Source organism: Narcine bancroftii, chromosome 7 (genome assembly GCF_036971445.1).
Source record: "Narcine bancroftii isolate sNarBan1 chromosome 7, sNarBan1.hap1, whole genome shotgun sequence".
NCBI lineage: Eukaryota > Metazoa > Chordata > Chondrichthyes > Torpediniformes > Narcinidae > Narcine > Narcine bancroftii.
Genome location: NC_091475.1, coordinates 95,580,573 through 95,652,661, shown reverse-complemented (window position 1 = coordinate 95,652,661; position 72,089 = coordinate 95,580,573). Strand labels below are relative to the sequence as shown.

Genomic DNA, 72,089 nt, shown 5'->3' with positions numbered 1-72,089 from the left:
ACCTGTATAGGCTTGTAGCATGGATTTCTCCACAAAGCCCACATAGAGGCAGGTGTAACTGGGACCCACATGGTCCCCATGGCTACTCCTTTCATTTGCAGGGAACAAGATGCATTAAAGGAAAAGTTGTTTTGAGTGAGAACAAGTTCTGCCAGACAGAGGAGGATGGTGGTAGAGAGTGACTGGTCAGGTCTTAGGTCTCAGGAAGAAGCAAAGTGCTTTCAGACATTTTGTGTGCAGAATGGAGGTATAAAGGCATTGGACAACCATCGTGAAGATGAGGTAATCTGGTTCAGGGAATCTGAAGTCATTGAGGAGATGGAGGGAATGTGAGGTGTCATGGATGTAGGTGGGGGGGGTAAAATTAGAGTCAAGGTAATATTAAACTAGTTTGCTGGAGCAGGAGCAGGCAGAAACAATGGGTCTACCTGGATGATTGGACTTGTGTAGAAGAAACGAGTAGTGAAGGGGTGGGAGAGAGTGAGGTGGTGGCCATGGGGGGGGGGAGGTGAGGAGATGAGGTTGGAGATAATGTTGCAGACAGTGGCTTGATGTGCCGTGATGGGTCCTGTGGGAAGAGTCGATAGGAGGAATTGTCTGTGAGCTGACGACTGGCCTCAATAAGTTAGAGGTCCGTGCACCAGAATATTTTTGCCCCACGCTTGTCGGTAGGTTTGATGGTGAGGATGGGATTGTTGTAGAGAGAGTGGAAGGCAGAGTGTTCTGAGGAGGTGAGGTTGGAATATGAGAGGGGGTGTGGTAAAGTTGAGACGGTAAATGTTTTGGCAGCAGATGGAAACAAAAAGGTCCAGAGCGGTCAGATGGCCAGGATGAGGTGTCCAGGAGGAGGAAGAAGGTTTGAAGTGGGAGAAAGGGTCTTGGGTTGGGGGTGGAGAGTCGTGGTCTGGAGGTAAGCCTGGAGGTGATAAAAGAAGAGTTTGGCATCATGACGTGCTCAGAACTTATTTAGATGTGGGCAGAGGGGGATGAAGGTGAGGCCTCTACTGAGGACTAAGAACTCCATCTCAGAGAGAAGAAGGTAAGAGGGGTTAGTGAAAACCCAACGGGGGTCAGAGTGGGAATCGGTTGGTGGCCGTGATATTGGGAGTTCTGGTGAGTTGGTGGCCAGGGCCAGTGTTCTGCCTAGTGGCCATGGTGATGGGAGCTCTGACTGGTTGGTGGCTGGGACCTGCACTCAGGTTGGCGACATGGAATTGGGAGCTCCATCGGATGGGTGGCTGAGGCAGAGATGATGATCCATGTAGAGTGTCACAGAGGCTGAAGTGTCACGGGAAGCGAGCTTATGGTCCTTGTGGAAGTGTCTGTGGTTCGAAGTTCATTCAGAAATATGAAGGCAGAGGGGAAAAAGCTGTCTGCTCTGCACTTGTCTTCAGGCTCCTGTAACTTTTTTTTCCCCGAAGGTAGCAAAGTGAAAAAGGTATGGGCTGGGTGGTGGGAGTCCTTAAGAATTAAGACATCACATTTTGCAGATGTCCTCTGTGGAGTGAAGAATGATGCAAGTAAAGTTAACACCCCTCCTTAGATTATTCCTGTCCTGAGGTTTTGCACCTCCATACCAGACAATTATGCAACGAGTCAGAATGCTCTCCACGGTACAGCTGTGGAAATCTGGAACAACAAATCTCTCTGAAAACCAGCAAGAACCCTCCTGAGTGATAACCATCTGCCTGTTAAGCACCAAAGTCTGGTGAACTTTATTAATGTTAACTTCTGTACAGAGTATAAGAATTGCATGCAACCAGTGAGATTAGACTGTGAATCAAATATAACTTTGCAGAACTTACACACACATGTTTACCAGTAGCATCTTTAAGATACAGGAGGCCAGTACTCATGCCAGCTGATGAGACTACTACTGGCAGTTGGCTCTGTTGTTTCCCGACCCCATTTTGGTAGCAACATGGGGGCATGCATCTAAGGGCAGTTTTTCCCCACTGGCAAAGATAAAAATACTATTTTTGATGCCTGTCGGTACATTCCTCCTCCTTTGTTTGAACCACGGACACAGGTGGCATGCGGGGAATGGGAGATATATCCTCTGTGACTATGGGCTGTATGTGAGAAGACACTTGCATTGATGTATGTTAGAGTCTGTCATGGGGACAGTGGAAATTCATGTTAGCTATTGATATTGAGACATGACTCAGGAGTTTTGACAGGAATAGAGTCTGAAAAAGCAAGAAATGAGAATGACCGTCTGCTATATATCTCATTCATCAGATCGGATGGATTCCTGTCACCTGGCCACTCCATATTCAAATCCCACATGCTGCACTTGTGCCTGGTCAATTCCAGTGCGTCCTGGAGGAACTGGCAGAACTTGGTGCACTAGTTATCATCCGGGAGTTGGCAATAAATTCACACACTTTAGCTGCTGTAGCAGCATCCAATGCCCCGACGACATGCCACAATTTCATGTCCTCGAAGACAAAACTGGGTTTCAGCCTGATTAAGCCATACCCGAGATTGGTGGGTCCAAAAAGAAGGCAAGTGAGCTCCCAATATGTTAACTGCAGCTGTGGTGGTGGCTGCTTCTGCTGTAGTTGCGTCCATGATAACTGTAGATTCATGCTTCGGCTGAATCTTGTAGTCGGGGTTGCCAATTGTAGCAACTTCTCTGGTAGAGCTACTAAATCAACACACATTCACAGGGTTAGTCAGCCAAAGACTGTTTATTTGAGTTTGCCATCATCATTTTATATCACTCCCACCCCAGGCTCCATGGGATGGAGGGATGACATCACTACGCATTTGCCATCAATCTGCAGGGCTGGTGTGTTTAAGGTAAACATGATGGGAGCCCCCCGCCCTCTAGAAAGAGGCATAACAACATAGCGTGCCACTACTCAGCACGCAGTAGCACATGTACGTGGTCCATTGCCCAGGTGAGTGCATGGCGGCCCGGCCTGTGGCTCCACACATCCGTTGGTGAGCCACACCAGCGACGGTTCACAATACCATACTATGCGCCCGCTCGGCCATCTACACACCTGCTACAACTATTATATTAGGCAAGCTCCTTCCTTTTTTAATAATAAACTAAATGAATCTCATAACCCATCTTTGGGATAGAAGTCATTGCTTTGCGGGATTCGAAAACTAAATCTGGATTTGTAAAATAAAGATGTTCAGTCCTTGTTATCTGCGAGAAAGCAGGCATAGTTTCCTGCAGGTAATGCAGGTATCACTAAGGCCCTCTTCTGCAAATCTATTCTACCCACAATGTTATAACTATTGTCAGCCATTAATTAGTATATTTAAATATTTAAGTAACTATATGAACATAGAAGGGACCGGATGATTTTTGTTTCAGCATTTTTAGCAGGGAATTATTGTTTTAAATTGCTAATTGCAGAATTTTGACCGCAAAAGACCGCCTGTGACAGAACATATGAGCAACTGTCAGTGGAATGTGGATGCTGACACCTAGATAGTGTTAGAGCAGTGCATGTTATGCAGCTGTACAATTTTCCATTTGTTCAGAGACATTTGTTTTGATCATTTAAGAGCAGCTTAAATTTTCCAAAAACAAGTTTTGAGATGGGATGTGGGTCTGACGTCACACAATTATGAATCCACTGATAACAAGGTTTAAGAGGTAAACAAAACGTCTGCAGGTATACCCAAATACAGTGTGGAGGCCACGTTACCTGCTTTAAATTGGAAAATTCAGGGCCCTATTGCTGTTTGATCTAACTGGCTGCTTTCATACCAAATGAGCTAGAGAACACAATGCATGGTAACGATTGGAGTACAAGTTCTGAGGCATAATTTTGCTACAAGCAATCATCACCACAGAGGTTCTGCAACTTGAGCTCAAATATCCTATTGCACTCAAATTCTTAGCCAATCCATTAATTCCTGTGATGGCCTGGTTATTTTTTTTCCCCACAAAACTGCCATTTAATTAAATAATCTTGTGAATTTATGGCTTGTTTTACCTTGAAAGGTCAAGGGTAACACATGAAGGAAATTGACCTTTCTGGGGATGTTGCTAATAACCTCCTGCATCACTGGAAAAATGTTTTCCCTTTTAAAGGCCAAGGACATTTACATTATCTGCTCGATTGGTCCCACTTAGCCAGGAGATCCTAATAATTAAGTAAAAAGTAGAATGATGTGAAAAGGAAACCTTTCCTATTTTAGCAAGTCTTCTACTTAAATCCAGATTTTTCTAATAGGCAGAGGTCAAGCTTTGAATTTTACCTCATTGTTATTCAACCTTGAAAATTGTCTCTGTCCCAAAATTTAATCCAGGTCATCAACACCTAAAAGAGAACAGAGGTGAAGTGGCAACCCAATAGAAAGGACTGGGGGCAGGTAGTTGTTAGGGTTCATTTTATATGATGAATTTGTAGGTCAGATTTGGTAAATGCTGAAAAGATGTTCACTCCTAATGATTTTAATGACTAATAATCTTGGATATTCGTCATGAACTGAGATGAGGAGAAATTTCTTTAGTCAGAGGGTTGTGACCTCATGGAAGTCCCTGCTAGAGAAAGTTGTTGTGGATTGTTCATTAGATATATTGAGGGTGGCTATATCAAAGGAGGACATGAACATAGATTACTCTATATTTCTGTGTGTGTGTGTGTGTGTGTGTGTGAGTGTGTGTGTGTCGCTGTGTGTCTGTGTGTGTGTGTGTGTGTGTGTGTCTGTGTGTGTGTGTCTGTGTGTGTGTGTTGTGTGTGTGTGTGTGTGTGTGTGTGTGTGTGTGTGTGTGTGTGTGTGTGTTATATAGTAACCATGTCCTCCCTTTGAAATGGCCACTCTAGATATATTGAAAAGGGAGTTATGGCAAATGAGGTTGAATAGTATGGAGAGATGGCAGGAATAAGGAGCGGTGGTTGTGTGATCAGTTATGATCATATTGAATGGTGATGCGGGCTTGAAAGGCTGAATGGCCCACTTCTGCACTTATTTTCTGTGAAATCTATGAAATAAAATGCATTTTACCACAACACAGGAGATAGCTAATCCACTAAAAATAAAGTTTAATACACTTTGAAAAGAAACAACGACTTCAAATGAAAAGAAAAAAAATATCTTTATCTAAAGGATATTTTACCTTATGATTAACAAACATCACATTTTCTTGTTTCTAAATTAGTTCAGGAGAAATCAAGCAATTATAAATCACTTTACTACAACCACTAATCTGCAGTAATTTTTGTTTTTCAAAATAATGAGCAGTTAAAGAAAATGTTGAAAATTACAGTTTGATTATTTTAAAATCACAATTCTTACTTTTGGTCAGATATTTTGGAAACAAATGTAACTTCACAAACTTGCCATGACAATCACTTCAACAAAACTGCGTATCTTGCCAGCAATGTCCTACATTCAGTAACAATGTGGCCATGAGCAGTTAAACATATCAACTTCATAAATATCTCAGTTCAATTAAAGAATAATGAAGAAGTTGGTTAAATGAACACAGTTCATATTGACTGCCTGGTGCTCTCTTTGCACAGGTCTACAACAGCCTCCTTCTGAAGGGGCATCACTATAAAGTAGTTCGAAGCTCTTTTACAGTGCACTCCCTCCGGATGGAGATGAGGGTGAGAGATGGGAAAGTGGTGTCTCTGGTGAGATTTCAGGAAACTGTGAGAAAGAGAATAGAGGATTTTTTTTTCTCTCACTAACCTTCAAGTGTTTCAGAAACAGGAAATGCTACATAAGGAGCAGAAAAGCAAAAATTAAAAAAAAACTGCAAACACCAGAAATTTAACGGAAGAAAATGGTGGAAAACTCAAGACCAGAGAGTATTTGTGGAGAGAGAAACAGGATTAATATTTTCATCTCTTCTGATTTTTGTCACCTATCCCTGTTTGTTCTTGAAAAGGTGGGCTGAGTTGCCTTTGTGGTCTTGTAGTGAATGTGTTATCACAGTACTTAATGACCCAGGCTCCTAAACTTGCTTCCCACTTTGCAGACATTTCTGTTCCACACCAAAATTGCTGTCAGGTTGGGGATTCCAGGATTCTAACCCAATAAAGATGAAGAATTAGTGAATATTTTCCAAGTTAGGTCGGCGTATAACTTAGTCAAAACACAGCAAAATGCTGGAGAAAATAAGCCGGTCTTTTCAGCATCCATAAAGAAGCAAAGACATATTGCTGACGTTTTGGGCCTGAGCCCTTCTTCAAGGATTAAGCAGAAGAGCCAAAAACTTACACTGGCCATCTTCCGCTGGTGGCATTTGCATTCTTTTCTTTCACCTGTATTTGTGAGATATCATGAAAAGAAATTTGTTGCACTGATACAGTGCATTTTGCAGTTGATGTATATTGCAAACAAAATGGTCAAAAGCAAAGGGAGTGGATGTTTAAGATGATAGATGGGGTGGTGATTAAAAAGTTCTCATTAAGGTAGAATCAATGGATCTGTCAGAATAACAGCATTCCATAAGGCAAAATAAAATTGTCAATCAACATATTTTACTAAATAGTCCAACATCAAAATGACCAAATCATTTGAACCTGGACACTTTTTAATTTTATTAACCCAGAGCAGAAGTGAACATGCTGCCAGCTTTCTGCACTTTGTTTTCTTCTGACATATTCAGTACCTTGAAAAACTTCCAGATTGAAAGTTCTCTTCTATCGAGTGGGATTGCCTGCAGATAGAAAACTTTTCATTCTTGAGGCTTCACCATTCACCAAGAATATAAAATACTAATGGCGAGAAACAAAATTATTAATGGAATTTAGAATTAGCATTAGGTTGACATTCCTCATGGAAGGTTTGATTGACCTTGCTTACATTATTAAATTATATTGTTTGTGATTGCTTCAAGAATTTATCACAAGCTTGTTGCAACAGGAATCCCAGAATTGCCATACATATTTTGTATGTGATCCTAGGAATACAGAAGCAGCTTGAATCATCTGACCCATTAATCCGACTACTAAAGCTTTGCCTCACTTCTTAGTAGTGACAGCAAAATTGATGAATTTGTGTTTTGATTGCTTCATATGTTGCTGCATGCCTCAGATAAAAGTGCTTATTTCTTGGCTGACAACTGAATCACAGTTCTGTTCAACATGAGGGCGATAAACAGAAAAAAGATATTTGAATGAGGAAACAAACACTCACTGATGGTATGTAAGATAATGTCCAAAGGTAGACATTCAGTAATGGTTGATGTACTTTTCAATGAGGGCTTGGTTACAACTCTAGACAGGCAGGCATTATTTGTAAAAATTGACCTTTGATACTTTAAAATATGAAGATAATGTTTTATTGCAGTTTATTTAAAGAGAGGTTCTTATCAAAAATACAACTTTTTCACAAAATATTTGCTGATATTATTCGATTTTTCATAATTCTATACAAGAATAACAGAAATATACAAAGCTATGGATATTCTTGTAAAGTCACAATCTGAAAAATAATGGAATTTTCCAATCTGATCACGTATGTAAATACTGCATATCAAACATAGATTGTAACAAATACAACAATATTAAAAATCTAACACTTATTATAGATCCTTGCAAGTTAACAGCATGGAAACAGACCTTTTGACTCAACTCATCTATGCAAACCAACATACCTATTTATGTTAGTCCCATACACCTGCAATCGGATGATATCCCTCTAAACCTTTCCTATGCGTGTATCTGTCAAATGACTTTCAAACACTGTTAATATATCTGCCTCTGGCAGCTTGTTTCATATACACACTGCCACTCTGTGTGGAAGAACTTGCCACTCATATCCACTTTACATCTTTCTCCTTTCATCTGAAACCTATTCCCTCTGAATTTAGAATCTCCTACCCTGGGAAAAAGAGTGGGATTACCTACTCTATAAATGTACGTCTCAATAAAGATTATCTACTCAATATATGTCTTTCACAATATTCTAAACCTCCACCTCGTTCAGTCAAGGGAAGCAGTTCTAGCGTATCCAAACTCTCCTTATGACAATCCAGTCCAGGTTGCATTCTTGTGAATCTTTTCTCTGCTCTTTCCCTTCCCAGCTTAATAACATCTTTCCAATAGAGATGTGAAAAGAAATTCACACCATATCCCAAGTGTAGCCTAACCAATGATCTGTACATCTGTATCATGATTCTAGAGCTCCCATACTCAATGCACCAGACAATGATGTCAAGCACCCTATATACCTCTTTCACAACTCCATCCAGTTGTCACTTTCAGGGAACTACATACCTCAAGCTCTCACAGGTCAACAACATTCTCCAAAGTCTTGCCATTCACTGTGTATGCCCTGTCCTGGTTTAACTTCCCAAAATGCATGTATGAGTTAAATTTTGTTATTCATTCCCTTCCTCATATGCCCTATGGTAATCTTAGTGGAATATTTTTCATGACAAAATCACTTATCATGCCTCATGCATTCTCTCCCAAATGATTGATATACAAAGGGATGAACAAAGGGATCCAGCACAGATCCCCGCTGCACACTAGTTAAAGGTCTCAAAATTTTAAACAAATCCTTCACCACCACTCTCTATCTCCTACCACCAAGCCCATTTTGTATCCACTTTGCTATCTCACCCTGGATCCCATGCATGCATTCAAACCTTGAAGTCAAGTAAACAACTTTCATCTCCCTTATCAGTTCCCTTGGTCACCTCATCATAAAACTCAATATAATTTGTGAGACACAATCTCGCAGAAGAAAACCTGTTCAAGACTGCCAATATTTCTACTTTCATAATGTCAATATGCTTCAGAAGGTTACTGTCCCTTCTCTGTTCTTACCAACTTGCATGTTCTTTTCTACAGTAAACACAGATGAAAAGTACACTTTAAGGCCCTGTCCATTTCCCAGGTGTGCACACATAGATGACCACACTGTTCTTTCATGGGACCTCTTCTCTCTCTAGTTATACCTGTTTACTCTTAATTTAGTTATGGAATTTTTTAGGGTTCTTATTTACCAGATCAGCCAGGGATATGTCTTGTCCCCTTTTGCCTCTTAATATTCTTCTATACCCCTAGAGTCCTGCCAATAGTCTTGATATCACTTATTAATCAGAAGTCTCTAATCTGCCAGCCTTAGCATTCACATTACATCAGGAATATCATGGCCTTGATTTGTCCCTACTTCATGTTTTAAGGCCTTCCACTTGCCGAACAATTTTTTAAATCTGCGAAACTGCTTCTCCCACTTAACCTTTGCAAGTTTCTGTCTAATGCCATCAAAATTAGCCTTTCACCAACTTGTGAATCAGCCCTATCTTTCTTTCATAATTAATTTTGGTCATTGCTCCCAAAATGGTCGCCACTGACACATCATCGACATACCCAGACTCATTTCTCAGGAAGTACACATGCTTTTTGTTTCAGAAGCTTTGCTGGGCTTGATTGTAATAGAATAATAAATGCAAATTGGAAGAAGAATATCTCACATTCTGCTTGGACAGTTTACAATCCAACAATATGATCAATCTATTTTCTGTTTTCAGCTATCCAACCCCCTGGCATTTTCCTCCCACATATTTAGCGGTCACTTAATTTTCTTCTCCTTTCTTTCATTTTTCTCTTACCACACCCTCCAAGTCATTCCACTCACTTTTCATCCCCTCCCTCCCCATCTTGTTCCACCTATTATATACTAGCCTCTCCCATCCTGATCACTTATATTGGTATATAAACTTTCCTTTTCCCTCTCAGTCCTGATGCATGTCTCAAACATCAACATTCACCATTTGTCTACACAGAAATGGCTTGACTTGTTGAGTTCTTACAGCCTTCTCTTGCTTGTTCATTCATAATAATGAATTCTGAGGTCCCTCATCCAAAATGGTTCCTGTGCTTTTGTTCCCATCAAAGGTTCTGCCAGTTGGTGATCAACATGCAAGAGTACTGGATCAAGAGTAAAGAGAGGATTGTAGTTAGCAATCACCATATATTTCTTTCCCAGTTTTGTGGAGATGCATTATTTTTTTTCCAGTGGGCTTCTCAAGGTTCTGAGTCAATGGTGATCTTTTCCCATCCAACTGTGCACTGATAACCATCTGTAAATATGGAACAAGCCAAGTATGATTGCAAATTCAATAGAGAAGGCAGCCAATAATGTGGAAACTTCTGTCTTTTAACAGCCACAATTTGATAGTAGCCCACAGTCAAAAAACACAGCTTCAGTCGAGAAATAAGGAAAGCACTCACCTTTGACATTCAATGGTATTACCATTTCAAAAACCCTCAGTGACATAATTGATCAGATACTCAAGTAGAAGACATTTACAATTGTTATTTTCTAAAGATAGGTCAGAGGCTAGTATCCCATGGCAAATGACTCCACTTCTGACACTCAAAAACTTTTCTACCATCTCAGACATGTCAGAAGTGTGATAGGTTTACTCACCACTTTCTGGAAGAGTGCACCTCCACTATTCTCAAGAAACTTGACACCATCCAGCATAAAGCATCCATTTAATTGGCACCTCATCAATCTTTCTTACTTACATAGTTAATTTCTTATTGGGACATTGAAAGAAGCTATTTATTCTGTTCGGACTCTGCTGGCTCCCAGTAGAATAATTTGATTGATCCCCTTACTCCTTTTCTTATACATCTGGATTGATGCCACCCACAGGTCCATCAAGTTCCCTTTATTTACTCTGCCCCTCATCTGAATATTAATAAATTCCTCACAAATATACTTAGTGCAGTGTGCACCATTAAATTGCACTGAAATTATACACTCAGTGGTCAGTAATAGCATTTTCTAAATCTGGAAACTCTATCATCAAGAAAGGAAAGGAGAGCAGGTGTATGAGAAATCCACCGCTGGTTGCATCGACTCCATGTTGCACACTATCCTGATTTGAAAACATCTAATTCTAGGAATTACCTGTCCAACACCACAGTGGGAGTGATCACACTGTAAGGACTGCAGTTATTTACCATCTTCAAGGCCAATTGGAGATAGGCAATGATGTACGATCCATTACATGAATACTGAAGTTATTGTAACAAAAGGCTTTTATTGGCAAGAGATGAACAGCAACCCTTGTGTTGCTGGTTCTCCCTGATCCAGACTCGAACTGGGGCGGGCTTGTGGCATGCACCCTTTATGAAGGATAAAAGGGAGTTGTCACAAGCCGGCCAGTGAGAGCAGGGTCAAACGTAAAAGGTCATGTCATTTACATGCACAATAGTGGTTTCACCACATTCACCCCCTCTTTTAAAAAGAACTCCCAGGGGGAAAGGTGCAGTCAGGTGACCTCACAAGTTCAGTCTGTCCGGTGGCCTCCTTTGGCATTGTCCCCGTCCAAATGTCTGTGGTGGTCTCTGTTGGCTGTGGCTGCTCCATCTCAGTTAGCCCAGCTGGAGTATTTGGTGGAGCTGGGAGGGTATGTGTGTATGTGGGCTGCCAGGATGGTGGGGGTAGGAAACTGTGGCCGTGAAGAGTGACGGCGGGGGGTGGTTACCTGTCAACTGGTTGGGGGGGTGGGTGGTCCAGATGCTCCCAATTGTGCAAGGTTCTATTTTCCAGACAGCAAATATTGATGCAGCTCGTAATTCATGAAGGACAAACCCATCGCTGTGGATGTAGCAGGTGTATCTGAAAATGGAGAACAGGTTGTTTAGAGCCTTTATGACAGTAGCTGTAGTCATGTCCTGGCAGTGGATGCCAAAGGGAACTGCGAGTACTCATCGATGATGGTGATGAAGGTTTGTGGAGGGTAGGGGTTCTTTGAATTCCATACTCAAATGTTCAAAGGGAGCAAGTGGCTTTAATCAGGTGTGACTAGTCGGGCCTATAGAAGCATGGTTTGCACTTCGCGCAGTCTCGGCAATTTTTGGTCAGTGTCCTGATGTCCTCAATAGAATAGGGGAGGTTACAGGCCTTGGTGATCCAGGGGTAACAGAGGCTGTCGTGCAGTGCCTGGAACTAGTCCATCTGCATGTTGGCACGTCCCTCGAGACAGGGCATCAGGGGGCTCATTGAGCATTCTGGTACAATCGTAATTTTAGGTGGAGAGATCAATTCTCCACCTCAGGATTTTGTCATTTTTGATTTTACCCCGCTGCTGGTTGTTAAACATGAAGGAGACTGCACGTTGGTCAGTCAGCAGGGTAAAATGCTTACCAGCGAGGTAATGCCTCTAGTGCCAAACTGCCTCAGCGATAGCCTATACCTCTTTCTTGATGGAGGAATGCCAGATATCGGGGCCCTGGAGGGTGCATGAAGAAAACACCATGGGCCTGCCCACCTGGTTAAGTGTGGCGGCCATGGCAAAATCCAATGCGTCACTCTTCACCTGGAATGGGATGGAGTCATCCACTGAATGCATTGTGGCCTTTGCAATGTCAGCTTTGATATGGTTGAATGCCTCGCGGGCTTCTGCTGACATAGGGAAAACGGTGGTCCTGATGAGAGGGTGGGCCTTCATAGATGGGGAGCCACTGGGCGTAATAGGATTAAAAACCCCAGGCACCATTTCAGGGCCTTGGAGCAGTGGAGGAGTGGGAGTTCTATAAGAGGTTGCATGCAGTCAGGGTCAGGACTCCATTCTCCACAATGCAGCCTAGTATAGCCAGGTGACATATGCTGAAGACACACTTCCCTGTGTTATATGTCAGGTTGAGGTGTTTTGTGGTGTGAAGGAATTTTTGGATGTTCTCATCATGGTCCAGCTGATCATGGTCACAGATAGTAATGTTGTCGAGATATGGGAAAGTGGCCTGCAGCCCATGTTCATACTCCATCCGATCTATCTCCTTTTCAAAAACAGACACCCCATTCGTGACCCAAAAATGGATTCACAGGAAGTGATACAGTCAACCAACCACCTAGAAAGCAGTGTACAGCCAGCCCTCAGGGCGGATACGGAGCTGGTGATAAGCAGACTTAATATCTGTGGTCGAGAACATCCGATATTGAGGAATCTGGTTCACCATATCGGATATGTGGGGTGGGGGTATGTGTCAAGCTGGGTAAACCTGTTGATGGTCTGGGAGTAATCTAGGATCATCCGGTGTTTCTCCCCACTTTTCATTACCACAACTTGGACCCTCCATGGGCTCGTACTCTGCTCTATCAACCCTCAGCGAGGAGGAATCTCACCTCGGACTTAATAAATGCCTTGTACCCGATACTATATCACCGACTTTTAGTGGTGACGGGCTTACAGTCCAGAGTGAGGTTAACGAATGGGTGGGGGGAGGATATCTGGAGCGTGGAGAGACTGCATATTGGATGCGGTTATTGAGTTTGGGGCTATGGGGCCCATTGTACTCCATGGTGACTGTTTTTAAGTTACACTGAAGTCTAACCCCTTTAGGAAGGGTCCACCGAGCTGTTGCAGTACTAGTGCATGACGTCACGATATACCATGCCTTGGATAGTCAGTGTCAAAGTACAACTGCCACAATCTTCGGCCAATTTGGATTTTGAGGCTAGGAAAAAGCTTTGCCTCTCGAGCTGCACCCCAAGGGAGTGTTCAGGTGAATTAGGCTCTCTGTGCTTCCACTGTTGAATAGGCAAGCAGTGGTACGGCCGTTTAGCTGGACATGCATCATGGCTCTGGAGAGATGGTGTGATCTGTGTTGATCCAGGGTTACCGATGCCAGTGTCATCTCGTTGCCTAAGGAGTTCAGTTGACTTTGACTGCTGGCAGTCCCATAACATGGCAGCCCTCATGGCGTGCACGCAGCCCGGTCATCCTTCACCTTGGTGAAGTGTCCCCTATTCCAGCAGTTGGAGCTGACGGCGTCCTTGGAAGGACAGTTTTTCCTCAGATGCTTGCCCTGCCTGCAAAAGTAGCACTTTGGGTGGTCGCTAACTGCTGCAGAGATCAGTTCATGGCGAGAGGGGGTTTGCCATCTCGCCTCCCAAGATGGCGGCACACGTGTCCCCCACAAGGCAGCTGCGTGTTCACTGGAGAATGATTCTGTGTTGTGGATGGCTACTTCCAGAGTGTTTACCAGTTCAATTGTTTGAGTTAGGCTCAATCTTTTCTGCTTGAGTAGCCTCTCCCTCACGTAATTGAAGTGGATGCCTGCTACCCAGGCATCTCTGATCAACAGCTGAGTTTGCTGTTCTGCACTCACAGCCTGGTAGTTCCAGTCCCTTGCAAGCTCCTGCAGGGCTCTGACAAAGTAATTGAATGTTTCCCCTGTTCGCTGCCTGTGTGAGTGGAGTACATACCATGCATAGACTTCATTCACCTGTACCTTGTACTGGTCTTTCAGGGCGTCCCTGGCATCTCCATATGTCTGGCAGTCCCGTACCATCCAGTAAACTCGATGCCCAATGTACAAAAATAGCAGATGGAGCTTGTCCTCATTGTCCTGGATCACAGCTGCAGAGGCTGGGAGGAACCAGTGGCACAAGAGTGTGAATTTTTTGGCTGCTTTTGGTTCTCTCAGGTCAATTTCTAGACAGTCCAGCTTCAAGTGTTTGCCCACATTCCGAAGAAACAAAATCTTGCTAATAAAATTGATGCATGATACATTACACAAAGACTGAAGTTATTGGAACTGAAGGCTTTTATTAGCAAGAGATGGACAGCATCCCTCGGTTTGCTGGCTCTCCCTGACCCAGGCTCGAACTGGGGCCAGGCTGGTGGCATGACAGCCTTTATGGGGGATAAAGGGAAGGAGTCATGAGCCGGCCAGTGAGAGCAGGGTCAAACATAAAGGTCATATCATTTACATATACAACAGTGGTTTCACCACAGGTAATAAATGCTGGTGGTGGCAGGTGAGAGGTGAAGGTTTGGAGATGAACGGATTGAAATATAGTAGTTTATTAGAGATGTAGATATTCAAAATCTATTTTTCCCCACAGTAGTTGTATCAAAAACCTGAGGTGAGATGTGAGAGCTTTAAAAGGGATGTTTTTATTTCAAAGTTGGTTAATGTCAGGAACATGCACCCTGAGATTGGTGGAATCAAATGAAGTCATTTTAAGTCATTTAGACAGACACTGAAATAGGAAAATAAAGCAAAATCCTGTCTAAGTGTGATACTGGTGAAAACACAAGGTGCCGGAGAAACTCAACAAGTCAATGTGCAAGTGGGATTGGTAATGATTTGCAAAAAGATCAGCGTGGACCTGGTGGAACAATGAAGGGCCATTTCTGTGTTGTACTACTGTACTAAAACTCAAGGAACTATCAAATCACTAAAATATTCAGAGTAGGGTTTATGATCAGCCACGTTACCAAAAATAACTGATGAAACATTTGAAGCTGTACTTTTGTTTTGAGCATAGTGAACATCAGCAAATCCATTTGAAATCTCCATTAACACATAACTCAAGAAATAAAACCAAGAAAAATAAATCTTAATTGCACCAATGACATTCCACATCTTGGATTCCTTCTCATTTTTCACCTAGATACTATCTGTTTGACAAGAATAGTAATGGATAAAATCAATGAACTGAAACTGCTAGATCCAATGTCAATGTAAAGTCTGAGTGCTAATGTAACATCTTAGTTTTATATTTTTGCAGTTACAACAACGTGATTTAAATACTCCTTAAAAATTGAGATTAATTATTTCATAAATACAGAAACAATGTAATAAAAATGCCAATAACTGTAATAGTTTGTTGCGATGGTTCAACTTTACTTTTTTTTTCTTGAAATTGCCTTCTTTCAAAAAACTCACAGCCAAAGAGACTCAGTTGCATAACATGTTTTTTTCAGGTGGTTTATAACTGGAAAAGAGAGCAAGGTTGAGATATGATTGGCACCTCCCTGTCGATAAAGTGAACAAAATCTAGAAGGCTGAAAAACTCATCGGTCATGCAGTGTTTGTGCTGGCAAAAGATGTGTCAACATTTCAGATTGCAACCCACAATAAGACTGCAAGGGAAAAAGAAATATTGCCAGTACGTAGCAGTATGAGCAAGGTGGAGTAGAGGCTGGTGTGTGCGAAGTGGAACCAGGTGGAGAGGAGATGATGAACAAATGGAACTAAATGGGCTAATGGAATGGGAAAGGTAAGCAAAGTTAGGAGACATGTGATTCTGTAGGGGTAATTTCTTGCATCTGGTGCTCCCAATGTAGCCTCCTTGACATTGGGGAGACAGGAAACTGGCTGGAAGATTGTTTCATTGAAAACTTTCACTTTGTTCACTGTTACAGCAAGGGGCTCCTTGTGGCCAACCATTTTAATTCCATATATTATTGTCACACTCTCAAATGGTTTGATGTACTCCCAAACCAAGGCTACTTGCAAACTGGAGGAACAACACCTTATATTCCATTGTGGCAGTTTACAACCAGATGGTATTAATATTGACTTCTCTAATATCCGTTAACATTATCCTCCAGTCTCTCTCTTTCCCTATCCATCTGCCTTCTATCCTCCAGCTCTACTGGCCCTTCTGATCCTTTTCATATCAGAGAGCTACTCCTCTTTCCCCTCTGCCCTTTCTCCCTATCAATCCTCAATTTATTTCCCTTCTTGTGGTTCTCCCCTTTCTTCCCTTCCCTCTTTTCCTCCTCCCCAATGCTCACCTTTCTACTTAGGCATCTACCTGTTTCTCATGATTCCAAATGTTGGTTACCTTTTCTTTCCTATAGATGTTGCGTGACCTGCTGAGTTTTGTAATCTCTTGATCCTAGCATCTGCAGGTTTTCTCAACCAGAAATGCTGACTGTCACCTTTTGCCTCCACAGATGCTGAATGACACACTGAACCCTTCCAGAATATTTTTTTCTTCAGATTCCAGCATCTGCGGTCACTTTTGTCTTTGTGGACAACGTGAAACTAAATTGTTTATCTTATTACGCTTTAAGCATCTGAAACCACTGGACACAAAGCAAAGATGCAACATCAGTTGCAATGCATGTTTTATGTCACCAATGCAGCATTAGTGCATGAACATGTATTGGAAGATCTGTGTGGCCTTCAATCACACAAACTGACCTTATCATGTGTGAGAAGTTTTGTTTTATCTGTACTGCTTGTGGATGAGGAGGGTGAGGCTCCCCAGTTTACCTTCCTCAGTTGGATTAAACTGCTCCTCCTTCTTTCATTCAGTACAAAGATCTTCAGGCAGGTATTGCACCTACCCTCTCAATATTACCTGCAGGCTCTCCACATGTGATCTGTAAGCTGTCTTCACATTCTTCTCGCCTCACTGGAAGACAGTCTGTAAAAATAGAAGATGCTATCATGGGTCGGGCAGCATCTGTAGAAAGCTAAGCAATTAACGTTGGAGTCTCAAAACATTCTGTAAGAGGAAAAACAAATCACACTTTAGTAACAGAGAAGATGGAGGAGGGATAATTAGAAGAAAAGGAATATTTCAGATTGGGTGAGAGCAAATGGCTTAAACTGCCAGTTCGAAGCCAATATTGCCACTTTGTCTGATATCACAGCAAGAATATGAGACACAAACATCAGGCATTCAAATAAGAAATGCTGTGCTAGTTGATAGAGGCAGAAAGTGAATCAGTCTGCCACATGGGCATGAATCTCATCCAGTATATCCTATTTCTTATCCAAAGCTCTATTTCTACTGCAAAACCATCCGATTTCTGTATTGGTAGAGTCAACATTCTTCACAAATTTTAAGGCCAAACAACAGAGCACAGTCTTAAATTTATCTGTATGAAAACCAGTGATTTTAAAACAGTTGCTCCCCTCCCACCTAAACACTAAATTTGCAGATAACTTAAGGGAGACCAAGTGGGTGCTGAGAGGATCATCAAGAACTAGATTTGTGGCTTCAGAATAAAGGATTGCTCATTCAAGATGAAGATGAGGAAATTTTGTTTCAAGCAGTAAGATGAGTGGGGTGGGGGGGGTGCGAGGGGGCACTTACTTATATTCAAGCAAACTCAATAGACCTTTGACCTGTTTCTTATGTTCTGGAATTTTAAAAAATGAAGGCAAAATAAGATAATTAAGACTGGCGTAATTTACCCAATATTTACCCAGGCTCATTAGACTAAGCAGAATTGCTGCTTGTGTGCTTGACTTCTCTGATACAGGTTGGGTGCACATTGTGGGCACTGAGGGATTGGAGGGAGAATGGGCTTGCTGCAGAGCATTATGGGAAGATCAGCAGTGGATAACAGCAAAGGAAGTTAGCAATTTCAATTTTTCCATACTTTATGGGATTCCAAAACTTTTCGATGATTACAAGGGAAATTACATAGGAAAATCTGGCCTTTAATTAAACAATCATCAGTTTGATTTAATTTCAGTGTAAATCTTGAATCTCATCCCTCAGCCATACCATATGTGGTGTTACAGAGTCGCTAACAATGAAACCTTTCCACCTATTACATTTTACCTTCAACAGCAGATAGTTTGTAAACATTATGGGATTAGAAATGTGAAAAGAATGATTTTGATTTCAGTGTTTGAACAAAGCACTATGAGTAAAAATTGCGTAAAATGTTCACTGTGCACTAATGGAGCAATTGAGAGTTATTGTGGTCTAAATCTTAACCCATAACTCTTTGTTAATGTTGGAAAAGTTTCCCTCTAGGAGGTCATTTGACTTCACATAACTTTGGAATTAGTTGGGTCTTTTCAATTGCATTTCTCTTCACAGGCTTCATGATTCAAAGCTAAAACTACATGAAGTGAGATTTTTTAATATCTCTTTTCAGCAACTGAAGTAAAATCTCACAATGAGTGTGAAGGGAATTTCATAATCAGTGCCTATATGCAGGAAAACATCTTTAAGAAACATCCAAATGATTATTGCAGGAAAACAAGTTTAAACCTTCCATGCTTGAAGAAAATATGATTTGTGAGGGCTGGTTTTTGTGGACGCCAAATGATAGGTAATAGTGAAAGATGTACAATTTAGTAGCAGTAAGTAGAATATTACTAAGTAGAATTCAATGGAATAACCTCACACTTTCTTTAAAATCAGTCTGGTTTCCATATTGTGAAAATGAGAAACTGCAATAACTAACCTTGAGCTAATTATGTCTTCTTTCTCTTGCCAAACCCTCCAATTAACACTTCAGCTGTATTATTAATCTCCATCTTTCCTTCACTCCTGTTCCACACAAATGATCACCAATGGTGTGTGATCTCCAGACTTTGCTACACTCCTCCTGATTATATTCATGTATAACCTTGAAAACTTGTCCACATTCATATCATACCATCATTCTGAAACTATGGGGATGAATATGGAATGAAGAAGCAGAACTAAAATCAAACACAAATTGCATAAAGTGTTGCCCTTTGTTGGGTCCTCCATGGGTGAGACATTCAGACAGGAAGAGCCTTCAGACATATATGATGGTGGCCAATGGCATGCAAGAGAATATGGGTTATTTCTGCACCAGCATGTTTTTACAGTGGGCCTTAACCTTGAATGTTCTAAACATTGATTCGCCCCAAACCTTCAGCTGTTCCCTGGCCCTTCCTCACACCTTTGCATCCTGTCCTCTCTAACCAATTTCATTGATTTTTGAGAACTCAATCCATGGAGTGACCCCACTGCTCCACTACTCCTAGGCCTTTCTATCCCATCTGTGGCTCTATTGACTCATCTAAGTAACAACCCTGCCTCAATCCACAAAACTTGGTCTCGCTAACTGATCAATATACCTTTCAACCTACCTTCTACCCCAGACAACCAACCACAGTGCCTCTCATTACTAATGCTGCACTTCAATATTACTCCACCAATAAGGCAACATGCTCAGCCTTCCATTAGCAAACATATTTACCTGCAACCACTGGTAACTTGTGCTTCAACAATCACTGAATTTCCTGACACCAGATCTTCAAGAATATTCTCCTTGCACCACTGCAAAGCAATCATCCTGCTTGGCTTTACAGGCAATGTTCAATTTCTAGAGAACATTTGATGTTGATGTTCATGGTGTTGTTGATTTTTTTCCCCCCTTTGTCTGATATTGATCTCATTCTCTGATGTTGTCCTCTGGGGTAGATGGTCATACCCTTCTGGAAGAGAGATGGAGCTCATTTTCCTGTCTGTCTCATTGATGCTGAAATGAAGATAGTAGATAGTTTGAAGTTCTTGTGTGTAAACACCTCCAATGACCTGTCCTGGTCCAAAAAAGCAAGCCACATATAAAAAGATGTCTTGGTCACTTCTTTATCTTATACCTTTGGCAAGAAAAATTAAAACAGTGAGATCAATCACCAAAATAAAAATGACGTTGCTGATGGAACTGGTGTTGCGGCAGTGCTGCTGCCGTTACAGACCCAGAAAGAGCGGGGAGCAGAGACACAGCATTCTACTGTGTAGTCTTACCATCCAATTCTACTGCAGAGGGCTCTGTTAAAATTTAAAATCCTGGGACTGTGCAGTCTGGACCTAAGACAGCAGTGCCTATGTTTGGCAGCCTCCACAAGGGATTGCAGACTCAGGGGAGCAGCGGACTGATGCAGGACACCAAGAATGGGGAGAACAACCCCCACTGAGAAGGTGAAGCAGAAGAGATGACCTCCTAAGGACGATGACCAGCAAGGGATGTCTCAGGTGAAGGATGCGGTGAGCTGTTAGCGACTTGCTGGTGAGGAACCCACACAAGCTTTGGGCTGCTGGCAGCTTGAGTTTAAAGGACTCACACCAGACTGAGGGTGTGGTGATATAACCACTACACTGGCTGCACTCCTACCAGCCTACTGCAGAGGGAAACCATTGGGCCAGCAGGGAGGCAACCTGGGAGGCTAGCCCCACCTGCCTGCTGTCAATCACCGAGTCTGCTGTCAAGACTCAAGCCGGCCCCTTCGGGTGACAGTCAAATGTGGAGCCAGCAAAGATACTAAGACTGGTGTACAAGTTTAAGCTATTTAAAGGCTGTTGTATAGTCTGTGGACTTCACATCAAAATCATTTGTACAGCAGTTCTTATAATTTAATCAGCTTATAATTAAAAGGACCATGGAAAGTTTCTCACCATCGAGAGGGTGGATATCGACCCTCCACACCTGGACGCTGCAGCATACTTTGAATTCTGGTGTGACAGAATATTTGGAGGTGGCTTGGGAGGAATTGCTAGAATAGCTTGCACACACACATTTTAAAACAGATTTTTTTCAGGACATTTGCAGAATGCTTTTTGCAGAAATAGCAACAAAGTTGCAGAATACAGCTTGCCTGGGGGAAGATCTGATTTTTGCAGGCAGGGGAGAACAGTTTTGCTCTCAGAGAGGGAGGGTGTGAAACAGAGAGAGAAGGAGTTACAGAAATCAGTTCCAGAGGGACAAGCTGCCTGGTCGAAGGAGAAGACTGGCGGTTTGAAAGGTGACCTGAAAGAAAGAGGATCATCTGGAGATCCATGAAGGGGGAAAGTTTCGTCAGCAAGACTGATTGAGAAGGAATCCATTGCAGATGTTCTTTAAAGGAATCTCTCTCTCTCAAAACCAGCAAGAACCCTCCTAAGTGAAAATCATCTGTCTGTTAGGAACCAAAGGCTGGTGAACTTTGTTAATGCTAACTTCTGTGCAAAGTACAAGAATTGCCTGCAACCAGTGAGATTGGATTGTGATCCAAATAATTTTCTAATCTTATATATACATTACACAATCCTGTGTTTAGTATTAGAGGGGGAATTAAGTAGGTTAGGTAGGTTAAGTAAAAAGTTAAAGTTTAGATCTGTTTTGTGGTTCAAATATAATTAAAAGCTACTTTCATTTAAATAACCCTGTGTTGTGGTGCATATCTATAGCTGCTGGTTTTGAGGGTCCTCTGGACTCCATAACACTGGAAGGATGCGATCGAGGTAATCATCCAGACACGGACTGAGGACATCACACAAACCAGAAGAAACTCATGGTACTACGCACCAAGCTGGTCGTGCGCACTCTCCAGGCTATCTGAGGCTGCACGGATTTCAAACCAGTGATGGTCATCCTGGAAGGCATATACTGGCCCCCCAAGTAATGTGCTCTATGCCTGGTACCTGCTCAGCAACAGGGTAAAGCAGCCACGTGAGATGGCAGATGCTTACCTGGGGGTACTGTGAAAACTAGCACGCTCATGCACGATCGAAGCTGGGATGACTGCTGGGGAAGTGGAGCGACTTGTCCAAGGTGCCTGCGTGTGAGGGGTTTGGTTGAGGGTGACTTGACAGAGACAATTGGAGGAGTATAATGCTTTCCTTACCAGGATCAAGGAGGTGGTCTGCTCCCTAGAGGTTGCAGCTCACCAAGTTGAGGTCTTTGATGGTTGACTTCCGCCAACCTCTGACCTGGCCAACGCCGATGACAGCAGTTGCTGAGGGGCCCCACGTGGAAGAGATGGCCCACTGCTGCCGATGCATTCTGCTGCCGTAAATACAAGGGTCGTGGTGTGGGTCGTACAGGCGCTTCCGAATGAACTGCCCTGTGATGAACTCTCATTGCTACTTATGTGGCAAGAAAGGCAACTTCGCTTAAGTGTTCCTCTCCAAACCCACTGGGAGTGCTGAGGCCCTCTGTGACCAACTGGGAGCCCCTACCGCCTATCTGGATGCCCCCACATGTGATGCCGTGCAGTGCTGTTACTCCACCTACCTCTTGCGTCCACTCTTGACAACATCACTTCTGGCCCAGCTATCCAATCACACAGCTGCCATGTGCTCACTGCGGTCACCACCATCTTTCACTGTCCAACTTCTGCCTGCATCGATGATGTCACTTCTGCCTGCATTGACGACATCACTTCTGGTGTCACTTCCAGTCAAGTCGCCCAAACCTGCCACTGCCATGTGCATCTCCTGGGTGCTGCCATTATGGGCCAACTGACCCATGACTGCCCCAACTTGCCAGCCGGGTAATGTGGTCAACACGTGTGTACAAGGGGCATCCATTGGCCACTATTCACCACCACCATTGGGGAGCAGCAACTTGGAACCCAAGGTGGTCCTAGCATCCACCACACTAATGGAGGACATTCCTCATGGACTCGGGCGCTCGATGATGGACATCGCTGTCAACCAGAAGGTAATAAAATGCCTGTTTGATAGCTGTAGTACTGAGGGTTTGGTCACCCGATTGTGGTCTGTACGCTCGGAGCGTAGGAAAAAGCTCAACTGGAGGGAGAACTAACACTTTTATTAGCTTACAAAACATACAGGGTTCATGAAGAGGCTTCAGTTGGGTTTTGCATTTAGGCGGGAAACCAAGGTTATATACTGGGAGGAGCCAGATGGCAGGAGCAGTCGTCAGTATAAGACACTATAGTGAACCCCAGTTCACTACAATGCTGAAACTCAAAGTATACCAAGAGAACTTCGCTATCGCTTTTCAGCCCAGGACCACTCCATCATGGCACTAGGGTGCTGCTCAGTGAACTTGAAAGTTGGGTGGGAACATATCAAGCGTTCAGACTCCTGGTCATGCCAAAGTTCTGTACCCCGGTTATCCTGGGACTAGACTTCCAGTGTCACCTCCACAGCTGCACCCTTAACTTCAGTGGCCCATGTTCCCACCCCCCCCCCAACCCCATCCACAGCACAAAGCCAGCGGCTACCCCCAGTCAAACTGTTGGCTCCCTACACTATGGGTGCCCTCCATCCCTCTTCACCTACCTGACACCAGACTGTAAGCCTATAGCTGACAAGAGCAGGTGCTACTGTGTGCTGACAGGACATTTTTCAAGCCAGAGCTGAGACAGCTTCTGGTGGAAGGAGTTTTAGAGCCCAGCACCAGCCCCTGGAGATCCCAGGTCCTTGTCATAAAAGGGGGCAGCAAACTGAGGATGGTCATCAACTATAGCCAGACCATCAACTGGTACAACTAGCTGGACACCTACCCTCTGCCCTGCATTGCCAACATGGTCAATGAGATAGCCTAGTACAGGGTTTTCTCTACCATTTACCTGAAGTCTGCTTACCATCAGCTCCCCATCCACTCCCAGGATAAACCTTATACCGCCTTTGAGGCAGACAGGTGCCTCTACCAGTTCCACCGGGTCCCATTTGGGGTCACAAATGGAGTCTCCATGTTTCAGCAGGAGATGGACCACATGGCAGTCCGGCACAATCTAAGACCAACTTTCCCGTTCCTGGACAATGTCACTATCTGTGGCCATGACCAGCAGAACCATGATGCCAACCTGGAGAAATTTCTCCAGATGGTTGAGGCACTGAACCTCACTTACAGCAGGGAATATTGCGTGTTCAATACCACCCTCCTCACAATCCTGGCATGCATCGTGGAACATGGTGTCATCGGTCCTGACCCTGAATGCATGCGGCCCCTAATGGAACTGCCCCTCACCCACATGCTCCAGGCCCTCCGAAGGTGCCTAGGGCTCTTCTCTCACTACTCCCAGTGGGTCCCCAACTTCTCTGACAAGGTCCACCCACTGGCGCAAGGCACCATATTTTCCCTCCCTGCCAAGGCGCAAGCAGCCTTTACCCGCATCAGACTGGACATCGCCAATGCCATGATTCATGCCGTGGATGGGATCACCCCATTCCAGCCACCCTGGACCTAGCCAATGCTCAGGCAGCACACCTTTGATGTTGGCCTCACTGTCACCCTCAATCAAGAGGGAAGACCCATGGCCTTTTTCTCCAGGACCCTCCACAATTCAGAGCTCGGGCACTCTACCATCGAAAATGAAGCCCAGGTGATCATGGAAGCAGTCCACCACTGGCATCACTACCCGGTAGGCAGAAGGTTCACCCTTCTCATAGACCAGGACACAGTGGCATTCATGCTCAGCACCATCCACAGAGGCAAGATCAAATACAAGATGTTGTGCTGCAGAGCTGAGATGGCCACATTCAGCTACGACATCCAGTATAGGCTGGTGAAGCTCAATGACTTCCCCGATGCCCTGTCCTGGACCTGCAGCAGTGTGAAGTCTGAACGGCTTCAGACGCTGCATGACACCCTTTGCCACCTGGGTGTCATGAACCTTTACCACTTCATTGTCTCAGAATCTTCCCTTCACCGTCCAAGAAGTCCAGACCATGACTGAGTACTATGGGGTCTGTGCAGAGTGAAAATCATGCTTCTTCAGCTGGCGACTGACCCACGTAGTGGCCACTTGGCCCTTTGAATGACTCAGTGTTGACTTCAAGGACTATTGCCTTCCTCTCAGTCATAGACGAATACTCCCGCTTTCCTTTCACCATCTCTTGCCTTGACACCTCCACTGCCTCCGTGGTCAAGGTTCTGGCACAGACCTTCACTATGTTTGGATACCCAGCATTCATCCTCAGCTACCAGGGATCCAGGTTCATGAGTGAGGAGCTGCAATTGTACCTGGCACTCCACACCATATGGTCACTATTGTGCACAGTTACCAATCAGACCCCTCATGAATGCCTTTTCTCCTTTCCTAGTAAATCAGCAACTGGTGTCTCCCTGCCAGCGTGGCTGACGTCTCTGGGACCAGTGCTCCTCGGCAAACATGAGGATCCAAAAATCTGATCCCTTGGTCGAGCAGGTGCACCTCCTCCATGCAAACCCAAATTAGGCCTACGTCAGGTAACCCAATGGACATGAGGACATTGTCTCGACCAGGGACCTGGCACCAGCAGGGGTCCAGCCCTCTGACTACAGGCACCCCTGGCCCATCCAGAGTCTTCTGGGAGTGGACATCCTCTATCCGCCTCTCCAGAGGGCCCCACTCCCTGCGGACCCGCCCCATACCTACACCCCCTTTCTGCCAGACACTATCCCTTCCTCACCGCCGGCCACCCCAACCACCCTAGACCCAGCCGACACTCAGGCAGCCCTGCTCCTACTGACCATTGACCAGGAGCCTGTCCTGCAGTGGTCCCAAGGGCACAGACAATTGCCAGACCACCTGATCTTGTAGATACTACCTGGCATTGAGGTCACCACTCACCCCCCCTCCCCCCACCTCAGGTTTCATTTTAAGAAGAGGGTGAATGTGGTGATACAATCACTGCACTGGCCGCACTCCTACCAGCCTACTGCAGGGGGCAACCACTGGCTGGGAGGGTGGCCCCACCTGCCAGCTGTCAATCACCAGCCCTTATGAAGACTCGAGCTGGACCTTCAGGGGACAGTTCAGATGTGGAGCCAGCAAAGATACCAAGACTGGTGTACAAAGTTTAAGCTAATTAAAGCCTATTGTACAGTCTGTGGACTTTACGTCAGAATTATTCGCACAACAGTGCTCACAGAGGGCTGCTGGAGGGCACTAGCTCATAAGGACCAAGTATCAGAACTGGGATTCAACAGGGTGCTGAGAGCAAAAAAGGCTTCCGAAGGGCCCTTGGCATTGGAGTCTTCCTCGTTGTGCCCAATATTCAGTTTCCAATCTTGCCCTTCACATAACCTCGTTTCCATGATCGCAATAATATCAGATTTTCATGTGCCGATCCACTCTCTAAGCTTATCTATCTTGTGAAAATTCTTGCATGAAAGTAAATATAGTTGAGGTGACCATCCGATTAGACTACTCCCCTGTCCCAACCATCCCCTAAGCTGTCTTTGTTTTCTCTGCTTAATTTTTCTTCAGGTCAGTTTCACTCTCTGCCACACTGCCTCTGATTCTCCCAATTCCATGCCAAATTAGTTTAAACCTTCCTGCAAGGATTGTGGCCCCTTTTCAGTTTAGATGTAATGGGTCTTTCCTTCAACATGAGCAATCCCAAAGATTCAAGTACCTGAAATCCTCCCTGCTGCACTAGCTCTTGGGGTAAATTTTAATCCTATTTCATCTTTGCAAGCATGGAGCAAATCCTAAGGTTACAAACCTGCTTTTTAACCTTCAGTCTAAATCTGTAAATTCATCTGCCAGACCTCATCTTCGAATTCTGTTTTTATTTCACACTTTTATGTTACAATATTTCTATTTTACCTTATTTTGATGTTGCCTTGAATTCTGTTGTTAACATTGTTGGGAGGCTACAGGGAACTAAAACGATGCAAGATAATTGAAATAAATCTGGACTATTCTCTTGAGCTCATAATAATTACAATGTGTAAGATTCTCAATTCTCTATCTGAAGACTCTTGGCAGCTATTTATCCACATTGGCAATATGAATTGAGAATACATATAATGTAGAGATTTTTTTCAGTGCTTACACATCAAACCGTTTCTTGTGCGAGTTACCCTTTAATATTACTTTCAGCTCTTGTTAAAGCTCAAATTTCAGTCTCTTTTGTGAAACATAAATCAAAACTTCTCCAGGTCATCATTGAGCATTGTTAAACTGGATAGTGGATTTCATTTTTCACTTCCTTCAGTCATTCTTCTTCTTTGTAAATTGTTTACTGGCAAACTAATCCAAACTTTCCATTCCTTTCTTCCATTTCCTGTGATACCAAAATAATTTATTAATTTTTAGCAGGGCAGTTGTCTTCTTCAACTTCATTTCTTGTTTCTGCAAAAGAAATCAACAATTAATTGGATTACCAATTCTTGTGAGAAGGAAGTTGAATAGCATCTAACATTCTTATTCCGGTGAATAATGGCATGAAATAAGTAGTTTTCCAGACTCGTTGTCCTCCGAGATTTGTGACATTTGTTATCGGTTAGCCAAATTATGTTTCTGAACAAGCCGAAACAAATCCAGGACAATGGGATGTACCCAAGGGTAAAACGCGAAAGTTTGCAGTCATAGTAAAAACACAAAGCTCGACAAACTCAACAGGTCAAGCAGTGCTGTTTATATAGCAAAGATAAAAATACATTACCTATGTTTCAGGCCTGAGTCTATCAAGGTGTAAAAAATGTGGGCATGCACCCAAACAAAATGGTGGGGGGAGGGGGAAGGAACACAGTCCCAAAAACAGGAGGAAATAGTTGAATAAGTGAGGGAAGGCACACAAGCAAGCAAGGGGTGTGTGGGGGGGTGGGAGGGATGACTCTGTGAATGGAGAGGGAAATGGGTGGAGAGCTGAAGGAAAGAATACAAAGGAAAAGGAAGGAGAACGTAGAGTAGGTTAGCAAAAACCAGAGAAGTCAATGTTAATGTCATCGGGTTGGAGAGTGCCCAGACATAAATTCAAGTGTTACTCCTCCAATTTATGAGTGTTCTTGGTGAGGCAGTACTTGATGCCATGGACAGACATGTCAGTGTGGGAGTGTGGTGTAGAATTGAAATGGTTGGTCATTGGGAGATCTCTGTCACTGAAGTGGATGGGTGGAAGGCAGTCAGTGAAGTGATCTCCCAGTCTGAGCCCAGTCTCTCTGATATAGAGAAGGCTATAAAATGAGTATCCCACGGATACTGAAGTGAAGTGTCGCTTCAATTGAAAGGACTGTTTGGGGCCCTAAATGGTGGTGAGGGAGGAGGTGTGGGCGCAAGTCTGGTACTTTTTACAGCTGCAGGGGAAAGTGCTAGAGGGGGAAATGGTGGAAAGGGATGAGTGGATGAGGGAGCCACTTAGGAAGCAGTCCCTATGGAAGGCAGGGATGGGAGGAGGTGGGATCATGTTGTAGGTGATAAAATAAGGGAAGATAAGGCAGAGGGAGCCAGGGCAGATGAACATAAAATGGAGGTGCAAGTAAGGAGTAAGCAGATGATGGTGGAAGGGAGCCTTATTGTGGAAGAAGGAGGACATTTCAGAAGATATGGAAATTGTGGGAACAGAAATGGTGGAGATGGAGAAATTGTAAGAAGGGGATAGAAACCTTGCTTGGGAGAAGGTGTGAAGAATGTGATAAACCACTGTATGTTGGGCACACCCTAACACCACTGTACTTGTGGGTCCTCCCACAGGCTCCTGAATAAAGCTGACTGTTCCCAGTGCAGGACAGTCGAGTAGCATGGGTGTGCCTTTGTTCTATAGCAAATAAAATCCTATCAGTTTGATCAGTGTCATTCTTTTGGAGTCATTAATGGTGCATCAATTTTATTTGCTATACTTTGCAGATCCTGAAGTCAGAGAAGCTGGAAATTGACCATCAATCATCTGGGGCATCCACCAACTTTGAACTCTGCCTATGCTGTGTCTCGAGGCATTCCTGCAGGCATCTTCAGTCATCATGCAGTCAGACCGACAAATTACAATTACACTCCTAAGAGACGGACCTGAGTCGATAGCATGTTTGTCAGCAGTCTGTCCCACATCAGCTCGTCTGCACACTCAGAGACACTCACCGCAGTATGCCCGCAGGCTCTCACCAGCTCTCTCGTCACCCGTGAACACAATGCGGAGGGCTCCCCAGCGGCTTGACTCTGGGTCATTAATTTGTACGCCGCATACATTGGTTTGTTGGGGTCCCTTACTGCTTCTGCAGCAGGGCCATCGCCTTGTCATACGTTCGAAACACCCAATCACCCACGGATACAAACAGGAGAGAGTACTTAACTTCAGTATCCCTTAGGTTGTGGCGGCGCATGAATGTCTGCATCCTGTTTAGCCATCTCTTAAAGGTAAAAAATCCGTTGGGCTCCCTGGATTCAATCATAAGCATAATCAACCAGCAAACTTCTCCCATTACCTGTTGAAGAGTTGATGCAGACTCCAGGGGTGCGACCACTACTGTATCATGTAGTTGGTTTGACTCCACCATCTATGGGCTGGGTGATCGAGCATCTTCCCCTTTGCTGCTGCCTGGTCCTGTATGCTGAGCTTCCATGGCTATTGTTTTTGTAATTAAATTGTGGTGCACACAATAATCACATCGACATGATGGAGTAATTAAATGGCTTTAATTACCAAAAACCTGAGCATTACTGATACACTACTTGGCCAGGTTCCAGGTACAGGAGCAAGAGGAGGCAAGTTCGGGCACAGCAGCCTTTATTGGGAAATCTAAGGAGGAGCCAAGACAGGGGTTAGGAAAGGTCAGGGAGGTTTGGACTGGCTAATCCATACATCTATACAAATTCCTTTCACCACAGATCCAAACCTCTTCTCAGCAGCGCCACGTGCAGACTATGTGGGACGCCATTACCGGAAACTAGCAGCGCTGCATGTGGATTGTAGAGTTTCTCTTCATGGACACCACAAGCTTCCAAATCAGCTCGTGAACTCTCCGCTGCAGTAACAAGCAACTCTCCGACACTGGCCTCCATCACACCCGACCAGGACAGCCCCCATCAGTTCACCAGGTCAATGATGGACATTCAGGTAAATGGCCATGTGACGAGTTGCCTGTTTGATAGTTGGAGTATGGAGAGCTTCATCCATTCCAACATGGTTCAACGCTACTCCATTGTAGTATTGCCAGTAAACCAAAGGATCTCCTTGCCCTCAAAAGTCACATCTGGTGGATGTTCATAGCTACTGCATAGTGACTTTAACCATGCGGGGTACAAACTATAAAGACGTTTGGTGATACCACAGCTCTGCACTGCTATGTTACTGGGACTTAATGTTCAATGTCACCTTAAAAGTGTGACGATGGATATTGATGGTCCATCCACCCCTCACTGCCTGTATCCAGCAGTTCTTGAATCATCCACTGCACTCCACCTACCCTTCAGTGCCCCCCCACCCCCCCCCCCACTATCATACACAATCAGCAACCCAGTCAATCGTCACTCACGATCTGAGGATGCTCCACAGTTTATCCGGGAATTCGTCGACAGCATCGAGTCCACGCTGCTGAAGATCCAGCTGCGCTGGATGGATCACGTCTCCAGAATGGAGGACCATCGCCTTCCCAAGATCGTGTTATATGGCGAGCTCTCCACTGGCCACCGTGACAGAGGTGCACCAAAGAAAAGGTACAAGGACTGCCTAAAGAAATCTCTTGGTGCCTGCCACATTGACCACCGCCAGTGGGCTGATAACGCCTCAAACCGTGCATCTTGGCGCCTCACAGTTTGGCGGGCAGCAACCTCCTTTGAAGAAGACCGCAGAGCCCACCTCACTGACAAAAGGCAAAGGAGGAAAAACCCAACACCCAACCCCAACCAACCAATTTTCCCCTGCAGCCGCTGCAACCGTGTCTGCCTGTCCCGCATCGGACTTGTCAGCCACAAACGAGCCTGCAGCTGACGTGGACTTTTACCCCCTCCATAAATCTTCGTCCGCGAAGCCAAGCCAAAGCAAGAAAAGAAAGAATATAGGAAATCTAAATTAAAACTGATTAACCCAGAGATACACATTTTTGACTACAGGTATTTCATAAATGTTCAATGTGGTAAGCCTATGGCAGATCTCCAGTTTATGTGATTAGGGTAGATGGATTGCCATTATATTTTAGAAGGTTTTCATTGCAGTCCTTTCATGACCAATTTCATGTGCAATCCTTCCTGTCCAATTTATCAAATTCAAATCCTTTCCTGATTTTGTGCAAATATGCTTTAAGTTATAAAAAGCCAAGGTTGCCTTAATAGCTTTTGCCCTTTATGTGTAAGTTGTCCAATCGCCTCATGCATTGTAGAAGCAGCTGAATATGTAATTGTGCCATCTCAGACCTACGGTTAGGTAAACCATGCTTGAAACTTCTGATTTGCCATTTGTGTGGTAAGAAAAATAAAAACCAGTGTGAGGCAGTGGTGGTGAGATTGATGATGAGAGGTGGGGTTGACATTGGGGAATACTGCTGGGCAAGAGAATGGTAGGTGGTGGAGGGGGGGGATGAAGTGGTGAGGAGGTAATTAGGCATGGACATGGTTTGAGTGAACTTTTTTAGCATTGCTCATTGATGGAAATGATAAGTTGTTTAATCTGTGCAATGAATAATGACTAAAATAACTTCAGCACTCCAATGGATTTGCTTAATATCAGAAGCAATGGCCTGAGAAGTAATTTGCTTCACGTCAGAAATGGTAAAATTATCTCAAAATTGAGGTATCCATTGAAGATGGCAAATGTTTTATATTAGCAGACTTTTGGAAAAATGTCAAAATGAAAGGTAAAATCTTTTGAAGGTATTAAAAATTTAGAGGGTTGAAACCTGTGCAAACATTGGTGTGGAAGACCTTTGCTTTGTTGAAAGTGAAAACTTTGAAACATGAGCATGTAGACATTGACAGAAATTGTGGTTAGACCTGCTGAAGTTTATAAACATAGATTACTATGAACCGACTGTTACAAACCCAAAGGACCCCAAAGTCCAGTAGTAATAGATATTCACCATGACAAATTATTATTTAAACAAAAGTTATTTTGATTAACTTTAAACATGAAAATAGAATCAAACTTCTCTACATTTAACTAACCCAAATTAACCCCCTTCTAATTCTAAGCGCACGTATATGTAATGTGTGTAAATTTAAGAAAAGTTCGTTGGTTCACAGTTGAATTTCATTTCTCCTTCTTCCAAGTTCACTGGTTGTAGGTAATTCGTATACTGTGCACAGAATTTAAGATGTATAAAGTTCATCAAGCTTTGGTGCTCGAAAGGTAAACGTTTACCACTCAGGAAGGTTCTTGTAGGGTTTGCAGAGAGAGATTTGTTGTTCCAGGTTTTCCACAACTGATGTACCACCATTAGTCACCTCAATGACTCACTGATGAAACTTGTCCCATCAGGGTTCTCCAGATGATAACCTATTTCTTTCACAGAGTTCCTTTCTGTTCCACTTATTCCAAGAGAAACATCAGACAGATAGCACTTCCAGCCATCCGCCACTCTCGAGCTTTCTGTTTCAACAAGCTTCCTGGCTTGCACTGTTCAGCTGCTTTCAGTGTCACACACACTGGTTGAGAGAGCTTGTCTTCTTTCCCTCTCTCTCTCCAACTGCCAACTGCCAGAAAGCCCATGTGACTCTCTCACTTGCAAAAAAAACCCACCTTCTTCAGCAAACAACAGGAGTTATCCTCTGCTCCCATTTGTTGTCTTAGATAAACAAAACTTCTCATTGACCTTTGAGTGAGCACCTTAAGGTTATTCAACCAGCCAGCCTGAATCCAATCCAAGACAATGGTCTATTCATTTCATGACATCATTTCAACTTGCACCTACTTGTGAAATGTGCATAACATTCTCCATAGATTTTGCAATGTTCCTGAATATGATTTCTGTAGTATTTCAAATAAGATCTGTTTTAGAATGTGTGTTTGTATGTAACCCACTAATCTTACCGAAGTCCTCCCAATATTTATCCATTACACTGCCTATTAACTGTGCCTAAGGAAAGAATAGCTCCAGTCTATAAATCAGACTTACACTTGGTGAGAGAATGCTGCACTGCTGGAGTGGCTGGCTTTCAGATACCATGTTACTTCTGCATGTAAAGGATGATATGGCACTACATGAAGAACAGCATAGATTCTTCCAATCTCCAAGCCCACATTAATTTCCTGCATGGTATTACTGGGAAATGAAAAAAAAGGTTTAAATTGTAATTTTTTATTATGTCCCAAATTTTTGCAAATTTTGATAAATTCATGAGTCATAATGAAGAGTATTTACTTTAACATGAAAGGTGTGATATAACTAAAAGTTTACAATTATTTTCTGGGGACATTATATCTTAAAAATGTGGTAAATATTTAAGATGAGAAATGTCAGCCATCTTAAGAAAGTGCCTTGAACTAATGAATGCTTAACTTTCCAAATGATGAGGTTTTTAAAAAAAAATTTCATCATATTGTAAATGCTGTAAATCTAAAGAGAAAACAGATGCCAGAATCATTCAGCTGGTCAGGCAGCATCTGTAGAAATTGCAACAGCGTTAACATTTCAGGTCAAAATCCCTCTTCTGATGGACCTTTGACCTGAAGCATTAACATTTTCTCTTCCCATAAACATTGCCTAATCTGGAGAATTTCCAACTTTTTCTTCCAGTCTAATTTAGAGTCACAGCAACCTGACCCCACAAGATTATCAAGCAAAAACAGAGTGAAATCCTTTGGTTATTTTGTCATCATATTGCCCAGTCAAACAATGCTAATTACTTTATCACTGCTTTGCAGGGAGTCAAGACAATAAACAAATAAGAAACATGAGTGAGAGAAGGACAGAACTGGGGGCTTGATGTTTTGAGGATACAGAAGCTACAGGTGAGAGATGGGTGGAGATGAAAGGGGAGGATGCAACATGGTGTTTTTTTTTGATTCAAGAGAATATCATGGAAGTACTGTGAGAGAATATCAATGGGGGTCGTCCAATATTAATATATTGAGGGGAACCTCAGAAATTACAAAGCTCAGGGTGGCACAATGAATGTAGCAATTGGTACAACACTGTTACTGCACCAGCGATCAGGACCGGGGTTTGAATGTCCCCTTGTCTGTAAGGAGTTTGCATGTTCTTCTCGTGTCTATGTGGGTTTCTTTCAGTGCTCCAGTTTTCAGCCACCATTTTGAGCGTAATTGAACTGCACAGTCTAGTGGGCTGATATGGCCTGTTACTGTGTTGTATGTTGTGAACAAAATTAAATTATATTGTATGCCTTCAGGAATTAGAGGAGTCAATACACGGGGATGTTTTAGATAGTTGTAGGAATGAGAGGGTTATAATAGAAGATTATTTAAATTTCATTCATATTAACTGGGATTTTCATTCTCCAAAGGGCCTGGAGGCAACAACATGTCTTAAATGTGTGCAAAGTAGTTTTCTCAAACAATATGTAGAAGGCATGACTAGAGCGAGCAGAACACTACTCCGCATCTTGGGAATTGCAACAGAGCAAGTAACTGAGGTGTAAGGAGGGCACTTTTAAACTAGGACCAGATTAGTTTTAAGATAGTCATGGAAGAAGATGATTGGTTCTTAGATTAAAGTTCTAAATAGGGGCAAAGTTAAATTTGATGGCACAGCAGGAACATGTGAAAATCGAGAGAGGATATTTGCAGGTAGAGTGGGAGAGTTTTAAAAGAGAGACAGGGAAATTTCAGGAACACCTTGTGTTGGAGGAAGAATGTACGTCGGGTATTGTAAGGGTTAAAATAGGTCTTTGTACTTGCTATCAGTGTGCATTTGCATGAGGGGTGTGATAATAGAATTAGTTTTAGTTTTGTTATGTATCATTGAAGAAGGATGAGTGCCAGTTGCTAATTTTTCGTAGACCCTCTTCAATTGTTTATCTACAGAATATTGCTATAGTTTGAAGATTATTTACCAATCTCTTCAATTGTTAGAAATGTGTGTGTACAAACTAAAGTCTTTGGAAAACACAACTGAATCTTAGAACGATTGAAATGCGTTGCAGACTGGGCTCGCTCTTATCTCTCTAAGCGACAACAAGAAAATAGGAAAGTAGTTGCTACAATTTTTAAGCCTACCAAAAAAATTATGCAGTAGATAGTCTGCAGTCAGTCAATAAGATTTGGAAATTGGATTTGTAAATTGCATCATTTTGATTGGACTCTGAACATTTTGAGCTGTTCTTGTCAGCGGATATCTGATGTGCACCCTGAAGGTGTAATTTTTAAAGACCGTTCTATGAATGGTTTTGAACAGTCTGAATTTTGTTTAGCAGTTTGTCCTTGAAAACTGCTCTGTTCAGGCTGATTGTGGAGCCACAGGTGCATATGGACTGCAGTGGTGGGGTTGGGTCCTCCCTGTACGGAGGTGGTTTGTGAAGTTATTGATAGAGCATATCAATTTATTACACTTTAAATCTTCCAAAGGGGATGGACAAACTGCTCCACCCGACAGGCTAGACCTCGACCCACAGACACCTGATGGATTTAAGCCAAAAGGCTGAAGCTGGAGATGTTGATGTTTACTCGAAGGAGCATCTTGATAAGCTCAAGGGTGTGGAACTTAGAGATCTATTGCAGTAAAGTGGCTTAGCTACAGGTTCTACATTGGAGTCTGGCAAGATTAGGGTACACAGGCAAAAAGGACGAGCTTGGTCAACATGGACGTTAGTTCTATGACATAGAACTCCATGAAATTTCCAGGGAAAACTCAAATTGGAATCAAACCTTCAATCAGAAAATGTTAGTGTGATGTTACAAGTATGTGTATACATGACTGTCAGTAGGAAGCTGGCCCATCCCCCACTGATGACTTGCCCCCTGGTAACTCCTCCCCTTGTGACCCTGGAATAAAGGTCGACCTCCCTCTTCCTGTCCTCAGTTGAGCACTTGGAATTGGGCCAGCTGCAAGTCTAAAGTGTAATAAAGCCTATCATTCATCACTCTACAGCTTTGAAGTTATTGATAGAGCGTATCAATTTATTACACTTTAAATCTTCCAGAGGGGAAGGACAAACTGCTCCACCTGACAGGCTAGACCTCGACCCACAGACGCCTGGAGCCCCAGAGCTTTATGAGCAGTGGATCGAGTGCTTCACAGACTTCCTCGAAACTTCTGCGGACCTTGTGGATTCTGACGAGTAGAAACTCAAGCTACTGCGAGTGAGTGTCGGCCACCATGTGTACGTGGTGATCAGGGGCTGCTTGACTTAATCTGCTGCCATGACCGAGCTCCGCAACCTCTACAGACTATGGGTAAATGAAATCCAGGACACCTGCGTGGCTGGGGTGAGATCTGACTCCATCCACCAGTGACTGTTAGAGGAAGACAGGCTGCCATTGCAGAGATGACTCTGGATTCAGCCCACCACAGCGCTGAATCCATTGCTGCCTGCAACGGACCCTCCACGTACGGGCCATGGGCGGAGCGATTTTGGGACACAGCATCACAGACCACCTCCATACAGGGAGGACCTGACCCCACCACTGCAGCCACTGCTGGCACAGCCGAGCTCCCGAAGTGCTACTTCTGCGCCCAGCAGAATCACCCCTGGTGACACTGCCTGGCGAGAGAAGCCACCTGCTCAGTATATGGAAAGAAGGGACACTACAAGATAATATGTAAGTCGAAGCCTTCCCTGCCGAGCAGTATCGCAAGCACTCCCGGGAGTTGAACATTGAACCTGACTCTACTATCTCCCGGAGCGAAAACGGCACTTCTGGTCTTGAACAGCATGACCACATGGGTGACCTAGGCGTTGCCATCTAACCTACCTCCACTTCTGCCATTGTGGATGATGTCAATTCCTTCATCTTCATCCAACTCTCCTGCTGCGATCACATAGTCAACATGGGGGGCTGCCATTTTACCAAATTGGCTCCACCTCTGACAGCAATGGCGACTCAGTACTGGCGTTCATCATCTTAGGTGAAGGCAGCCCTCACCTGATCATCCACTCGATGATGGAGATTGAGGTAAATGGGAAACTAACTAACTGCTTTTTCAACGGTGGAAGCACTGAAACCTTCATCTTCACTGCTCACAAAATCTCCCTCCCTGTCAGACCAACAAGCGGCATAATATCAATGGTCACAAAGGACCAATCTGCTGAGATCCGTAGGTATTGAATTGTGTTGTTAACGGTGGGAGGTGAACGTTATGACAATTTCAATTTACTCTTAATGCCTCAACTCTGTGCATCGATCCTTCTTGGGCTGGTTTTCCAGAGCCAGTCCAGATGGCATTTGGGGGGTCCCCAACTACCCATCACTGTATACAACCCACAGTTCACAGACACCCACCCCCAACAGCATCCAGACCCCGCCTGCGGTCTCTCAATCCTGCACGTACCCCCACCATTGTTCTTTGAGAACCTGACCCCAGACTGTAATCCTATAGCCACTAAGAGCAGACACTACAGTACTGAGGACAGGGCATTCATAAAGTCTTAGGTGCTGTGACTCCTGGCAGAGAGGGTTATAGCACCCAGTTCCAGCCCATGGAGAGCCCAAGTCATGGTGGTCAGGTGAGGAAGTAAACCCTGTATGGTGATCGACTGGACTCCTTTAGTTCCAAATGAGCAAAAAGATTAACCGGTTCATGCAGCTGGACACTTACCCCCTCCCTTGGATCGCCGACATGGTCAATAAGATTGCCCAATATAGGGTGTTTTCAGCCATTAACCTAAAGTTGGTGTACCACCAACTCTTCTTCACCCAGGAGACCACAAGTATACCACATTCGAAGGGGATGGCATGCTCTATCAGTTCCTCTGGGTACCCTTCGGGGTCACCAATGGTGTCAGAGAGAAATGGATCGGATGGTGGACAAGCACAAACTGATGGCCATGTTTCCTTACCTAGATAATGTCACCATCTGCAGCCATGTCCAGCAGGATCATGACATGAACCTTGCCAAATTCCTCCACACTGCCAAGTCCCTCAATTTGGCCTACATCGAGGACAAGTGTATGTTTAACACAACTCGCTTGGCCCTCCTCGGATGCATCATGGCACATGGTGTCATTACCCCTGACCCTGACAGCATGCATCCCCTTATGGAACTCCCTATCCTGCCCAACCTCAAGGTGCTAAAAAGGTGCTTGAGGTTCTTATTCTATTGCACCAAATGCTGATAAAGCCTACCCCCTGGTAAGATTCACAACCTTCCCCTTATCAGCAGAAGCCCGGACAGCCTTCACCCATATCAAGGAAGACATCGCCAAAGCCACGATACATGCCGTGGACGAATCCATCTCATTCCAGGTGGAAAGCAATGCTTTTGAATTCGCACTGGCCGCTGCCCTCAATCAGGCAGGCAGGCCAGTAGCATTTTTTTCCCACACCCTTCACGGTCCTGAGACACAACACTCCTCTGTCGAGAAGGCGGCACAGGCCATTTTTCAGGCAGTATGCCATTAGTGTCATTACCTTGCCGGGAAAAGATTTACCCTGCTAATGGACCAATGAGCCATTGCTTTCATGTTCAATACCAAATTGTGGGGTAAGATCAAAAATCCTTAGGTGGGAAATCGAGCTCTCCTCCGACAACTACAACATTCTATACCAGCCTGGCAAGTTCAATGACCCCCCAGACTCCCTATCCTTGGGGATGTATGCCAGCGCGCATCTCAGCCACCTCCAGTCCCTCCCTTCATAACAACCTTTGCCACCCCAGAGTCATGAGATTTTTCCACTTTGTGAAACCACAAAATCTTCCCTACTCCCTTGAGGATGTCAGGTCATTGACCAGACACCGTGAGCTCTATGTGGAGTGCAAACCACATTTTTTTCTGGCATGACCTCATAAGGGCCACATGCCCTTTTTAATGACTCAGTATTAATTTCAGGGGCCCCTGCCCTCATCCATCAGGAAAGTATATTTCCTGAACTTCATTGATGAGTATTCAAGTTACCTTTTGCCATCCCCTGTCCCAACATGACCTCAGCCACTGTCATAAAGGTACTCCACAGCATATTTACCCTCTTTGGGTACCCAAATTACCAAAATCAGGGCTACTTTTTTATAAGCAATGATATGCAGCAGTACCTGTTGGTTAGAGGCATTACCACTAGTAGGATGACCGCCGGGGGAAAGGCCAGGTAGATAGAGAAAATGCCACAGTTTGGAAAGCTGTCCATCTGGTTCTCAAATCCAAGGCTTGGCAGTGTCTCATTGGCAGGAATTCTGCCGGAAGCACTCCATACCATCCGATCTCTGTTATGCACCGCTACCAACCCAACCCCGCATGAACAAATGTTTTCCTTCCCCAGGAAGTTGGTGACTGGAAACAGCCTGGCTCTCATTCCCGGGACCCATCCTGCTGCAGAAACGTGAGGGGTCATAAATCTGACCCTTGGTTCGAAGAGGAGCAACTCCTGCACACCAACCCTCAGTATTCCTACATGGTGTACCCAGACGGCCATGAGGACATGGTCTGCCTCCAGGACCTGGCGCATGCTGGAGACTCCAGCCCACTCCCCAGCACCACCAAGCCGTACTGTCCGCATCAGGTCACTGACTTGGTACAAGTCAGTGACCCACCCCTACCCATCATGCCTTACACCCCGGACACTGCTTCAGCTGCTGTGACCACCACAACTGCTCCTACATACAGCTAAACCTCACCTCCTACTGGGCCTCAAGACACACGACTGGCAATGGAACCAACCATTGTACCACCAGTGGAACTACGCCAGTAGCAGAGGCAAAGGAGACCATGCAACCAGCTGAGCCTCTAGGACTTTTAACCTGGCAGGGTTTTGTTTTAAAAGAGGGAATGAATGTGGTGTTACAAGTATGTGTATATGTGACTGACAATGGGTAGCTGGCCTGTCCCCCCACTAGTGACTTGCTCCCTGGTAATTCCTCCCCTTGTAGCTGGGCCGATTCCAGGGTCACAAGTCCAAGTGTAATAAAGCCTATTGTTCCTCACTCTACGGCTTTGGAGTCTTTGATAGAGTGAATCAGTTAGCCTTCATTTATTTTTGTTTGATTGTCCCGAAGCCTAGGCTAGGAAAGGAGAGATTTGTTGAGTAGATCCGTTTTTTTTTTGTTTTGTACAGGTGATGCTCATATGTGTCATCTTAAGGACATGTGTCACTTATAAGTACTATCCAATAAATGCAATATGGTTTTCTACTCGAAGCAGTTTGGAACCTAAGTATGATTGCTGTGTGAAAAACAGCAGAAACTGTTCGGTGAGAAGATTACTATTTTTTTAATGTGGTAATATCTGTGAAAAGATGAATTAATCATGGAAAAATAAAGATTGTCTGACTTTGTGATTTTTTTTAAGTGTAATTTTTCAAAGGTTGCTCTAGACTGGACTCCTTTAGTTCCAATATTATTAGATTGAGCACCAGCTACACTTACAACACAATGGTCCAACCAAATGTAATGTTCAACAAAGTCTCCAGGGTGAGTGGAATCAAGCCATTAAACATTTTGTATGATATTGTTAAATATGCTTCTCTTTGGGAATTTGTTTTAAGTTTAACAAAAAATTATTGGTGTTAACAACTCCGAGGATCGGTCCTGGAACCTTCAAGTTGATGCAATCACAAAGAAGGCTCACCAGCAGCTCTACTTTGTGAGGTGTCTGAGGAGATTCGGTATGAGACCGAAAATTGTCGAAAACTTCTACAGGTGTACTGTGGAAAGCATTCTGGTGGGTTGCACCACTGCCTGGTAGGGGGCCATCAACGCTCAGGACAAGAATAAGTTTCAGAGGGTTGTTAACTTGGCCTGCAACTTCACTCCATCGACGACGTCTATATGAGGTGGTGTCTTAAGAAAGCAGCCTCTATCCTCAAAGACCCCCACCACCATTGCCCTCTTCACTCTGCTACCATCAGGAAAAAGGTACAGGAGCCAAAGGACGAGCACACAACAGCACAAGGACAGCTTCTTCCCTGCTGCCATCAGACTCCTGAATAATCAATGAACCAAAGACACGGCCTTTCTTTTTGCGCACTCTTTTTATTTTTTAAAACTTTAGTAATGTTGTAAGTTTGCACTATGATGCGACCGCAAAACACGGAATTTCATAACTTGTTTGTGACAATCAATCCTTGCTGTTTTGATGGAAATACTATCAGCTTGTTTTATTCATATTGCAGTTGGTATGTGTGGTAATTTTAAGAATCTGGGATCAGACAGGGGTAAATATGCAAAACCACACAGTTCGTTAAAATCCTAATAATTACATTACAAATTTCACATATAACCCAGCTGTGCCAAGTTCATGATTAAAGGAGATATTAACAGGATCTTGGTCTATAACTGTGTTTGCAAAACTTCCTAAAATCTTTCTGTGAAATCTTGAGAACTTTGGTTTTGAAAAAGTAGCTTATCTGATAATTTCCAAGAAAGCTTTGGAAATGTAACTTCTTTACCTCATGATGCTGCTGGAGAAAGCTGCAGGACTTTACATTCAGTGACACCCAAATTCATCAGGTGCCTATAGGTTGTTCATTCAATAAAATATCAATTATGTTGACATTTTTTGCTGATGAAACCAGTCAGAATAAATGGCAGTTTGGATTTTCAGCTCTTGCTAGATTCCCCCATGTGCGAGGAATCATCAAAAGTACACATATGGCAATTAGAGGCCCAATCCCATCCCTGGTCACTCGGGAATTTTCACCCAGGTGTGTGCAAAATTCTTTGGCGATAATCATAATTTTTCTGTAGAAGCCAATTCTGATTACTGATTGGCAGTTTGCAATCAAGGGTTACTATCCATAATGAAGGCTGATTGCACTCAAGAGGAACAGAGATAATGATGGGCAGTAGTAGTGTGATAAAGATCACCAAGGCACAAGAATGTCAAACGAGAAAATTTTGGGCACAGTAACATGTGCAGCATGTGCTTGGACACATCAGGAGGTACACAACCGTCAGAGTCTTGGGAATGGTACTGATATTTACCAGAATGGGGCACACCGCCTTTTCAGACAATCAAGAGGACAGTGACACAGAGAAGAGGAGAAAGAGAAAGAATTTATGCAGGCAGTGCAAGTAACCCAGTACATATTTCTGCCCTTGGTCCTTAGGAAGTGCAAATCAGCCATTATGTTGAAAATGTGGACATCAGACATGGTCCTAAAAGCATGTCAATTTTTCCATATTGCCTCACCTAAAAATGCTCAAACAATAGAAACAGAAGCAGTTATAGATTCAATGAGATTGTGGTTAATCTCAAAGGTTTTTCTTCCCACGCATAAAAAAAATCTCCAACTTTCAATATAATTAGTGACTCAGCATCAGCAATTCTTTGTGATAGAAAAGTTTACGATCATCTCAGGGAAGAAATTCCTCCTTGTGTCATCCTGATGTAATTGATTCTTTTATCTTGAGACGATGCTCCCTATCATTAATATATGACTAGCCTCCCATGGGGAAAGTTTGCACAGTTTGAATGCTGGCAAGCTCTTCGGAATACTGCACACTTCAATGAACTCACCACTTACTATCCCTTCTTCTGAATTCAAAGACTACTAGCTTATATTGCTCAATCTTTCCTCAAATTAACTCAACTATTTCCTCCATACAAAACATTCTGCAAAGCACAATTTACACAAACACGTACCATTCATTCAACATTCAAAGCATCCTCACTGCTCAATCTAAATTCATTCCTCATTATTCTACAAAATTAAACAACCAGCTGTTGTTCTAGACACAATATTTAATCCATGAGACTTAGATTTTGGGAATTGGTTAGACACAGATAAATTTAACACATCAATATATATGCATGTCCAACATCCATTGTCACCTTGCCATCATTTCCCTCATTTCCTCCATGATCCCTTCAGCTTTGCATTGGTAAGCCTATAACGAGCATAGTTTGAAAAGAGTTTTATTCCAATGAATATCCCTTATGACTGATTCCATTATTCTCCCCAGCAACTGTCAGGAGAACACAAAGCAGTTCTTATCGAGGAGTCAGAAGTGGAGAGGATCAAGAACATCAAATTCCTGTGTGTCAGCATCTTCAAGGATCTTTCCTGGAGTCACCATGTCGATGCAATCATGAAGAAGGCTTACCAGTGGCTATACTTTGTGAGGTGTTTGAGGAGAATCAGAATGTAATAAAGACTCTTGAAAAGTTTTACAGTTGTACTATGGAGAGCATTCTGGCTGATTCGGAGATGGTTATGCGCAGGACAAGAAAAAACTCCATAGGGTTATTAACTCAGCTTTTGATATTACGGGCGCCAGTCTTCACTCCATCAAGAACATCTATGAAGCAGTGTCTCGAGAAAGTAGCCTCCATCCTTAAGGATCTCCACCAGCCAGGCCATGCTCTCTTCACTCTTCTATCTTCAGGAATAAAAGGTACAGGAGCCTAAGGACAAACAGTCAGTGGCACATGGACAGCTTCTTCCTATCTGCCATCATATTTCTGAATGAACAAAGGACAATGAACCTTACTTTGTCTTTTTTCTTGCACTGCTTTTATTTATTTTGTAAGGTGGTTTACATAAATGTTTGCACTGTGAGGCTGCCACAAAATAATGATTTTCATGGCATGTTCATGACAGTAAATTCTGATTCTGAACAGGTTGTTTTGCATTGTTGGTGTCATAATTAACCCTGAAATTATAGTCTCTTCACCCCATTCACATGGGGAAGAAGATTCATAGGTGTGAGATTATGATGCCCTGATTTAAGAGCAGTTTATCTCCTTCCATTATCAAACTCCTGAAGGAACTGCACATCAGTAAAAATGATGTTGCCTTTGCTCTGTACTAACTGATCTTTTCTGCAGCTTTGCTCTTGTGTTTTACTTCCAGTAATACATTTAGAATATCCAGCTGGACTCCTTGCCAAACATACTTAGTCACAACAACTTGCCAATAAATTTGAACTTGAACTTAAACAACATATCTACACCTTAACTCAGGCTCACCCACCCCTCACAGTATGTAACATCAAATTCCTGAACATGGCCTGTGACCTCTTCTCTCCGGGTCCCACCATCGACCCTGTTCGAGAACCTAACCCCCGACTGCAAGCCAGTAGCCACTAAGAGGAGATGGTACAGCCCCGAGGACATAGCCTTCATTAAAGTGGAGGTCAAACAGCTCCTAGTGGAAAGGGTCATAGAACCCAGCACCAGTCCATTGGAGAGCCCAAGTAATGGTGGTAAAGAGCAGAGAAAGACAATGCATGGTCATTTACTACAGTCAGACCATAAACTGCTTCACCCTGCTGGATGCCTACCCACTTCCCGACATCGTCAAAATGGCTAATGAGATAGCCCAGTTCCAGGTTTTCTCGACCATTGACCTCAAATAGGGTGACCAATCCATCTGGAGGAAAGCCAATATGCTGCTTTTGAGGCAGATGATCGCTTCTACCACTTCCTCCCTGTCCCTTTCAAGTCACCAATGGGGTCTCAGTTTTCCAGAGGGAGATGGACCACACTGTCGATGACTATGGACTCAATGCCACATTCCCCTACCTGGATAATGTGACCATTTATGGCCATGACCAGAGGACCATGATGCCAACCTTCTCAATTTTATGCAGGTGGCCAAAAGCCTCAATCTGACCTATAACCACTTCACAGCTGGCCATCCTGGGCTGCGTGGTGGAAAAGGCCATCATTTTGCCAGACCTGGACCGCATGCACCCTGGTCCGCATGTATCCCAGGACCTCAGGGCCCTGAAAATGTGCTTGGGCTTCTTTTCCTACTATGCCCAGTGGTTGCCCAATTATGCAGAAAAAGCCTGCCCCCTGATAAAATCAGCCACTTTCCCTCTGTCATCAGAAGCCCACATCAAGGGTGACATCGTCAAGGTGGAGATGCATGCTGTAGATGAATCCATCCCCTTCCAGGTGGAGAGTTATGCGCCCGACTTTGCCCTGGCTGCCACACTCAACCAGACGGGAAGGCTTGTGGCATTTTTTTCTAAAACCCTCCAGGGCTATGAGCTCCAACACTCAGCCATCAAGAAAGATGCCCAAGCCATAGTGGAAACCGTGCACCACTTGTATTGGCCCGGGAAGCTCAACGGGCCTCCTGATGCTTTGTCCCTGGACACATTTGCCAATGTGCAGCTGGATCACCTCTAAGTCCTCCACAACAACCTCTGCCACCCCGGAGTCATCAGGCTCTACCACTTTGTTAGAGCTCACACCTCCCCAACTCAGTGGAAGACATCAGGGAGTAAGCACATAACTATCTGTCTACATGAGTGCAAACCCCAATTCTATTAGCCAGACAAAATCCGCCTTCTCAAAGCCACCCACCCCTTCAAGCGGTTGAGCATGGACTTTAAGGGACCTCTCCGTCCAACAATAGGAGTGTATACTTCTTTAACATCGTGGATGAATACTCCCGCTTCCCCTTTGCCATCCCCTGTCTGGATATGACAATGGCCAAGGTCAAAAAAGTGCTAAGCGGCATCATCACTCTGTTTGGGTACCCCTGCTATATCCTTAGCGACCAGGGCTCCTCTTTTATAATCAAGGAGAGCCAGTACCTGTCGGCCAAGGGCATAGCCATGAGCAGGATCAAGGGCTATAACTCCCAGGGGAACAGACAGGTAGAGACAGAAACACCACTGTTTGGAGGGCAGTCTTCTTAGTCTTTAAATTGAAAGGACTACCCACCTCCCAGTGGCAAGACGCCCTCCCTGATACACTTCATGCTACTAGGTCCTTTCTCTGTATGGCCATGAACACAACAATGCAAGAAAGGCTTTTTTCCTTCCCCTGGAGTTGGCATCTGGAATCACACTACCACCCTGGCTGATGAACTTTGGGCCTGTGCTGCTTAGAAGGCACAGGCCCAGCACAAAACTGATCTTCTGATTGAGAAGGTCTACCTCCTCCACCCAACTCCCAATACGCCTACGTGGAGTATCAGGATGGACGACGGGACACCGTCTCCATGCAGGAGACCCCTCGACCAACAGGCAAATCCCCTCTACCAGTAATCCTGACCAACTGGCCCCATGATCAGCCCCCGATTTTGCACCCCAAATTCCAACTGACCCGTACATCACCACAACACCAACACTCCCTCAGCCATCAGAGGCACCGCCTGTTGCACAAGACACCACCTGGGAACTGACAGCTGCGCCACAGCAGACCCTGCAACAGTTGCAGCAATGGACAAGTTGACCGGATGTGCTGAATCTCCAAGGGACTTTTAAGTATCATGAAGCTGCAACGAACACTAAACTACACCACCCCACTGGACTTTGTTTAAAAAGGAGGGGAGAATGTGGTACTATCACTATATATACATTTATGTATGTATTGTATGGACTGGCCCATCCCCTGAACCTTTGACTCCTCTTTCCCGGATATCACCATAAAGGCTGATATGCCTATAACCCCTCCCTCGGTACCTGCCTTGAAACCAGACCAGCAACACGCAAGCTCTGCTGACACTTTAAGATGATTAAAGCCTATTAATCCTGATTCTCTGTCTGATTGCAGTGGATTGGTAGCATAAACCTGTCATGAAAGAGCAGGTTGGGGGCCTCTCTCACATGGCACCTCTGAACTCAGTTGACTGGAGCTGGGCATCAGATCTTTAAGATTTAAAAAAAAATTGAGTATGTGTGGCTAAAATTCATCTTACTCACTCTTCAATCTGTGTTACAAATATGTTATTTAGTATAATAAAATAACAACTCATTAATTATTCCTAGATGTGGAATTTTATGTGGAAATGTTTTACCTACCAGAACTAATATGTTTGGGCTGCTCTCTGAGATCTGTGGTTATGGCTCATTAGCTTGTTTTGAAGAGTCTAGTTTTTGGATTCCATGTCAAAATTTCCCTAACCTTTGAACTCTCTCTTCATGATCCTAATGAACGATAATTAATTTTACATTAATTTCATAAATTAATTTCACATTAATTTTATAAATAATGCCAGCTATTACCTGATTATTTTCAGTGATTAATCTTCATATAAGCAAATTTCTGAATTAAAGTATGAATCCACTGAAGAAATGATTTTGGTTTATAGCCAAGGATAATCTGTCTTTACTCTTCTGCAAGATGAAATTGAGAAAAATAAGATCCAGTTTAAGAGCTTTCAATAGTTCCTCCAATTTAACAGAAGGTGTGGATAATCAAAATGCTTATTTCTCCATGCATAAAGCATACCATCTGTTAACTGATCATGGTGTTAGATTATTAATGCATAAAACTCACATTGTTTGCCTTACAACTGCCTGTGTAGCAATGAACATGTCATGGGGGTACTGATCAAATCATGGGAAGGACTGTGCTGATTTTGAAAGAGTGTGGAGGAGATTTACACAGATGTTGCTGGGATTTGAAGAACTGAGTTAAAGGGAAAGGTTAAACAAGTTAGGACTTCATTGTCTGGAGCATAGAAGAATAATGAGAGAAATTATGGAGGTATACAAAATTAGGATGGGTATAAATGGAATAAATGCAAGTGGTAAATGACAACTTCAGTAAATGTTTTGTCAAAAAGCATATTTTTGTTGTCAAAAACTGACATGTTGGGCTATGTATACCCAGCAAAACATTATTTTATCAAGGCAGTGTCATATGGAAATGAATAGATTTAAAAAAATAATTATAACCAAGCTTACAGTACATTCATTATTTGCTTAAGTCTTGTTGCTCATTGATAATTAGCTTCACGATATTTTTATTTGCAAGTTGTTTTGGGAGAAATTTATTTTATTTCACTAAGCATTGTTGTTGTCTTCAAACGATATATGCAGGAAGCTGCAGAAATTAATGAGATTAAAGCAGTAGGCTCTGATTGCTCTGAGGCCTTATATCCATATACCTGGTATATTTTTCCAATTAATTTTCTAACAACTAACCTTCATTTTAAACTTATTTTATGGATGTTGGTATTTGAGTCTGAAGTCCATGTCTGATTGCATTATCTGATTGCTCTATCAGATCACATTAACAGTATTAGATGCTCTGGTTGCTATTGTAGAATGTATTAATATGGTCACAGCTAGTGCACCTTGATCATATTCTGATATGGGACGTATGACATCAATAACTAACAAAAGCAAGTTCGATTTGATTCCAGCCCAACCATATTAGAGATCATAGCTGAATCTCACTGAATCTCAGAAAGTAAACACTTATCAGCACACATTAAAGTTTAAACTAATGTTGCTCAATAGCTATACTGAAGTTTGTGTGGACGACGGCTATGCTACGGTCCTCATCAGTATATTTGTTACTTCTCAGGGATCTCAGCAGATGCAACTATATTGCACTGAGTGCAATAAGCTTGTTAGTTTTGAAAGCATTTACTAAAAAAATGTCTTTCTTCCTCACATAGATTTCTGCACACTGTTATTCAATGTTATTGTTGATAATTTCTCAAGGTCATTTACCTAAACAAAATCTGTCCAGTTTTTCCAAATAAATAGTAAAAACCTCCTTTTTATTTTATTTTAGTTCTTCTGCTTTCGATTATATCCCATTTTTGACAATTTGTCTTGAGCTCTTTTACATTGTAACAGCACAGAGACAGACTTTTCAGCTCACTGAGCCTGCATTCACCATTAACCACCCATCATGTTTGGAGGAATATCTTTGTTTTTGCCACAATTTCTGCATATCTGCAGCTTTAACCAGTCATACTTTCTACAGTCTGAAATTCCCACACATCCTGTATTCATTGCTACTACATCTGAACTACTCCTTAGAGCAGAATATTGCTGTGCCTCCCTTACTCAATGAAAACATAGAATTCAGGTAAACACAGCATTCACTCAAAGCAGTCTGTCCTAAGATATGCATCAGCGTAAGGGGCAATGCATGTTACAAGATATGACCAGGCAATTTAACTTTTAAGGTAGTGGTAACTACCTTCAGGCAGCGCTTTCCCTCTAAGAGACTGACAAATTTGTGCTGAAAATAATGGTGAATGTTGTAACTTTGACAGGTACTGCCGGAGACACAAAGGATCTTTGCTTACCTCCTGTCATTTGGAACATGAGAGAGTGACTTCCCACACAATCTCAGTCTTCTCCTTCATTAGTATTCTGTTTGGACTGATAAAATATGCAGAAAATGCAGGTCCACATTATCTCCCACACAGATATGAAGCAATGATGTTCACATGTTTTCACCCTTGGAGTTCAGCCACATGGGGAGCTCTTGTCAGCTTGAGGCAACGGCTTAGAACATGAGATTCTGCCTTCTGCAAACTTGTGTGTACGGTATAAAAGGCTTTGCAAATGTTAGTCTGCATTAAGCCATATCTTGTTAAAGACTATGATGTTCATGAAGGAAGTGTTTTAAGTTATAGAATATGAATGGATGTGGATAACTGGTCTAGTCTCAGTTAAATTTCATTGGCCACCTCTTCATCCTGGACAAGACCATTTTATTTAAAAATCACCCTACTCTGCCTGACAGAACTTGTTCTCACTCTTAATAACTTCTCCTTTCCTTCGAATCAAAGGAGTAGCTGTGGTGATACAACTACCGGACAATCTGTGACTGCCTGCGCCTGTCTGCATTCCTACCTGCCTACTGAAGGGGCCAGCCCACTCTACCTGCAGGGACAAAACCTGGAAGACTGGCTCCACCTACTCCCTGCCAATCACCGGCCCATATAAAGGCTCATGCCGCCCCTTGTGTAGGCAGTAGAGCACATGGGGTCAGAAGGGATACTGAATCTTGTGTGCAGGTTTTAAGCTAATTAAAGCTTGTAGTACAGCCTTCGTAGTTTGTTCGCACTGCAGCGCAACACATTAGCAATGGGTACCTGCATGGGTCACAGCTATGCCTGCCTGTTTATGTGCTTTGTGGAGCAAGGTCCCTCAACTCTTCCTCTATATTGATGACTACATTGGGGCTGCCTCATGCACCCATGATGAGCTACTCAGCTTAATTCACTTTGCTAGCAACTTCCATCCTGTTCTTAAATTCTCCTGGTCAATCGCCAACAACATTCTCCTCTTTCTTGAACCCTCTGTCTCCATCTCCAACTCAAAAACTCCCACAACTACCTTGATTATACTTCCTCACACCCAGTCCCCTCCAAGGATTTGATTCCCTTCTCCAAATTTCTCTGTCTCTGGTACATCTGCTCCCAAAATGAGGCCTTCCAGTCCAGATTTTCCAAATGTTCATCTTCTTCCATAAACATGGCTTCCCCTCCTCCACCATCAACTCAGTCCTTACCCGCATCTCCTCCATTTCCCGATCATCTACCCTGGCCCTCTCTGCCCCCAGGCAGAACAAACGCAGAATTCCTCTTGTTCTTACCTACCACCCCACCAGTCTCCTCATCCAACACATTATCCTCCTTAATTTCCGCCACCTACAACATAATCCCACTACTAGACACATACTCCCCTATCCTCCCTTCTCTGCCTTCCATAGGGACTGCTTCATCTGTAACTACTTGATCCACTTATCCCTCCCCATCAGTTCCCTTCCCCAATCCTGGTACCTTCCCCTGTGACCGCAGAATGTGCCAGATTTGCGCCCACATCTTCTCCTTCACCATGTCGGGTCCCGAAACGCTCCTTATAAGTGAAGCAACACTTCACTTGTGTATCCACTGGAGTGATCCTCTGGTGTTCCCTTTGTGACCTTCTCTACATCGGAGAGACTGGCCACAGACTGGGAGATGGCTTCGCTGAGCACCTCTGCTCTGCACCAGTGACAGGACCTTCCAATTGCCAACTATTTCAGTTCTGTGTCCTACTCGCATACTCGCGTATGTCCATGGCCTCATGTACTATCCCATCAAGGCCACCCATAAATTGAAGGAACAACACTTAATTTTCTGTCTGGGCACTCTCCAACCAGCTGGCATTAACATCAAATTCTCTGGTTTCTCCATTCTCCTTCCCTTCCCTTTTCCCTTTGTTTTCTTTCCCTGAGCTCTCCACCTCTCTATTCACAGAGCCATCTCTCCTCCCCCTGTTTGCTGCTGTGTCCCCCTCCTTATCCACCTATTACCTCCTTCCTCCATCTCCTACCCCTCTTCCCCCATCATTTTGTGCGGTCACCTACCAACATTTTTCGAACCTTGATAAGGGCTAAAGCCCAAAACATTGGTTAAGTATCTTTATCTTTGCTATTTAAAGTTCCCTCTTTGACCTGATGAGTTTCTCCAGCTTTGTGCTTTTACTTTTAATTCAGCAAACAGATCGGTTGCTTTTTTGGCTTTGTAAGAATTAACAGAGGCTCTATTTGAATGATGACCTCATTATAACACACAAACGATTCAATTTATTTCTGTCTACTAATCATTTATTCCAATTTATTTTGGGCATGTCTCTTCTTGACTAAAATTAGTTGTCTTTAAGATTTTTAAAAAAAATTCTAGTTGGTCCTTATATTTCCTACATTAATTGAAACATCAATAGTGCTACAATCTCTATTTTGCCAAACCCTCACATGTTGGACCCTTCCCCATCTTCAGGCTAAATCCATCGAATCTCACCTTTTAAATTGGGCAGGAAATATATTAATGGAGAACACAATCTTGAAAGCACTACAAAATGCTTTCTCTTCCCTGGCCTGAATATGATGGGCATCTGGAGTGCTCATTAAAGTTCATGCGATCATTCTTCCACAATATCCATGCCTTGTGAATTAAACATTCTAGGATACTTCCAACTTTTAGGAATGGAAAATGGAAAAGGAGAACATATTCCCATGACAAATAAATGATGCAATGAAGGTAGTAGCAAGAATGCATCTAATCTCCTAAATTCACAGAAGACTTAAATGGAAATGAGAAATGGCAAAGGACTAAGTGGCTTGATGGGAGTTGGCTACATGGCATCAGACAGAAATGTGATTGGTGAATACTATAAATCAGAAGTTTGCCTTAAAGGTAATACAACAGTATATATAAAGACCCCCATGAATATTGTATCATATTACTATTTAATTGACAATCCAACAATTAAAGAGCCTTTAGGAAAGAGTGATCGCGATATAATAGAATGGTGCATTAAGATTAGAAGTGATGTTTTCAATCCTAGGCAGGGGATCTTAATTCTAAATAGAGCAATCTAATAAGGTATAACTGCAGTGGATCTAAAAGTGAATTGAAATGTATGCCAGTGCATGCATTAGCTCATCTTTATAAAATTAATGTATAGTTTACAGCAAATAACCAAGAGGAAAAAATATTGATCTATGTCTGACCACATATTGAATGCATTGGTTGTCCAAGTAAGGAGCTTTAATACTGTCAAAACGAACAGAGTGTTTAAATATTGGAAATGTTTCAGAATTCAGCAAAAGAGGATCAAGACATTGATGAAGAAAAGAAAGGTAGAATATGAGAGAAATCTAGCAGGATTAACCATACTATAAAACACCTAAAGCTATGTAAAGAGAAAACTGCAAGCAAAATCCACTGTGAGTCCCCCACAGACCGAGGCAGGGGAAATGATAATGAAGAGTAAAGCAGGGACAGAAAAAAAAACAGAAGACACAAAATCCAAAAATAATGGAGAAAGACAGGTTTAAGAGAAAGGGGAATTGAAAGAAATTAGCATCAAGAGAGAGATAATATTACAGAGTTAACAACTGAATTCAGTTAAGTCCTCAGGACTTGATAAATTCCATCACCAATTTTAAAAAGTTGCTATAGAAATAACAGATGCCCTGGTTCTCATCATCCAAAATTTCATAGATTTTAGCATGGTTCATACAAATGTAATCATTCTATTTAATAAAAGGGAGAGAAAACAAGGACCTATAACTTGACATCAGTAAAAGAAAAATACAAGAATATATTTGTGAGAAATCGATGACAAGATTTAGAATATAATAATAGAATTCAGTGTAGTCACCTTTGATTTATGATTAGATAATCATGAATTACAAATCTGTTTAAGATTATAAAGTCAATTGATACCAGGGAACCAATGGATGTGATTTATGTGGATTTATTCTTCAATGAAGTGCCATAATGAGATGAAGAAACAAAATTAAAACACATGGGATCGGGGTTAATGTAGTACTGCAGTTTGAAGATTGATTAAAGGACAGAAAGCACAAAGTAAAAATTAGTCATTTTTACCTTTGGAGGCTACTGCTAGGGTTAGTGTTGGGATTGTAGTTGTTCACAAATTATTTCACAAATTTGGACAAGGAGATCAAATATTATTTATGCAAACTTGGTATGTTTGAATTTATTGTGAGAGGATTTTACACCATAGTGGAAATACCTTGCTTAAATCCTTGGTGAAATAAATACAGAAAATGCTGAATTTAGCAGGTCAAATCTTAGTCTTGAAACATTAACTCTTTTTCTCTTTCTACAGATGCTCCCTGACCTACTGAATATTTTTTAAACCTCTTTTTGCTTTTATTTCATTTTTCAAGCATCTGCAGATTTTTTCATGCCTGCAAAACAAATATTGAAGATTGATCTGATCTCCCAACCTAGAAATAGATTGAATTGTGATAAAAGGAATGTTCACTGTTTTGATTTCATTAAAGAAACCTTGTCAATGAGAAGTGATTAATCAAACTGGGCCTACAATCTGAAGTTCGGAATTGAAAAAAAAGTATAGATTTAATGCGTTTTAATGATTTTAACATATTTAAATGAGCCTTGCTACAAATATATATTTGAGTGGTCCTTAAATTAAGTAAAGAAAATACTCATTTAACACATGTTGAGAAGTAGCTTAGACAAAGGACATTAGGGATTCAGTGTGCAGACAAATAGGGAGTCAGTATTTTGGTAAAGAATAAGTTAACATATCAGAAACGGAATTAGTACATGCTGTTTGAAACCATATCTAACAATAAATCCAGAGTTTCCTCTGGAGAACAAAGCTTCAAAAACTCAACAGGTGAGGCAGATCCAGCAGTGACTAATATGCTTTTGCCACCTTCTTTCAAATGCACCATTACCTTGGTCCCATTGAGTATATCGCAGATGTTCCTTTTGCTGGCTTCACTTCTCCCCTTCTCTTCACTTATGAACATGGTTAATTTATATTCTTTACCAATTAAAATTAAAGAAAATTGACATGGAAAATTAACCCTATTTCTCTTTTAACTGCTGCTATTTGATTTACAGAATTTTATGCTTTTATATCTGCAGAATCTATGTAGCATATTATATATTAACATGGTGCTGAATATTAATCCAAATAAAATAGGAAATATAATCTACCAAAGTGATTTTATGATTGATTTTAGTAATAATCTCAGACAGAATTATCTCAGTGTTATTACCTGGCTGATGAGATAATAATGAAAATAACTTTTCATGTAAGGAAACAAAGACAAAAGTAAGTAATTTGTCCTTAAATCAACAAACTTCATTAGTAAGCTAATAACGTAATGACGGACTTGTTGCAAGAAATGTCTGTCCATATTAGAAAAGGACCCCCATGGGTATTGGACAAGGTAGACTTATTCAGAAAGTCAAGAGGGATGGGATTCATGGTTGTGTGGATACGGAATTGGCTTTTCGCTAGAAACCACAGGGTAGCAGTAGATGGAACGTATTCTGTCATGAAGTTCTGAAGGGATCTGTTCTGGGATTCCTGCTCTTTGTCATTTTAATAAATGACCTGTACAAACATGTCAAGGGATGAATCAATAAGTTTGCAGATGTCATGAATCTTGGAGGTGTTGTATTTAATGTAGAAGGTTGTTTGAGATTATAACAGGATATAGAAATATTGGAGAGTAGGGCAGAAAAGTCACAGATGGAGTTTAATCCACATAAGTGTGAAGTGATGCATTTTATAAGATCAAACTTGAAGAATTATGGAAGAATTTTTACAAGTGTAGAAGAACAGAGGCACATGGGCTCCAAATCCATAACACTCTCAAGATTGTCATGCAGGTTGATAGGGTAGTTAAGAAGGCTACTGGTATGCTGGCCTTCATTTGTCAGGGGATTGAGTTCAAGTGCTGTGAGGTAATGTTGCAGCTCAATAAAACACTGGTTAGAACACTCTTGGATTTTTGTGTTCAGCTCTGGTCTCCTCATTACAGAAAGGATGTGGAAGCTGTGGAGAGGTTGCAGAGGAGATTTACCAGGATGTTGCCTGAATTTGAGAACATGTCTTATGAGGCACAGTTGAAGTGAAGAAGGATGGGAGGAGACAATAGACATCTACAAGATTATAAGAGGCAATGATAGGGTGGACAGCAAGCACTTTTTACTCACTGAGATAGCAGCAAATACCAGAAAACATCTGTACAAGGTGAGGGGAGGAAAATTTAGGGGAGGTGGCAGCAGTAAAATTTATACACAGAGTACTGGGCCCTTGGAATTGCTGAGTTGGTGTCGAGGCTGGTATATTAGGGACATTTAAAAGACCCTTATACAGGCATATGGATACAAGAAAAATTGAGTAAGTTGGGAAGACTTAGTTTATTTAGTTGGTGTCTATCAGTCGGAACAGAATCATGGAATGAAGGGCCTGTACTATGCTGTAGTATTATTTGTTTGATGTTAAATTGATTTTGCTTCCATTCTGGTATCTTTGGCCTGAGGTTTTTTTCAGTTGTAGTGCTGTTCGGCTCCGAATCATGGGTCCTCTACCGGCATCACCTACGGCTCCTAGAACGCTTCCACCAGCGTTGTCTCTGCTCCATCCTCAACATTCATTGGAGCGACTTCATCCCTAACATCGAGATGGCAGAGGCCGACAGCATCAAATCCACGCTGTTGAAGATCCAACTGCTCTGGGTAGGTCATGTCTCCAGAATGGAGGACCATCGCCTCCCCAAGATCGTGTTATATGGCGAGCTCTCCACTGGCCATCGTGTCAGAGGTGCACCAAAGAAGAGGTACAAGGACTGCCTAAAGAAATCTCTTGGTGCCTGCCACATTGACCACTGCCAGTGGGCTGATCTCACCTCAAACCGTGCATCTTGTCGCCTCACAGTTCGGCGGGCAGCAACCTCCTTTGAAGAAGACCGCAGAGCCCACCTCACTGAGAAAAGACAAAGGAGGAAAAACCCAACACCCAACCCCAACCAACCAATTTTCCCCTGCAACCGCTGCAACCGTGCCTGCCTGTCCTGCATTGGACTTGTCAGCCACAAACGAACCTGCAGCTGACGTGGACATTTACCCCTCCATAAATCTTCGTCTACGAAGCCAAGCCAAAGAGTGTTGGAACTCCTTCTGGGATCATAGATGTTGGGACAAATTAAGCCTGTCTATGTAAGATCTGCTACCCTGATTGGTTTGGAAAAAAAAAAATGATGGTGGTGAGTTAAGGCAGCATTACAGTTAACTAACTGAAAATGTAATTTTTGCTCTTACACTGCCATTACAATTGTTCATTCATTTCAAAATAGTAATTGAAAGATTGCAAAATATGTTGTCTTTAAGAATGAGATGTAATTCTTATGTGGTTCAAGGGATTGTCAGAGACGAGTAATTCAAGATTTCTTTATATGCAGATGACTTAGTAGTTTATAATTCAGCTCCCAAAAGATGCATCCCAGTTATTTTATCTGTGCTTTCTTAATTCAGCTCTGACTCTGGATATAAATTGAACCTTCGTCAAAGTGATTAAGATGCAGGTCCCTATCTACACTTTAGTTCCGTTAAAGATTGTTAGAGATAATTTCACATACTTAGGGGTTAAAATTACTAAAAGATTGAAAGCTTTATATGAACTTAATTTTTCTCTTCTATGTAAGATTGTCTTTTCCTTTATCATTACCTTTAGTATGCCATATTAGTGCAGTTAAAATTATATTACCTAAGTTCTTATTTATTTCAATCGATCCTAGTTTTCATTCCTAATTTTTAAAATAATATTAACTCAAAAGTTTCTTCCTTTAATTGGAAGAACAAAAAAAAAACCAGAATTAGTAAATTTCATTTACAAAAATTGAAAAAAGGTGGAGGTATGGCCCTACCTAATTTTAGATTTTGTTATTGGACTGCTAATATTCACTATCTAATTTTTTGGATCTTTTTATTCTGATAAATTGGATCATCCATTATGGACAGATTTTTAATTGAGATCTATAGAGCAGTAAGTATTCAAAAGCCTCTTTATTGGGTACCTATTTTCCATTTAGCTTTTTCAAGATCAATAAGAATATATTGAATCAAATACTCAAAAGTCTGGTTCCAATTTTGGAATTTTTTTAAATTTTAAAAACTTTATCTTACCCAATGCTATCTCTCATAAATTACTTTTTTCTACCATCAATAATTGTCAAGTCAAGTTGCCTTTATTTATCGTTCGTATCATGTTCGTGCGGTAAAGATGAGATAGAGTTTCCCCAGGATCATGGAGCATACTTACATAAATATAAGTTAGAATAGAAGTTAAACACATTAAAATATTAAGACTTATATAGTTACAGTCCATGGAACCCTATCCCCAAATGTTCTTGTTCAGGAGTCTGATGGCTTGGGGAAAAAGCTATTGCCCAATCTAGATGTAAGGCCCTAAGTGCTGCAGTACCTTCTACCAGATGGCAAAAGGGAGAACAGTTTATATGAGGGGTGTGTGGAGTCCTTCACAATGTTTATTGCCTTTCACCTGCATCAATGGAACCGTCAATGTTCAGTTGAACATGGTTCCCTCAGGCCTTCTTGAAGTTGACAACTATCTCTTTTATTTTTTTTTAACGTTCATATAAATGTTGTTGGCTGTGCACCAGTCCATTAGCGACTGCACATCATTTCTGTTTGCTGACTCATCATTCTTGCTAATAAGGCCTACCATGGTTATGTTGCTAGCAAAGTTGACGATGTGGTTTAAGCTGTGTTTAGCTGCACTGCCGTGGGTCAGCAGAGTGAACAGCAGTGAACTTAGCACAGGACCCTTGTGCTCAGTACAATGGTCTTGGAGATGCTGTTACCAATCCAGACTGCCTGAGGTATTCCTGACAGGAAGTCAAGAATCCAATTGCAGAGGGAGGTGCTTAGACCTAGAAGGCTCAATTTCCTTATCAGGTACTGAGGTATGATTGAGTTTAATGCTGAGCTGAAATAGTAAACAGAATTTGAACATACAAATCCTTGTTTTCCTAGTGGGTGAGGGATAGCTGAAGGAAAATGGCAATAGCATTGTTCATAGAGCAGTTGGGCCTATATGCAAACTGCAGGAGTTTTAGTGATTGGGCAGCAGGAGCTTGATGCACCCCTTGATGAATCTTTTGTAGCACTTCATGACGATGGACATTAATGCAATAAGGTTGTAGTCTTTGAAGCAGGAGACAGATGCTTCTTCGGCCGGGGGACAGTGGTGTCGGCTTTGAAACACATTGGGTTCATGATGCTTCTCAGGGAGATGTTAAAGATGTTAGAGAGAACATCTGCTAGCTGAGACACACACATCCACTGATCCCTTTTTTTGGCATGTTATCTGGTCCAACAGCTCTCTTTTCATATCAGCCACTGCAAGACACAGCATTTGGGTGTTTGGAGGAGAGGAGGTCTTCTTCGCTGCAACTTTGTTTTTCCCCTCAAAGTGCTCATAGATATTGTTCAGTTCAACTGATAGGGAGGCATCACCAGCACAGGCAGATGGTGTAATCTCATGGTTGGTGATGTCTTGCATGCCTTTCCACATGTGTTGTGTGTCCTTGCTGTCCAGGAAGTGACTGTGAATGTGCTGGCCATGTGCAAACATTGCTTCCCTGATGGCCTTAGACAATTTGGCTCTTGTAGTAGCTAGGGATACCTTGTCGTCTGCTCAAAAAGGTGCATCTCAGTTCCAGAGTAGCACATGCACCTCCGCTGTCATCCATGGCTTCTGATTGGAGCGAGTTATGAGGGTCTTGGGCACAGTGACAACATCTAAAGACTTACTGATGTAGATGGTCACTGATGCCATATACTCCTCCAGACTGTCGCTACCGGTTTTTGCTTCCTTGAACATATTCCAGTCAGTGCACTCAAAAAAGTCTTGAAGTGTATGAATGGCCCCCGCGGGCAAGGTTTTAACTTGCTTCTGCGCTGGCCTGCAGTGTCTGATGAGCGGTCTGGATCCTGGGATTAGCATTACAGAGATGTTGTCTGAGTTTTTGAGGTGAGGTCAGGGCTCCTTCCAATATGAGTCAAAAATATTCATGTACACAAGGTCCAACATATTCATCCCTCTCATAGCAAAGTCCATGATGGAATTTAGGTAGCCTTGAGTTGAGGTTCACCTGGTTGAAATCCCAGCGTCAAGATGTGCAGTTATTTCTCTTTCAATTTCAACCTTTCTCCAAATGGAAAATCCAAGGTATTGTTTCATTTGCAAATGTATTTAAAGAAGGTTGTTTAATGTCTTTTGAACAGGTTGCAAGTAAATATGACTTACAAAATACTAATTTTTTATATATTTGCAGATTAGATTTTTTAAAAATACCATATGACTGGATTTTCCATTTGTATATCCACCAGATTCAATTGATAATATTTTTCAATTGAATCCTTCTCAGAAAGGATTAATTGGAATTATAAATGATAGATTATTAAAATTACATCCATTACTTCATGATAAGATTAAAAAGGCTTGGGAATTGGAACTTGGAAGACGCTTATTGGAGGATCTATGAGACAAAAATTTTAAACTGGTAAATACATCTTCTATTTGTGCCCAACAATGATTAATCCAATTCAAAGTGCTGCATTATGTTCATATCTCCAAAGATAAGATGGCTTGTATTTTTTTTCTAATATTAACACTATTTGTGACAGATGCAAAATTGAAAGACTTTTTTTGGTTTTGTTCATCCTTAAGAAACTATTGGAAAGAATTTTTAAATATCTTTTCAACTATATTTTAGGTGGAGCTACTATAACTGCTCTTTTCGGGGTTATTGAATCAGACATTGGGTGTTTTTCTGCACCTGTTCAATGGGTTGTGGCCTTCTCTACATTGCTGACTAGAAGAACCAACCTATTCAAATGGAAAGACTCCAGACCTCCAATAGTGTTTCAATGGTTTTCTCATATTATGTCTTGTCTAAGCTCAGTAAAAAATTAGGTATCATGTAATTTGATTCATCAGTGAAATTTAAAGATACATGACAACCTTTTATGTCTTATTTTAATATGATGTAAATGTTTCTCATGTGATTAGATGTATTTACTCTCTAGATGAGATATAGTCTTACCTTTTGTTTTTTGATTTATAGTAGGAACTGAAAACCACAAAATATATGGAACTCTCAGGATAAGATGCTCATATATTTTTGTTGGTATATTTTTTTAATGAAAGTAGGTTGGGTGTTTGTTATATAATATTTTAGTTTTAATTTATGTTTCACCCATTGCAGTGGAAACCAAGTTTATGTTGTTTGAAGTTTTATCCTTTTTTTTCATTGTATTCTATTTCTTATAAAAACCAATTAAAAAGATTAAAAGGGAAAAAGAAGAATGACCTGTCTTCCATCAGGGATAAAACATGAACCAATATGAATCACTGAAAAAATATTCTAATCATGAATGTCCTTTTTTTGGAATTTATTTAAAAAAAAAACATCAAATTCCAAATATGAAGAGAAGATTGCAAATATTTCATCTTAGATTTTTCCAGCTCAGAATTCCCTTTCTATGTAATATTTTGCAAACTATATAATGAAACCAATGTTTGGCTTTCTTGAATTAACGTGGTTTTATTGTAGTTTAGGACACGGAGGAAATACGAATTACATAAGATAACAATGTCTAATAGCCTGAAAATGCCTGCAATTGTCTGAGATCTCGGAAGCTAAGCAGGCTTTGGATTGGTCGGTACTTGGAGGGGAGACTGCCTAGGTTTCTGTGAGGGGCATCGGACAAAGTGGCAACTCTCAGTCCACCTTACACTGGACAAAAGTTAAAGAATTGCATGTATGTTACATTCTAAATGTAGTACTCCATGATAATGATGGAACCGTTACCTTTATATAAACTAAGTAATTTGGTCCAAAATCCTTCTTGCTCCACTAACTAATAGTCCAAGAATATTGTTAATTAACTTAGTTATTTTGGGATATTGATACTCCCAAATTTCTATCAGATTCACTGCAATATTTTACATTACATTACACTACATTAAATATTTAAATAAATACTTTACATATGTTGTTGCCATTAAAAGTCAGCCTCAAGATCTTTAAAGCAGATAATATGCCTTGCCCAAGGTTTTCTACCTAGACATAGATGAATTATTAGTCCTGCTGAATAGATCATTGTAATACAAATAATTTGTAGGTCATTTTGCTGAGGGATTTAATCTAAGCAAAGGCATTGAAATCAGTAAAGACATTCATTCTGCTTGTATTGCTAGTGGCAAAACACCTGGCAACTTTTAAAAGATTTTCTGAAACCTCACTGTCTAGAGCAGGATGGGTAATGACTTTGATGCTACTTTGAGCCTGGAGCAGATGAGTGGTCTGACAACAGCCATTCTCATCTGTAAGAACTTACAAGGTTTGCATCAAAACTATCTATGACAAGAAATAAAACTGATAAAAATGGGACTTCAAGTCAAAGAATATAATGAGATATTATATACAAAGAAATTTTTTCACCCTTCTGAAGGAAAACACTTTAATTTGACTACTAATTAACAAAGTGAAGTTTTTATACACATCTTTGAAGTTATAAACGTTCATTTAAGGAAGAGGTAACCATATGGTAAAGCATGATAGAAACACCAGCGTTCACCATCCAACCTGTATTAACTTAATTTTGGTCTATCGAGCAAAGAAATTTGAGTGAATTTCTTGTTAAATTTTCATTTTGGCTCCTTCTTTGTATCACAATATAATGTTAAAATTACATATAGACAAACACAGATAGACAGGGTGGTGAAGAAGGCATATGCTTGCCTTCATTGGCCGTGGTAATGCATATAAGAATTGGGATGCCATATGACAGTTGTAGAGCATATTGGATAGATCACACTTGGAAATGAATGCAGTTCTGGCCACCAACCTTGGGAAGGATATGTTTAAGATAGAGAGAGTGAAGAAAAGAATAATGATGTTATCTGGACTGGAGAACTTGACTTGCAAGGAGTGGCTGGGACTGTTTTCCATGGAGTCAGGGTTTATCAAATTATAGCAGGCATATAGGGGAGAGACAACCGCACCTGTTTCCCAAGGTAGAGGAGTCTAGAACAAGAAGGTATCGATTGAAGGGTAGAAGGGAAAGATTAAAGTGGATCTGAGGGGAAAACAGAGGGTGGTTAGTATATGGACAACCTGCCAAAGGAGATGGTAGATAGTTTGTGATGTGAGCTAAGAAATTATTGTCATTTAGCTTTGTACAATGTACAGATGCACCAAACGTCTTACTTGCTACAACCACACAGGTACACAAAGTACATGAACTAAGATGGAATAAAATAAATGACCACACATGTTACAACAGAAAAAAGAGATAATAAAGATAAAAGGATAAACAAATAATCATTCACAAGGGCAGTTAGTGCAAGAAAAATTCTGATGTTTCAATAGTGCAGACAAATGTTTTGGTTGTCCCATGGTACTTTAGGGTTGCAGATGTATTGGGAGGTTCAAGAGCCTGATTGCTATTGGAACATAAACTGTTCTTGAACCAAGAGATTTTGGAGTTCTCTACCTTCTTCCTGCAGGTAGCAGTGAAATGACAATGTGACCAGAGTGATGGATATATGTTATGATAATGGATACTTTCTTGACCCAGTATCTTCATGATGGACTGGACAAACTTTATTTTTTTATTCTGATTATTACTTAACATTACTGCTGCTTTTATATTTCAGATAAGCACAAATTCAGATTTAACTCCCTATGTGAGCCTACTAAGATTTTTAAAGCAGATGATGGACTTGAGCACCCATTCTCAATGTGGGCCATTTGGCACCCCTGAGGACCACAGTTCATTGAAGTAAAAACTTTGTTTTCTTTTCACATAAATATTTTTTTTAATGTACTCAGTAGGAGATAAATAGGTAAGAAACCAAAACTTGACTGCTTCTCACAGAAGGGGGCCATAAACTTTGAGAAGATTCCTAGAGAGGCCATTGACAAATAAAAAAATGAAAATGGCTTAACTAGAAAAACTTAGCCTGTAAAGTAGTCTCATCAATGATTAAATTAAATTAGAAGAAATTTTAATGTGTGGAGGATATAATTCCCTGCAACTCTCCACTTCAGAAGTATTTGGGTGCTCAGTTTTTGCATGTACTAAAATTTGATTTTGATAAATTTAAGCCTAATAAGAGGAACTAGGCTATGTGACTTGAAAGGAAAATTTTGATGTAAAAGATTAGTAATGGCCTTTTGAATGGCAGAGCAGGCTGAAGAGCTGGATGGGCTCTTGTATCTATTTCTTATGTTCTTATATACTTGAAATTAGAAAACACAATTTATTGAAAAACAATATTTAAGAAATAAATACTTTCATTTTAGAATACAAAATCGTCACCTTCTTTTTGACTCTAATGTCAAAGGAATGGCATTTTACCCCAATTATTTGAAATGGCTTAATGGCTCAACAACTCCACTTAATGTAATATCCTGGCCACTGCATTGTTGAGATTTAGTTGATTATTTCAGTGCTCCATTGGGTTATTATTACTGATGAGGTGTCAGATGTCGTAGCAGATAGATCTGCATTTCTCACAGGATGGAATGACCACCACCATATAGTCCCCAGCAGTTGTTTATGGGAAGAATTAGAAGTTTTGCTAGCCTATCAACCTATTATGGCAAAACTAAAATAGTGCAATGAAGAAAATACTTTGTTCAATTAATGAATTTGAATTCTAATGAGACAGAAGACAAATAACTAAAATAATTGAGATTATTGTAGTCTATGGTATTTGTCTTTCATTGGAGAAAGTCTACACAGTGAAAGTATCAAAAAAATGTGCAGACCATTTATATATTTATTAATAATGTTTGTTGATATTAATATGTTCAATATAGTTTGTTAAACAAATTTGAAAAGTGTTTCTTTAAAGGGGTTTTGGATTGCTTTGAAATTATTTGCCCTTCTTGTCTTAACACTTATATTTATGCTAAGTTTAATATGTTGATTTCTATAATGAATAGGTCTATAATCGCAGTCACATCAAACAAGTATTTTTAAACTGTTTAAGATATGACCATTGATAGATGTATTATAAACAATGTTATGTTTGATCTCTATGATAAAAAATCTATGTGGACAGATTTATGCAAAGTTTAAATTGATCTTTTGATTCATTAGACAAACAATTCTAATGTAACAGGATGGTGTTTTTAAAAAAAAAACAGGCTTTCAGAAGGTGATTGTTTGGTCTTAGGAAGGAACTTCTATCCAATATGTGTTGAATAACAGGAAAGTTCTGCATTAATACACAGGCGCTGGAGCCAATTATACAGATGAGACCATACATAGTTAGAATCTCCAGACTCAATAGTCCAATAGAAAAAAGCTAAATGAAAGACTTACAGTACTTTTGTGACTCATTTGTTCATTCCTTATCAGAACAGGATAAAATGATGTGGCGGTTCCAATTGTCAATGGGATTACAAACAAACAACTTTTCATTTATGTTTTGCATCTGGAAATAACTTATCGCTCCATTAATGCAGACCTCAGCATTTACAAGAAGTGTTCTTTTGGTCAATATTTATTGCCCTTTGCTAATCATGCTTGAACTGAATTACTTGTTGGGCCATTTCAGAGGGCACTGAGAGTCAATTAACTTGGCATCAGTGAGTTGTGCAGTCACATGGTTATCATTTCTAATAGCTAGTTTTATTTTAAACTCCATATTATTAAATTAATTTAAATTCTATGGCTGCTGGTGTGGGATTTCAACTTATTTCTCTGGATTTATTCCAAGCATCTCACTCACTGGTACAGAAACAGTATTCTACTGCTCTTTGAAATTGTTCCCCAAAGACCCTTGGTTGATTTACCTTTCTCTGTCCACTCCTAACCCCCAAATTACCTCACACTCTGCTGAGCCTGTTTTGGGTGGGCATTCACTCAATCCATGCCCAACATTAAATGTTGTTTTACAATGCTATCCTATGTGAAAGGATTTTCATTTAACATCATATAACAAAAGATCCACTTCAATACCTCCTAGTTCATTTCCTGCAGACTATTTAAACTACAGATATTTTTTTAGATAATGCCAAAAATATCACATTGGTAGAAGAAATTGTCAGGTAAGCAACTTCAAGTCCTCCAGAATTTCTTTAAAGACAACTGGATGAGAGTGTGCCCCTACCGAAGGTGGGGCTCCTCAAGAATGAATGATGGTGAACATAGCACATGTATGTTTGACGCAACTGTCAACCCAGTTATATAAAATCCTGATAACTTCAGTCACAATGTGGCAATGCCATTTTTGAAGTTAATATGGTCTCCATCAGCAAAATATGTGAAAAGTAACAAAGAAGGAATCTTGCATGTGTGACAGATTATGTTATGTTTGTATTGTATATAGATATAAGTTTGGGAGATAAATTGGGACAGTTTTTTTTAATATAGGTCACATACAAACACTTTAAAACAAGTCTCATTTAAAATGCTGGAGCTCTGCTCATGCTAGGCAGTCTGGCACCAAAGAAATTGCAAAATATTTGGAGAGTGCCCAAGTGACATCACTAATGGATTGTTGTTTACAAAAAGGCAACAGATGAAATAACTTGTCAGAGCCTCAGGCTGTCTCGGATGGAACTTGCTGTTCTAAGAGGGTCATGTGGTTTTGCAAGTAGAGAGAGTCAAACAGGCTTTCTCTCAGAGAGAGAGAGAGAGAGAGAGAGAGAGAGAGAGAGAAAGTGGAAATTCAGTTCTTCAGTTTTACACCCAGCAGCAGCAGCTGAGAGTGGAACAGGACAAGCTGGCAAGCTTGTGAAAAAACCCATTTTGAAGACAAGTTGTGAGTGCTTAGTTCAGCCTGGTCAAAACCTTGTGGATCATGCAAGAGGAGAGGACTGGCTACCTAATGTTTCACTTGAAATAAGAGAAACAAAATGGAACTCTGTGGTGTCCTGAAAGAAAGAGGTTATCATCTGGAAAACCCTGAGGGGGCAAGTTTTTTTGGCAAGACACTGAGGTGGCTGGTTACAAGGAATCAGTTGTGGGTGTCCAGCAAACAACAAATCTCTCTCTCTAAAACCAGCAAGAACCTTCCTGAGTGATAACCATTTATCTTTCTAGCACCAAAGCATGGTGAACTTCATAAATGCCAAATTCTGTTCACAGAATAAAAATTGCCTGCAATCAGTAAACTTAGAAGAATGAGAAGTGTGATTGGACATCTCTAAAGAACTTTTCTAAACTTACACTCACACACATTACATACATGTGCACGTAGAATTAGAAGGGGATTAAGTTAGGTTAGTTAATAGTGATAAGATAAAGTTTAACCCTGTTTTCATGTTTAAAATAATTAAAAGCAACTTTTGTTTAAGTAACCATTTGTCCTGGTGAATATCTATTGCTGCTGGGTTTTGGGTCCTCTGGGCTCATAACACATGTGATTTCAAAACACACAGAAAGATTTTATGCAAGTTTACGAGTTGGAAGAAGGTAGATGCACTAAATGTGGGCCTTCTAGAGAATTAGGGTAGTCAACTAATAAAAGAAATAAAGAAATGGCAAATATATTAAGTACATTTTTGCACCAGTCTTCCTTCAGACAACTAGGAATATCCAGAGCTCAAGGTAGACAATTATCAGATGGATTTATTAAGGATGGTTACAGAAATAAAAAAAAAAATGATTGGTTAAAATGTTACACATTCATTATATTCCAGGAGGTTGGAAGAGGATTAGAAAACAGCCAATGTGAGTCTCTCCTTCAAAAAGGGAGGATGGCAGTGAGCAAGGAACCAAAGGACAGTAACATCTATTATTGGCAAGCTGTGATTAATTAACTAGGAGGAAGCAATTAATTATGTGAGAAAGCCAAATATAATCAAACTTGGTCAACTTGGTTTTATGAAAGGTATATCATATTTGATAAATTTGATCAAAATCTTTAAGGATATCATAAGGAAAGTTGAAAGAGGGGAACACATAGATCCAATGTATTTATATCTCCAAATATTTGAATGTATTCCAATGTTTTTACATTTTAACATGGACACATACGAGACTGATGCCGAAGAACCTAAAATATATAGAGCTCAAGGAAGTATAATGGAATGGATTGAAAACTGTTTGTCCCATTGTAAAAAAAGGAGTTTGAATAACACTATCCTTTTCAGGCTGAAGGATGTCACTTGTGCATCACACAGGAGATTGCTTCTTGGCCTTCAACTGTTTGCTATTAAATCACCTGCAGGATGGAATAAAATGCAAATTTCTCTATTTCACCAATGATACAAAAATAGGTTGAAGGTTACGTTATGATAAGGACATTAAAAAATTGGATGAAAACCTGATAAATGGACCTGATTAAAGCCAGGCATTTTGATAAGTGGAATCTAAACAGAGAGAGACTAAAAATTAGTCAAATTCAGAGGGATCCTGGTGTTTTAGTGATTCCCAAAATCTTAGTGGGAAGGCCCACAATGAAGTAAAAAAGGCAGATAACATGTTCTCCTTTACTGCAAGTTGGAGTTGAAGAAGAGAAAGGTTTTATTACATTTATATAGGTGGTAAGGCCAAACCTGGAATTAATGCAGTTTTGATCTCTTCACTGAAAATAAAATCATATTGGAAGCAGCTTAAATAAAATTCACTAGGTTAATTCCTGGATGAGAGGTAGTGTTATCAAGAGGCAAGAAGGTTTGGGTCTGTATTCCTTCCAGTTTAGCAGAATGAAGGGTGACCTTGGTATTCATCCCACAAGTGAAAACATCTCAAACTACCTTGTCAAGCCCCCTTTGGTTCTATACATTTAAGATGAAATGAAGGTTATGATATTTTCACTTCTGGGAGAATTATGAAGAAGGGAATATAGACCCAAATAAAGGGCCATTTATTTAAAACTGCATTGCATAGACATTCCTTCCCTCTGAGGGTAATGAATCTTAGGATATATTTAAGATGAAGATAGATAAATATTTAAAATATATAAATGTTCAAAATAGATCAACAAACAGAACCATTCCACTGATAATGCCTTGTCCCTCACCTCCATCTTGACACACCTGGAATACGATGGCTCAAATGTCAGACTGCTGTTCATTGACCAGCTTGGCATTCAATACATCATATTTGAGAGGCTGGTGGGAGAAAATGCCCTTGCTGACACTCATCATATTTCTCTGTACCCAAATTGTGGACTTCCTGATGGAACGACCACAGTCTGTCTGGATTAGCAGCGGAACATCAAGCACAATAAGGCTGAGCTGTGTGCTCATGCTACTGACCCATGACCTATGAGTGCAACACCACATCCAGCTCCAACATAGTCATCAAGTTTACAGATGACACAGCAGTAGTTGTCCTCATCAGCAACCATGATGTGTCACAATACAGAGAAGAGGCAGAAAAATTTTGTAAAATGGTACAAGAATAACAATATTAATGTGGATAAGACAAAGAAGATGATTGTGGACTTCAGAATGACTAGAGATGACCACTATCCACTGCACATGGACAGCTTGGTAATGGAGTGAGTGACTTCTTTGAAGTCCACTTAAGAAGTGACCTATCTGGACACATAACATCTCTTGCTAGAAAGGTGCAACAGTGACTGTACTTCCTTAGAGGCTGAGGCAGACAATGCTGCCTGCCCCCATTCTGTTAACATTTTACAGGAACTCTCATGAGAGTGTCCTGGCCAGCTGCATCCCAGTGTGGTACCGATGCTATTGGATTTGAGGTCAATCCACAGGACCTTATAAATGGCAGAGCAGATCATCGAGGTCTCCCTGTGACCCATTGATGTGATTTACCAGGATTGTTGTTTAAAGAGTGCTCACAAAATCTGTCATGACCTCTACCATCCTGTCCACAACATCTTGCAGCTACTCCCATCAGGATAGTGGGAACAAAAGTATTAGAGACAGATCCACCAGGCTGAGGAACAGCTTCTTTCCACAGGCAGTGAGAATGCTGAATGACTGCTGTGCTGCTATGTAAAACCACTCTCCATGACTACTATTTATTAATAATATTTATCTTAGATATATGTAGTATGTGAGGTAAGTATATAGATTCTGTGTATCTGTGCATATGTATAGTTTGTCTGTATGTGTTTGCACTGTTTTGCACCACAGAGAAGAGCATGCTATTTCATTGGGTTTTAGTTAAAATCGGATGATAAATAAACTTGACCTTGAACTTGAACTCTTTGAAAGATTAAGGAATTGCGGGTGACAGGGAACTGGCACAGAAGTTGATGCCACCATAAATCAAACACATTGAACAACAGGCCAGGTGTGAGGGGCACAGTGATCTAATTCTGGTCCTATTTTGTTGTGTTTTTGTGTTCTTAGAGACACCATAGCTTATAAACCACTACAGAGAGATGATATCAGTGACCCCAATATCTGAATCAGATAACAAAACAAAAATTACTGTGGTAATAGATATTTGGTGGCATTGTAATGCTGGAATTTCAGATCTGGTATCATGTTGTTTCATGCACATGCCTCCAAATGAGATATTTTTTTAATTTTAATGTTAAAACTATCTTAAATGAGAGGTGTTCCTCACTGCTTCTCAACAGGAGACAGTGCTCACAGAGCAAATAGTGAATGGGAAAATTAGACTTTAACTTTTTTTTAACCAGAACTCTTAAAAATAATTAAGGAGACAGAACTTCGAGTTTCAATAAATTAGTTTATTTTAAATTTTCCAATATCAATTTAATTAACATGCAAGAATATGAGGACTTCACAAAACTGTTTTTGTAGAATTGAGTGAAAAACTAAAAAAAAACTTGCAAAGTGGATTCACATTTGGCTACCTGTTTTTATTAATTAACACTATTGAGGGTGAATGAAAATTTACTTAAATGCATAGACATGAAAAAAAACTGCTGATTAATTTGCTTAATTTACGCATCAGAACTTACAGACAGTAGATAGTACTTGTAGATTAATTTACATAAAGTTTGCATTTTAATTTGGAGGTGTTATCTTACTGACTGAGTATAGAGCAAGTGCCAGTAGACAAATTCAAAGTGTAAAAACAAGTCAAAGTAGAACATCTTATTTGCAATTACATAAACTTCTATATGTCTATAAACCAGCTCCAAAATAGCAGTGACATTGCATTGCCACTCACAGATATGTTTTTAATTAAACAATAGTTTGTTTCATTTTGCCCAGTAGAGTGAATGTGTTTTGGAGGGGCAGAGGCATGCAACAAGAATTGGTCAGGGTGGATTGCAAAATTCCATCAGAAATTAGGTCTGTGGGAGCAATGTACCCTTTCAATAACAGGGAAAAACCGAATCATCAGGGGCAAGGGACTTTCGGTTCTGCTGTATGTGGCACAGGTATAGCCCATCTTTGCACATCCACTCTGGTGGTCACCACAGCCGTCATCCAGTTCATATGGGGATCCAAGATGGAAAGGGTCTAAAGGGTGGCCATGTACAAGTTTCCAGACAACAGGGGCAAGGACATACCCAAAGTGGCCCTCATCTTGAGGGCCACGTTATCTTGATGGTCACCTTTACAGCATCAGGCTGTATGTGGTTTCCAAAGTATGGGGGTACTAAGTGCCACTATATTCTGAGGTTCAACCTGTCCCAAATGTTGTGAAGGATGGGCCTGGCCCATTTCCAGACAATATTCTAGTCAGCTTGACTTTCCCACACCACCTATCCCTTGTGGAAAAGTTTTTCTAAACACCTTTGTCCACAAAGCCATCAGGCAGTGATCAATATGGAATGTCCTGCAGACCCTGAGAGTTGAGGACTCAATGGACATAGTGGGGAGGTTCCTGGAGGAGACCATCTGGCAGAGTGCCTCATTGCCAGTTTTACAAATGAGCACCAGGATTTGGCCTGGCTTGTGGTGAGAGGAGTCCTGTACATCTGGAGCATCACCCACAATACTTGTCAGCCCGGACATGATTGTGGTGCAGTGGACTACATTTCTGCATTTAACATCATCATCTACTCAAAACTGATCAGCAAACTCCAAGACCTGAGAGTTAACTCCCACTGTGTAAAGATCATGGATTTCTTCACCTCCAGACCAGAACTGGTGAAGATTGGTCAGAACTTCTCTGCAATTTTCATCAATACCCGAACGTGACAGTGCAGTGTTCTAAGCCCCCTGCTCTACTCACTTTACACTTATGACTGTGTACCTCTGTATGACACTAACTCCATCTACAAATTTTCTGATAATAACATGGTAATGGGTTGTATAAAGGAAAAAGATGAGTCAGCATACAGGATGGAGATTGAAAACATGGCTAAATGGTGCGCCAACAATGACTAAGGAGCTGATTGTTAACTTCAGGAAAGGAAAACCAGAATTATACAATCCAGTGATCATTGGGGGATGAGAGGTGGAGAGGGAGAGTACATTTAGGTTCTTGGGAGTCATTATCTCAGAGGAGCTTTCCTCGACCCAACACACCAATGGCATCATGAAGAAAGTATGTCAGTGCCTTTACTTCATCAGGAGTTTGCAGAGGTTTGGTATGACACCAGAAACCCTGGCAAATTTCTACAGATATGTGTTGGAAAGTGTGCTGACTGGCTTGCATCATGGTCTGGTATGGGGACACCAATATCCCTGAGCAGAAAACCCTCCAAAAAAGTAGTTGTCACAGCCCAGGACATCACAGGCAAAATCCTCCCCACCATATATAATGTCCATAGGGAAAGCTGCTGTCAGTGAGCAGTATCAATCATCATGGATCCACACCACCCAGCACATGCTCTGTTCTCACTGCTACCATTGGGAAAGAGGTATAGGTGCCACATTACTTACACCATGAGGTTCAGGAACAGCTGCTACCTTCCCACCATCAGAATCCTCAACTAAAACAACCAGGGACTTTTTTTAATAGACTCTTACTTGTGCAGTTTATTGATTTTCTTTGCTCTCCCTGTATTTCAAGATCAGTTTGTTTAACATTCATTGTCTGTTTACAGTTCTTTTGATTGTTTAGTTGTACATGCTGAGTGTAGTTTATCTTTTGCATGCCAACTAGTGGTAATTCTGCCACACCCGCAGGAAAAAGGAATCTCAAGGTTGTATGTGAATGTTATGTGTTATGAGCCCAGAGGACCCCAAAACCCAGCAGCAATAGATATTCATCAAGACAAATGGTTACTTAAACAAAAGTTGCTTTTA

General features: G+C 41.7%; 1 long non-coding RNA gene across 1 annotated transcript; it reads right to left on the bottom strand.

Moving 5' to 3' along the window:
* Positions 1-26,744: 26,744 nt before the first annotated feature.
* Positions 26,745-49,024, bottom strand: LOC138739125 (uncharacterized). The gene is made up of 3 exons (XR_011342016.1): positions 48,898-49,024; positions 32,957-33,103; positions 26,745-27,266 (listed from the first exon to the last, which is right to left on the bottom strand). It is a non-coding gene; the product is annotated as an uncharacterized lncRNA (long non-coding RNA).
* Positions 49,025-72,089: the final 23,065 nt, after the last annotated feature.